This window comes from Protopterus annectens, chromosome 1.part1, assembly GCF_019279795.1.
Source record: "Protopterus annectens isolate FY-2018-M chromosome 1.part1, PAN1.0, whole genome shotgun sequence".
Lineage (NCBI taxonomy): Eukaryota > Metazoa > Chordata > Ceratodontiformes > Protopteridae > Protopterus > Protopterus annectens.
The window spans coordinates 1,735,764,802-1,735,836,890 of record NC_056726.1 but is presented as its reverse complement, the minus strand read 5'-3'; positions in this window follow the sequence as shown (position 1 = coordinate 1,735,836,890).

Below are 72,089 nucleotides of genomic sequence, written 5' to 3'. Positions count from 1 at the left end.
AGCATAGGGAGTCTTTGGGTGATGAATCTATCCCTCCAGCATGTCCTATTAATAGCCGTGTCGAGGTTTAAGTCTCCCGCCCTTGTGGCTCTGACGGATCTAGATTTTTTGAGGTGAAGCATATTCATCAAATCTGGGTTTGACATGGCCTTGTATGTTAGGCAAAGGTCACCTCTGAGCAAGCGGTAAGCGACTGAATAGAGCTGGAGTTCTTTCAGTCGGGCAGCATAGGACAGATGTTTGAGACCCTTTATCCTTTTGGTGAGTAACGTTTGTGGCCTCTCCAGCTGCTGCAAGTGTCGGGTCATATACATTCCGAATGGGGCATTGTACTCAATCATTGGTCTGATGAGTGATGAGTATAGGGAGACTATGACCTCCCTTGATCTAGATGAGAATCCCTTCATGATAAGGTGGGCAATGTAGAAGGTCTTCCTAACTACTTTAGCTACATGGGTGTCGAATGACAGACTACTATCAACCTGGGTCCCCAGGTCCCTGATAACTTCTTCTGTACTCAGTGGATTGCCACCTATTTGGTAGCTAGGGGTAACCTTGTTTTTCCCGAAGGGTATGACTATGCATTTTTGGCATTTAACTTTAGGCCATGGCTCTGGCACCAGTTATCCGTTTCTGTGAGACCCTTCTGAAGGATATCTGTGTCAGATGTGTTTTCTACTATGGCCCAGTTTGCAGTCATCTGCAAACTTTGTCAGCCATAACCCTCCTGTGTTTGCTTGTACTTGGAAAAGTAGATGCCAAACAAGAGTGGGCCCAGGACTGAGCCCTGTGGTACACCACTTGTGACAGGCTTTGAGTCTGACATGGCGCCAGCAACTCTGACCCTGTGGGTTCTGTCACTCAGCCAGTTTGCAACCCATCTTGTGATGTATGGGTTAACATTTAAGCTGATGAGTTTTTCAATGATACCCGAGTGGTGTATTGTATCAAAGGCCTTCGCCAGATCGAGGTAGGCTGTATGGACTGCCTTTCCCTCATCAATGGCTTTGGTGACTGTTTCGAAAAAGTCAACCAAGTTTAGAAGGCATGATCTGCCTTTGACAAAGCCAAACTGGGATGGATCCAAAGTCTGCAAATTCCCTATGTCTTTATTTATGAGGTCCATTATGATCCTCTCCATGGCTTTGCAGATAAGGCTTGTCAAGCTAATGGGCCGGTAATTTCCAGGGTCGGTGGAGGCACCGCCTTTGTGAAGTGGGACCACAGTTGCAGTGCGCCACTCCTGGAGTGCGTATCCAGAGGTAAGACTATGATTAAACAGCTGTCCTAGCTGTGGGTTTAATTCCTCATTGAGTTCGTGGAGCACACAGCCGGGGACACCATCAGGTCCCATGGATGCTGTGTTTTTGCTTTGGAGAGAGCAGTTCTCACTTGGGCGTTGGAGATGTTTGGGGGCTGCAATCGCTTGGTATAGATATCTCTCCTTTTGGGGGAGGGGAGAAGTTTGCACTGAACCTGTCAGCCAGTATGTTGGCAATGTCTGTAGGATCAGTAATCTTCACATCATTTTGAACTAGTTCTGAGCATATCTGGGAGTTTCCTCCCAGGTTTCTAACATAGCTAAAGAAGGCCTTATGATTGTCTTTTGAGTCTTTAGCTATTTTTCTCTCAAAATTTGCTTTGGATGATTTTATGAGAGCTCTTAGTTTTTACTTATAGTGATCAAGGGTGTCTTACCTTTTAAGGATTTTGCTCTATCTTGTAGTAGCTTCCTCCTTTTGTTGTAGAGTTTGTTTATGGCTGGGGTCCACCAGAGTGGGCGCTTGCCTTTGGTTAAAAGAGTCTTTGTTTTGCTTGGGATTGCCTTATCCATGCAGTCCTGCAGGTGCTGGTAGAAGGCATTTGTAAGTGATTCAGCGGCTTGAGTACTGTTTTCCGTCGGCTCGGGGGCCTTAAAGGAGACCACACTAGTCTTTAGAAGTGTGAAGTCGGCTTTCGAGAAGTTCTTTACTGTGGTCTTTTTTATTTCAGGTGGGGGTGGGATGAGGACCTCCAGCGAGATTAGTTTGTGATCTGATCTCACCAGTGAGGGGTATACTTCCGGTGTTGAACATTGTGCTCCCATGTTCGTGATGATGAGATCAAGTATGTTTTCTCCTCTTGTGGGGATGGTGACTAGTTGTTCCATGGCATCTGAGTTTATGAATTCCAGGAACTTTTGGGCTAGGGTGTTTGGGCTTGAGTAGTGTTCCCAGTCTATATTAGGGTAATTGAAGTCACCTAGTATGATGGTGTTTGGTGATACATTTATCCCTCTAGTGTTTTCAGGAAGGCCATGTGAGGTTCCTGAGTTTGTGAGGGTGGCCTGTAACATGCTACAATTTGCAGAGCAGTCTTGCCTATGGTTAATTGCACCTGGATGGTCTCCGATGCATCGTGCGTTGCCACCAGTCTTGAGGTGTGGGTGTCTTTGATGAATATGGATACCCCACCTCCTTTCTTGGTATTGTCCGGATTTTGGGGAAGGAACGCATGATAAGAGGTAAAACCTGATAGTGCTGGGGTGCTCTCAGGAGCCTTGAACCAGGTTTCTGTCACTGCACAGACATCGATGTTCTCCATACTGAGAAGGGCCTCGAGTGCATGCATTTTGAGATTTAGACTTCTGGCATTGAGCAGCATTACCCTTAGTCTTTTTCCTTTTTTGTGTTCTAGGGTGGTAGGTTTAGAATTTGAGCCTTGCCTAAAAAAGGCACTATGGGGGTGGCAAGAGCCTTTGCCAATATCCGGAATCCCAGGGGTGACAGGTGCAAGCTGTCCCTTGTGAAGCAGCATGGCTTGTCCAGCATGTCATCCCAGGCAGACAGACATTGGATCCCCTTTGAATGACACCAGAGTTTAAGCCAATTGGTAAAGCTGATCATCTTATCTCTGTATTGTGGCATCATTCTTGGTGAAGGTAGGATACTGCTCAAGGTCAGGGTCATACCTGCCTGGGCTACATAATCAGAGAGCTCCTCAATGTCTCTTTTCATGTAGTCCAAGGAGGTACGTCTCAGGTCGTTTACACCAGCGTGGACAATGACTGAGTCATATTTGTACCTGCTGTTGAGAGACCTGAGTGCTTGCGTTATGTGGCGGATTCTAGCGCCCGACAGGCAGCTTACTGTGACCTTCTCCTTACTCAGTCTGGTGGCGGGGCGTCAGTGTGTCTGACTATGGAGTCACCAATGACTAGTGTGTCTGGCATTGTGTTTGGCCTTAAGGGCTGTGACTGTTTGACACTCTGACTGTGAGGTCTATGTGTTGCAGGTGTTGTGTTCTGAGGTGGTGGTTGTTTGGGTGTCTGCTTTGGTGGCCTCTGCTGTTTTGGTAGATTTTTGATCAGAGCCGCCGAGTATGTCTTTGTGTGTTTATGTGTATGATTTGAGGTTGTGATGGTACTATGTGAGACTGGGTCTATAGTGTGTTTGGTAACCTTCTCCTCCTGACTGGTCTTGCCAGTCCTATGTTGAGAGAGCTCAGCCTCCAGTTTGGCCGTATAGTTGCATCTCTCGCATGTATTTGTGTTTTGTGGGAGGAGGAGAGGGTTGTCTGTGTACATGAGGCAATTGTAACATTGCCTCAATATTCCCAGGTTCACCAGCTGAGCAGGAGAGGACACTAGCAACTGATCCCTCGACATGCTAGAAGGACTAGACAAAAACTTTAAAAGAGATTCGGGGACGTGGTGACCGAGAAATGGGGGTTTGCCTTTTTGGGGTGCTATCTATAAGAGTGCCGTATCAAGGTAATAAGCACTGTAGGAGCAAGTGCTAGGTTTAACAGATAGAGAAAAGTCTACTTGGAGTCAAGTAGAGATGATCTTTTTACGTATTAGAGAAAGTGCTAGTAACAGGGATGCTTAAAGGTAAGATTGAAAAGAATGCACTCTGCAGTGTGCACTAGAGAAGTTAGATATGAAAGTAGGTAACTTGAGTTTTACCTGTTTAAAAAGTTAAGGTTTAGTGGAGAGTTACTATTTTTAAAACAGCAAGATGGACTGAAAGGGGTGGTTACTTTTGTATTTTGGTACTATGAAATACTGTAGGATGGCCAATAAATTTAAATAATTGAAGGGGTGGGATTTCAAAAGTGATGGTTTTGTGATTACTCACATAAGCCAGTGAAAGTAGAGAGAAATGAGATATATGGCCCTGTATTCTTTTAGTGAGGACCCTCTGTGGATATTCCAATTGCTGTATATGCCTGGTTAGGTACATACCAAAGGGAGCATTGTACTCGATGACAGGTCTGATGAATGTCGAATACAGTGGAATGATAACTTGCTTGGACCTAGATACCATACCTTTGTTTATAAATTGGACAGCACAGAATTATTTCCTCACTGCTGTAGACATGTGATGGTCAAAAGCTAAATTACTGTCAATGTGTGTCCCCAAATCCTTGACTTCTTGGTCAACTCTTAGGGGTGTGTTGTCAATATGATAGTTACCAGGTGTGATGACTTCCTGAAGTCTAATATTCTGAATTTCTTGGCATTTAGTTTTAGTCCATGGCCCAGACACCAGTTATTTGTCTGTGTTAACCCTTCCTGAAGAGCATTTGTGTCTGTGGGGGATTCAATGGCAACTCCTAATTTGCAATCATCTGAAAATGTCAGTACCTTGTTGAGTATTATTTATGTGTGCGGACCAAAGGAATTATTATGCTAACTGTGATTCCTAAGTATCTCTGGGGTTTAAGTACTGGCTAGGAAGATCCACTTGGATCACAGATAGTGATAGAAACTGCATTCTTATGTTGAGCAGTACTGAATAACATTATATTCGTTTTTGCTGCATTAAAACATAGTTCTTACAGGATATATGGAATTAGGTATGTCTTCCAAAGTAACCTAAGGTTACCTGTCCTATTTATTTATATTATAACCAGACGATATAGGACCTGACATGCTGGGTATCTACTATGTGTGAACAGACTATAGTGTTACATCTGTAAGATGTGAGCTGATAATGTTCTTTGGGTGGTGTCTCTACTAGTGAGTATGCATATTCAAGCAGATCTGCCTAACTATTTAGGACAAAGGTATCTATCCTGGCAGTCTCTATATCAGAAAATAGTACTTTATAGCATACCAGATCTGCTGTGGCCTGCATACTGTGCATCTGTGGTTGTGTGATATGCTCTCTCTCTGATACCCTCCCTGTGGGAGGAATAAAGACACCTTGTTGAAGTTTACAGTAGTTTGATGGACTAGTGTTCTAGTTCAAGTATTACAAATGAAATTGCGACTTTAATGCTGTTAATCTATTATCCATTCAGCTGCAGCTGAAATGCTGACACCTCCTATGTTCAGCTAACTGGCTAAGTAATCTGTAGTTAAAACAGGAACATCAACCCAATGTTTATACCATATTCTGCTGGTATTTCAATTTAATAGTGACTGCTTCTAGAAACTGATTGGAGCTTTTAAATACTGGTAGCTTAATTAGCTTGCCATGCTGTAAAGTTTCTTGGTCACATTGTAGTGCTAGTATCCAGATGTAAAACGCGCTTTTTGCTCAGAGCTATCTTACACTCGGAAACTAATTCTATGCACTGACAGAATTTAAACAAAGATGAAATGGACTCTTGAGCAAAGTTTTATAGTACTCAATTACGTAAAGAGGAAGCTGTTGTTTAGCATGTTTAAAAACAATACATAAGAGAGTTTTAGTTCCATTTTAACAGAAGTTGTTATTATATGTGTAACACACAGAATAAGACTATATTACTGACTTCTTTTGCTATGGTTGTTTATATTCTTCTTCAGTATACACAGCCTTGCTACTGGTTTGTTTTATCCAATTGCTTGTATCTAATTATAAAGTATAACAGCACCTTCTTTTCTCACTGCTGCTGATTTATCCTCCTTTTCTGGTGCTAGCCTTAACTGTCCCTTTTTCTCTACTGATATTCTCCACCTGCTCCTGTACTATACTGTTCTACTTAACTAGCTCAGCTGTTTTCTTTCTTTCTTTCCTCTGTTCCCCTCTTCCCTTAAGCCCTCTCTAATGACTACTACCTCTTTTTCCCTACCTGGTGGCAACTTCAGTTCTTTTCTATTTTATTCTATAGTTAGCCCAACTTTAGCAATCCTTCACTCAGGCAACCATACAACTCCAAACCCCTGTCCAAATAACACTCCACAAGAAACTGCCACCATGTTTAACTCCTACTTTATTGACATTATCAGTAGACTTATGCAGACTTCTAACTCCACTAACCTCACCAATCCCCCTCCCCTTCTAACCAAAAGAACTCTTTCTCACTAAAACAAGTTCCCACTAGCTACAAAAAAATCTCCTGCATAAGCTTAAGCCATGCTCCCCATCTGTTGATAACCTACCTTCACTCTTCTTTAAAATAGCTGCTAATGCCATAGCCTACCCCATTTCCATCCTCATTAACCACTCTATATGTGAATCCACAGTACCTTTACTCTGGAAATAATTCTTTACAATACCTATCCACAAAAGAGGTAACTCTACTGATCTATTTAATTACAAGCCTATTGCAATATTGTCCTCCCTCTCTAAAATACTTGAAAAATGTGTTCATAAGCAAATCTTGTACTATCTACTCCTAGAAAATCTACTCAACTCCACCCAACATGGCTTCCATCCAAACCACAGTACCACAACTGCTCTTATTTCTTTTACCCACACTATCTCCCTAGCTAGCGACAACAACAAACTAATTTTCTGCCTCTTCTTAGACCTCTCTAAAGCTTTTGACAGTGTCTCTCAACCCATGCAGCTTTCCACACTCTTCAACCTCAACCTTTCCAGTTGAACCATCTCCTGGTTTACTAGCTACCTCGCCAATAGACAGCAGTCTGTTAAATGGCTTTCCTCATTGACTCCCTTCCTCCCCATCAAGATGTGAGTTCCTCAAGGATCAATTCTTGGTCCCTTATTGTTTAACATCTTTACTAACCATCTCTACACTTCCTGTCCTTACTCTTCTCTCATACAATATGCCAATGACTCCACAATCATCTCTGATACACTCTCTGACCTACATACCCTCACCCAAAACTCCTTCAACTCTATTGAAAGCTGGCTCTCTAACAACCAGCTTATACTCAATCCCACAAAAGACCAAACTTCTATTTCTCCCAAAATCTCTCACCCACCTCAAATCCACCTTCTCTATAACATCACTTAACAACATTGTCATCAGTGTGGAAACTCACACCTACACTAAGCTTCTTGGGGACATCATAGATGATCAACTCAACTTTGACCTCCAAGTCCACCATTGCATAAAAAAACACCAAAAACTAGGCTTACTGTACAGAAATAAAAAGTTCCTTACAAAGGACTCTCACCTCTCTCTTGCCTATGCCTACCTTCTCCCTTGTCTCCTCTACAGCTCATAAATCTTGACTAACCTACAGTCCTCTCTCTTAACTAAACTTGAAACCACATACAGCAAATTAGCCAGGTTTGTATCTAACAAAACCTCTAACTCCTATCACTATCATTCACTCAGAGTTTCTACTCTCACAACTACTCATCATTCATTCCATCCTCTACAAACTCTCCTCCTATCCAGACATCTCTTCTCTCATATCTCTCTATATACCCCTCTAGAACCCTCAGGAGCTCTGACCAAAAACACTTATATATGTATAAGCCCAAATAATCAATAGGCCAAAACTTATATACTGACCCTTCTACCCTATCCTGGAACAAGCTTCCCTTGACCATCAGAAAAATAACTCATACACATGAATTCAAAATAGCTCTTAAAGAATGCCTACAAAATACCTAGACATGTCACTCTAACAACCCAGCTTTAACTTCCAACCCCAGACACAACCCCTCAATCCAATTCTCTCAGACCTCACTAACTACTACCTCTCAACTTCATTTCTACTAGCTCCCTGTCACTCTCCCTCCTTGTCCCTACTGCTGTCGCTGCCTCGTCTCCTTACTTCTCTCTCAACTTCTTCTCCTAACTAGCATACTGACTTTTTATCCCCTCTGACTATGAGTTTCATATCTTACCATCTTTTCTTTTAGTGTACAGTATATTATGATTGTGTCTTGTAAATACTTTGACAATTGCATCTATCATGCTTCGTATATTCTTACCAAACTGCAAAATGTAGCCAAGTCAGGTACCACACTTTATACTCTATGTAATGTTCTCATAAATTGTTATGTAAACTTTTTCTGTACTTTTGTGGAGCTTTTCTCCCCAGGCCTCTGCTGAAAAAGGGCTCTAGCTCAGTTGGACATTCCCGGTCAAAAATGTCAAATAAATAAATAAATTAATAAAGAACACTAGTCCAACTACTTAATTTACTGAATAAACTACAGGAAACTTCAACAAGGTGTCTTTATTCCTCCCACAGTGAGGGTATCAGAGAAAGAGTCTTCTACATCTGCTAGCTAAAGTGATTTTATCTGGACTTGTCTTTTATTACTCTGTTTCTTGTTAGTCCTGTCTCCCTTTGGGTCACAGGTGAAATACCAGACTTCACTAAAGCCCTCTGCATTAACTCTGTTTTCTGGTTGTGTGTTATGGGTACATTGAATATATATTGCTATAGCCTCTATGTTTATACAAGCAGCAGAAGTCTCCATGATAGATATCAGAGACTGGAGAATTTTAGATATGCTGAAAATGAGGTCTTACTGCAAGGTCTCAAAAAGCATGGATTAAAGCTGCTGAGTTGAGGGGATGCAGATAAATAGTTAGAAATTGTGTGTCAGGGTGTATTGCAGGGCATACATGCTGTGGAGGGCACAACAGAAACTTAGGACAGTGCTGGCAGTGCCTTGCTAACATGAACAGTTGGGCAAAGAGTAATGTACATGAAATACAAGCAGGGTGGAGTATTACAACTGACTGCTCTCTAATGTTATCCCAACTGATGACTGTAGGGCAGTATCTTGTGTCCCTTTCTGGAGGGGATGTATTGTACCTGACTGCAGAGGAGCCATGGATATCTGTGCTGGGTTGGTTCAGCCCCATACCATGTTTCTTTGGATGAATCTGCAAGTAATTACTATCCTCCCAGAGCTTTGGTTGGATTCTCTTTGATATACTGAATGCATGTTTCATAGAGGCAGTAACCTGATGTCTCGTTTAATTGGATTACTGTTTCTTTGAAACATGTAGTTGTAATAGAAGGATATTACACTGCTACCAGGTTTAGAATTTTGGTCTTTTCCCAACTGTTGCTCACTCTCATAATTTGTGTATTTACAACTGTTGGGGGTTGCCAGACCTGTTTATAGGTATATACCTTATTATATAAATAAACTATGCCTATATACCTTATTAAATAAATAAGCTAAGCCTATATAAGCATTCCTTATCACAATCTATAGAAGGTCTAATATATAACAGCCTTCTGTTGTAAAAAAAAATCAGAAAGTGCTCCTCTTTCTGATCCTCTGGTATAATTTTTAAATGCCAGTGCTATGATTTTCTAATGCTCAGAGGGTGAGAGGTATGTGGACATCCTTGCTGTACATTCCATAAGGACACCGTAGGATCACACGGTACTTGAGTTCGGCATAATGTCAAATATGTTTTACATTCACAGATATCTCCAGTGAGAACACTGTTTCTCATGTTTTAGAAGCTAGACACATGGGTGATGTTGGCTTCACATGGGGATCCAATAACAGTGCCAACACAGAGATGGCATTATAGTCCCAGGACAAAATTCCACTGTCTGTGTCAATCTTGGGTGTTGATGCCCCCTCTTACTTGGGTATAGAGATGGGGATGGCACTATAGAGAATATTAGTGTTGAAATGACAGAGCACATCCCCAGTGGGTGACATAGCTCCTGTGGATAAGACCCACATGCTGGGTTTGCTGTATCAGAAGAAGCAGCTTGGCATGTGCAAACAGCTTCTGATATGCATGTAACCACTATAGTGCAGACACACAAGGATAACCAAAGGTGTCTCATCTCTCATGTGGTGCCTGAGCTGCAGCCTGCATTGGAATTAACTGACAGATGTGCAGGAGCATTATCCAGACACACTCTGTTGCTTCACAATTCATGCTTCTGAGTGTGCTATATGGCATTTGAAAGGATACCACCAGGCACCATTGTGAGCTATGTGCAGACATGGACTACAGGCATTGTGAGCTGTTGGCAAAAAATGTAGAATCAAGTGGCACACTCTTCTGCAGTGAGCTGCTGTCTGTGGAGGATTGCCTGTTCAGTTGAGGCTGGTGCTTGTGTCAGGGGTTGCCATACAGGTGTCGATATTACATGGGTACAAGTGCTTTGTCAGGAGGGACACATGATGCCTTAAACACAATATTTCATACTCCCTACAACCCCTCACCAGGGATTCACATGAGGATATGCATCTATGTCCAGGTTCCACAGTGTCACCTTGTGTCTTTCAGAGGAGGGCACATGCCCTGTCTACCTCATCAGTGCATATAGGTCATCCAATGGCACCCCATCCTTGCATTAGAAGTCACAAGCCTGTTACCTAAGGTGGTGCACCACATGTAGCCTGATGATGCTTCAGCATTCACTCCCATGATGTTTTTCCCCACCCCATGTATGCGTAGTGTGTTCCTCCTACTCTTACGGTATCATGTCCCATGCCATCTGTGCAAATGATGATGACAATAATTGTGACCCACTACTTCATCCATTCTGTGTTGTGGTGATGTCTGATGCATATTATGAACCAACTATGCAATGACCAGCATAGCCTGACAAATGTCTATAAGGGATATATAATACTGAAAATATATGCACCAAGGTTATTCTCTGTGACCCTATCATTCTTCAATTGTCACGGCCCATAGTTGTTAACTAACACTTCACCAGTGCTGCCATATACTGCATCCACCGCTATCAGGGGGCATCTTCCTAAATAGGAATTGTGATGTTCCACCTCACCTCTCATTCTGGCTGTTGTTACTACTGTAACATCTGGGACAGACCAGCTTGATTCTGAAGGACCATGTTGTACAGAATGTGACAAACCACATGCACTTTGCTGACTGTGTTTTGGCCCCACCAGATGTGTCGAGGCAGAGGAAGCATACCTTAAGAGCACCAAGCAGCAAACAATTATTCTTTGACATTTCTCAGAATGGATGGTGTTAAATGCTGTTTCCCACTATGTCTCAGGATGGCAGGCACAAGTATTCAGCCAGGGCTTGGAGGAGTATCCATCGTCACCTGCAACACAGAACATGTATTTGTTTGGGGAGAAGGGGTTAGTGGCTGCATACAGAGTTTCTGCATCGGTAAATGTTTAACATTGCACAATGAGCCTATATGTACCAACCAGATGGCCTTGAGGGAATTTACCATGCTTGAGATGAATGCCAAATAAGACAATCATAAGAACTGCTTGCGTGCTGCATAGGCACATTTATACTGATTCCATCTGCATTCAGACTACTATATGACAGTTTATGGAATGACAGCCCTTCATGTTCACATACATCTCAGAATGGAGAGAGGCTGCAGCTCTTATGCTACATATGTACAATGACATCCAATACTTCAGGAAAGTGTATGATGTTATAAAAATTATACACAGAGGTGTCTCTTTACTCTGCCGTTCTGGGAACCATGCATTCTCTTCTACATGGGAAAGAATAACGGAGCGGAAGTTATTAAGTATTTCCGAGGCTGATGCCTGCAATTTATAGTCAATGTGTCCCCTGTTGGTCCACGGAAGGTCCCAGTGGCTACAGTGGTAAGTGTTACCTATAACTTGGCCTCCATGATGATATGAATATCACACATGCCCTGGGAGCTTTTCAGTAGATCAATGGCAATTTTGCTGCTGTTTCAGTGAAAATATTTTGCCAGAAGCACTTTCACGGAAAGTAGAGAATTCCCTCTTCTCCACTGTTGTGTGACTTTGGAGTAAGCATATTTAAGTTCAGGTGGTGTGGGCATGTCTTCAACATTGGGGAAGTGCAGGGGAGCTGTCTCCCCTGCAAAAACAAATTTACTCTAAGTTCTACTGAAAGTGCTTTTGGTGAAACATTTTCAGAGTTTTTTGCTGTCAGAGAAAAAGGTGTTGATCTATTGACATGATTCACATGCTCCTTGTGATGCCCGTGCCCTGGCCCAGCAATCAAGGAGCCTCAATCCTCACCACTAACACCAGAGAGAGTGTCTCATATGAAAGGAAAGGATAACAAATACACACAGTAAAGTGCAATCTCCCTTAAGAGCACACAGAGATCACAGTCAGTCCGGGGCTGGTCACTTCCTTGCTCCCCAGGCCCCCAATAAGACTCCCCACTGGCACAGTTATAGGGTCCAGATCTCAGCCTAGCTGGGCAAGCTAAAATATCCAGCACCCTCTCTGTCCAACCAGTGCTTCGTGCCCCTGCCCAAGTAGCTGACACACACACACACACACACACACACACACACACACACACACACACACACACACACACACACTTTGAGATAAGAGTTTACACAACCACACAGGCACTTCTGGGGAAGGCTGGCACAGGTTCTCCAGCTGTGCTCCTTTTACCCAGACTATACAGTAGTAATTACCGCCACCACCCAGCTAATATTTATCAGCCAATTATTACTGAGCAATATTATTATCCAATTGGTAAGTGTGACTACAGTCAAGGCTTATTAGAGTGGCTATGTACAGTTTTACCAAAGGCATACAAGTACTCTAAAGAGCTTACATTATCTCTACACAAACCAGCCACAGTTAAGTTTTAAAATATTTAATACTAAATAATTAAAGCCACAAGATAATACTTTCTACTATACAGTGCTAGTAAAAAGTTCAGAGATCATGCAGAAATACTTAAAATAAATCAATAGTACAGTTCTGACATAACAGAAACATACTTAGTCTAATCTTTTCTAATTCCTAGCTACTTCTAGGAGAAAACACAGTTCTAGCATACTACTTACATAAAGAGAGCATAAGGCAGTGCTGAGTTGGATGTCCAGACAAAAATGCTTAATGCCTTCTGGTTCTCTCTGTTTAAATTGATACTGCAGTTCTGATAAAACATTGCATAATTTCACGCGTTCCTGGTGTTCCCAGGCTGACAGAAACAGCATTTACATTATTTTACACTTAGAGCAATAAAGGACATCTCACATGTAAATTCTGGCCATTAACTTTAGCCTTAAAACAATAGGCAGGAAGTCTTTATCTAACCAGACTGGAGCCGACTTTAGATCAAAGGGTCACAACATGCTTTTACTAGGTCGTTAGAGAGCACTGTTGCCACATTTTTGTAACAGCATTTTCTTCATTTAAGACAACAAGCCTGTGATTCACATTTTTATTTACAAATGATAGAATTATCTGCACAATTCTATCTGGCTAGGCTGGCAGCCTTCACCCTTCTCTACCAGTCATCACATAAAATGTTATCTGGCTAGGCTGGCAGCCTTCACCCTTCTCTACCAGTCTTCACATTTCTCCCCACTGGAGAACTCAAGCTAGTTTTTCAAGTGACCCTTGAGAAACACCGCTTGAGAGGGTTAGGTCTATCTGGGTGTACCTATCCCATTCCCTGTCTTGAGAGCCCATCTGCATTGGCATTGCTAACCCCACTGTAGTGCTGCACTGACATATCATATGCTTGCAACCCCAGACTCCATCTTGGCAACTTGGCATTTTACTGGCTGGCTCTGTTTAACCATGTTAGGGGGTTGTGATCTGTGATAACAGTCCATTTCCTTCCATACAGATAAGGCTGGGGTAGTCTTCATGTGCTTCTCCCCACAGGACTTCCACAGACAAGCCAGCAGGTCTAAGACGAAGTTGGCACCTCTGTCAGTCAGTATTTCTTTTGGGAAACCTACCCTGCTGAAAATCTCTAACAAAGCATTTGCCACCTTTTCTGCCTCAACAAAGGACAAAGCCACTGCCTCAGGGTATTGTGTAGCATAATCCACTGCCACTAGGATATACTTTTTCCCTGTGGAACTTGGGGTACTCAGAGGACCCACAATATCCATAGCTACCCTCTGAAATGGCTCCTCAATCACAGGCAAAGGCATCAAAGGAGCTCTTACCTTATCTCCTGCCTTGCCTACCATTTGGCACTGCTCACAGGTCCTGTAGTACCCTGTTACATCTCTGGAAATTCCAGGCTAATAGAAATTCTGCATAATACACCTCTTTGTACGTTTTATGCCCATATGACCTGCAAAGGGAATATCGTGGGCTATGACTAGAAGTGCCAGATGTTAGGCTCTAGTCACTAGCAACTGCTGTACTCTCTCACCTTCTAGCCCTCCCTCAGGGGTCCACTCTCTGTATAGTAACTCTTTGTCCCAGTATACAGATTCCCCCTTTCCTTGAGAATCAGGTGCCTCTCTAGCTACCTGCCTCAGGCCTTGCGATTTAGGGTCTGAGAGCTGAGCCTGTCTCAACTATCTCCTTGTAACCCTTCCCAGCTCCCCTTCCACAGGAAGTCTGGCATCCTCTGACAGTGGTGCCTTACTGTCAGCCTGGGTTCTACTACTCATCTCTACCTTTGCAGTCACTCTGTCCAAGGGAACATCAGTACCAACAAGCAGCTGTGGCTCACATTCAGTCTCACTGCTACAGAGTAGCTCCCTCCCTGAAGTAACCACCTCACCAGTCCTGGCTGCAAGTATGCAGTCTGTCTGGGTCTCCCCCAGGCTACCAGACCCACACGCTTGTCTCCTAGCCTGACCACATGTAACTGTATAAGTACATGGTACTGCCTCATCCAAATCCTTCCTTATCAGGACATCTTCAGAATGGTAGTTTAGTAGCCCTGTTTTTCTCAAGACAACCTACTACTGGCATTTTGTCTTTCCCACTTACTGGCTCCCTTACCTTTGGTTCCCCACATTGCCTCTCTGGACACCTGTATGCCACATGGCTCCACTGGTTGCATTCAAAACATTTAACCCTAGCTCCTGAATGTGTACTGGGACTAGTGGCTTCCCCTTCTACTGGCAGATTCTGTTGTGGCAGTCTGTGCTGCCCACCATGGGTTCCTTTAGACCCATGAGCAGTACTGGGAGTCCCCTTCCTGTGCAGGGCTGCCCTGCTTGCCAGGTATAGGTCTCCCTCCTTCCCCAACTCATCTGAAGTAGCACATTGTCTATCATCTAACCAGATCCTCATGTCCTCAGGCAAAGTGCTAAGGCCTTGTTCCCTCACCAAAAGGTCTGCCAGCCCTTCAGAAGTGGTGACCTGACATCCACTCATCCACCTATCAAAATAATTGCTCGATTCAGCAACATATTCACACACACTTTCATCTGCCTTGCGTCTATGCTCATGAAACTTTTTCCTATACATTTCAGGTGTTAGCTTAAACAGTTCTAAAAGACATTTCTTTCAGCAGTATAATCAAAACATGCAACATCCGGCATTTTAGATAAAACAGTTACAGCTTTACCATGGAGTAAGGGGGTCAGGAACTGTACCCAGAGCCCTTGGTCAACTTCATACTGTTTACATACCCTCTCAAACATATGAATGAAACTATCAAAATTATCCCCCTCTTTAAACTGCAGAAGATATTTACTGACCTTTTGTGCTTCTGGGGTCCAGCTACTCCCTTCCCCATTACCTCCATGACTCTGGCAAAGAGTCAACATCTTCTTCTCATGCTGCCTCTGCCTCTCTTGTTCCTCAGCTTGCAGACGTAACAGTTTCTCATTCTCCTCAGCTTGCAAATGTCACAATCTCTTATTTGCTTCTAATTCCACATGTCTGGCCTCCAACTCAAGTCTCTTTAGCTCCAGCTGGATTTTTAAGTCCACTGCAGAAAGGTTGAGCTGTCCATTCTCCGAGGGAATTATATCTCCACTGCCAGTCTGATTGTCCTCCTGGTTGCTGTTTTCTGATGCAGCTGTAACCAGTGCTGCAATCAGGTCTGCCTTAGTCAGATTTCCATGCACCAGTCCCCTAGCCTGACACATCTCTGCCAGCTGGCTCCTTGTCAGCTTTCCATACTCCTCTGCTGACATGCTGCCTGCTCAACCTGACTAACTAAGCTAACAAAAAAAATAAAACAATTGTGATCTGAACTCTGAATATTCACTGCGTGGCTGTTTTAGCGTACAAAAACACCTTCAAAGCTCACTGTACACAAGCTGCAGGATTCACTCTACCCACATCACTACAAGCCAATTAGTATTTGCCAACTAATTAATATATGATATGGATACCCACCCACTGCCAAACAATGAATATGTGAGGATATCCCAACCACTGCCACCAATTAATATGTGAGGTGGATATCCAAACCACTGCCACCAGTTAATATGTTAGGATATCTTATCCCAACCACTGCCACCAATTACTATGTGACACCCATGCCAAGGCCCAGCAATGAAGGAGACTCAGTCCTCTCCACTAACATAACAAATACACAGCGTAAAGTGAAATTTCCCTTAAGAGCACACAGAGATCAAAGTCAGTCCGGGGCTGGTCGCTCCCTTGCTCCCTAGGTCCCCAATAAGACTCCCCACTGGCACAACTATAGGGTCCAGATCTCAGCCTAGCTGGGCAAGCTAAAATCTCCAACACCCTCTCTGTCCAACCAGTGCTTCGTGTCCCTGCCCATGTAGCTGACACACACACACACACACACACACACACACACACACACACACACACACACACACACACACACACACACACTTTGAGATAAGAGTTTACACAACCACACAGACACTTCTGGGGAAGGCTGGCACAGGTTCTCCAGCTGTGCCCCTTTGGCTCAGACTATGCGGTAGTAATTACTGCCACCATCCAGCAAATATTTATCAGCTACTCAAAGGCCCTTAAAAGGGTGTCCAATTATTACTGTGCAATATTATTATCCATTTGGTAAGTGTGACTACAGTCAAGGCTTATTAGAGTGGCTATGTACAGTTTTACCAAAGGCATACAAGTACTCTAAAGAGATTAAATTATCTCTACACAAACCAGCCACAGTTAAAAGGTTTTAAAATATTTAATAATAAATAATTAAAACCACAAGACAATACTTTCTACTATACAGTGCTAGTCAAAAGTTCAGAGATCACACAGAAATACTTAAAATAAATCAGTAGTGCAGTTCTGACATAACAGAAAACACTTAGTCTAATATTTTCTAATTCCTAGCTACTTCTAGGAAAAAACACAGTTCTAACATACTACTTACATAAAGAGAGCATAAGGCAGTGCTGAGTTGGATGTCCAAACAAAAATGCTTAATGCCTTCTGGTTCTCTCTGTTTAAATTGAAACTGCAGTTCTGATAAAACATTACATCATTTCACACTTTCCTGGTATTGCCAGGCTGATACAAACTGCATTTACATTCCTTTACACTTAGAGCAATAAAGGACATTCCATATGTAAATTCTGGTCATTAACTTTAGCCTTAAAACAATAGGCAGGAAGCCTTCATCTAGCCAGACTGGAGCCAACTTTAGATCAAAGAGTCACAACATGCTTTTACTGGGTCAGTAGAGAGCACTGTTGCCACATTTTTGTAACAGCATTTTTTTCATTTAATCAACAAGCCTGTGATTCACATTCATATTTACAAATGATAGAATTATCTGCACAATTCTATCTGGCTAGGCTCTACCAGTCTTCACACTCCTACATTCAGGATGTCTACTGGTGTCACTAATATATCAAAATCTTCTCAACAGTTATTGATACTTCACTAGTGTGTCAAGTAATATGTTAGGTGCAACCCAAAGCACTTGGGAGCACAACTACGCACAACCAGATTGACAGCAACTATATCAGCACGATATATGGTTACTGAGCACTAGCTGCTACCACTCCTAATGTTTTTCTGTGCTGCCCAGACTGTACAGACATTTTCCCCATATTTACGGCACTTCAAAGAGTCACACAGTTAAACACAGTTCTCTGCATGTGTTTGTGAATCGTGCCTGAAACATTACATCATTTGTATGCATAACTTCACTTACATCTCTATAGGCACTTTACATCATGTGTATGCATAACTTCACTTACATCTCTATAGGCACTTGCTTGTATGCAATAAATGTTGCAGAGTTCAAGCCACTGTGCTGCTGTGCAAAAAGTGTTTATAAATCACTCACACTCTTCATGTGACTGCTGTCTGAGTAACCTGACATTGAGTACTATGTGACTTGTTTATGAATTCCAGACACCGAGTCATTTCACTCTAGAAAGGGAGAAGACACAATGCTTATGGAAAGGGGGGAGTGGAATGAAGCAACAAGTTTTATTTAGGATTTCATGCTCAGAGCAGTTAGATAAGGAAGATAATGCTGTTAAGGGTAGTGCATACTAATATTTTACAGATGTATTTTATGTAACATTTACATTTATCATGTTATTTTTCTTTTTATGGTATTATTTATAGTATCTATATATATATATGGCCTTGGCAACAGAGTAAGGTCTGAGGTTCAAGTTATGGCTGTAACCTAGGTTTTATGGTTTCTTAAATACTGGAAGGATAAGGTACTTACATACCCTATGTGTTCTAAAGGTATCAGGTCACAGCTCTGTAATATGTAACACTTCACATCTTCTTCCTAATCCTCACATCATTGTTTGTGTGAAGCTATCTGAAGGCTGCCAGCCTAGCTAGATAGAATTATGTAGATAATTCTGTCATTTGTAAATATTAATATGAACTACAGGCTTGTTCTCTTAAATGGAAGAAAATGGTGTTAAATGTTGAACGTCGAAAATGTAAAAACAGTACACTCTGCTGGAAGAAAGCTGACAAGTCAAGCCTTGTATGCCTGTTTGATCTTAAACTCAGAGCCCTGGTATCTGAACCAACAGATTCTTTATATTGCTTTGAGACCAGAGTTAATTGCTAGATTTTACATATATAATATCTTTAATTACTGTGGTTTCCTGACCAGGTTCAAGATCAAAGCTATGTTAAACTCTGAGTTTCTGTTAGCCTGAGAAACCAGAGAATTGTTAAGAATTATGTAATCTAAAATGAGTCAGCAGGATGTATTATCAATTTAAAGGACTTCCTCAGAGACAGAGAGAGAGCATTTCGTATTTTGTATAAAGCTGACAACAACTCACCAGTACTCTGCTTTTGCTCTATATGTAAGTTTATTTAGAACTGTGATTGATCTTAGGAAAAGATAGAAAATAGTAAGTTTAGTCTAGCTGTTTTCTACATTTATGTCAGAACTAGTCTACAGTATTATTTTAAGCATTTTCCTGTGATCTCTGAACTCTTGACTAGCACTGTGTTGTAAGTATTGCCTTGTGTTTTTATTATTTATTATTAAATATTTTAAACCTTTCAACTGTAGCTGTTTTGTGTAGAGATAATTTAAGCTCTAGAGTACATTGCAGGTATATAGTGATACTTTACAAAGCTACTCCAATAGTCTTGCTGCTCCGTCACATTTACCATTTGGATAATAATATTGCACAGTAATAATTGGATACCCCTTGGTAAGGGCCTTATTAGTAGCTGATATTAGTGGCTGGTGGCAGTGATTACTACCTTATAGACTGGCAAGAAGGGGCATAGCAGGAGAACCTGTGCCAGCCTTCCCCAGGAGTGTCTCTGTGTTTGTATATAACTCATATCTTAAAGTGTGTGTTTGTCAGCTACTTGGGCAAGGACACAAAGCACTGGTTGGACAGAGAGGGTGCTGGAGGCTTTAGCTTGACCACTAGGCTTAGATCTGGACCCTATAGCTGTGCCAGTGGGTAGTCTTATTGGGGATCTGGAGAGAAAGGGAGAAACCAGCCCCAGACTGACTGTGATCTCTGTGTGCTCTTAAGGGAAATTGTACTTTACTGTGTGTGTGGTGCTGCGGTAGCGTTGTCGCCTCACAGCAAGACGTTGTCGTGTTCAACTCTCAGTTAGAGCGTCTTCTGTGTGGAAGCATGCATGAATGGGCGTGCCTTCGTTGAAGGTTGTGCGTCAGGGCTGGTAACTCGGCACGTAAAAATCCACTACCAAGCATTAGCGGACCGGAGTTCCGCTGTGGCGACCCCTAACCGGGATAAGCTGAAAGAACCAACAACAACAACTGTGTATTTGTTATCCTTCCCAATGTGGATGCCCCTCACTGGTGTTAGTGGTGAGGATTGAGGCTCCTTGATTGATGGGCCAGGGCACGGGTGGCACACTTTGCAACCTCCTTGCTATTGCGTCTCTTTTCATCTTGAACTGTTGGACCTGATTGTTGTCACAAAGGGCCGGTAGAGAATGTGGCAAACAGAATGCTGACCAGTCTCCTGAAACATATCATGACCACTCTCTCTGTGCTGCCTACCTGTTGTTCACCATATGCCATGCTTTTTTCTGGAAAGGAATGCCTTGATGACTAAAAGAAATCTCAGTATTTTGCAAAAGGGTTTTAATATTTTTTTATTTAGCTGCTCACTGGCAGAAAGCAGGGCACCCACTGATTATCTAGTTTCAACAAGTGCTTGGATACAGGGTGGTCAGACAAGCAGGTGGAAAAAATGACCAGTGACCAGACATCCTACTTTGGGAAGGAGGAAGGGATTCGAGAGGTTGCTGTTACAAGTTCCTTAACTGGTGGGAGTAAGATGTTATTTTTAGATGCAGAAGAAAGAGGAGGGGCCATGAACAGACTGTTGACAGTGCATCCAGTAATGCAAGCATGCGCATCATAACCTCCCATTAACATGCATGACCCAGAAGAAGATTTTAGGGTGTAACAGAAAAAAAAAATGCCAGGGCTGTTGCAGAAAAAAATGATACCTGCTATATGATTATTCCTGACTACCAAGGATATTGGCTCTATTCCTTACCACTGGACCACCTAGGTACAGGTTTCCAAATTGAGAAACCCACTGACAGTGTGAAGGTGGGATAAGCACTACATGGGGGAATAAATGGATCAGATTACTTGACTTGGACTAGGATCTCAGGTCGCAGGTGCCATGGAACCAAACAGAAATCTGTCTGCCTAGCCTTAAGAAATGGTCATAAATTTGCATTTCCTTATCTCAGGTGTAACACCTAGACTTACAGCAAATCGGGATGTTTAATCAAATTATTAAGCCTAACATTGCCCTAGTGGCAGGCAACAATGCTAAATACAAATGTAAAAGACAATACTATTTGTTTTGTCCCAGTTTAACATGTTACAGACAAAACTATAAGCAAATTGTATATGAGTGTTGCTAATCCAGGAAAATCAAGCCAACATTTATTTATAAAGCAATGTTCTCTGAAGTATGGATCAGAAGGAAAACCTGGATGAGAACTGGTACTGTTCTAAAAACTATAAACACTGTTTCTCGAAATTAGATGAGTAAGACAGGTTAGTATTTCCATTTCATGTAGGTCTGGTTGCCATATAAACAAAAGTTAAGTCAGTGCAAAATGTCTATTATGTCTCTTAGAACCATTTAAAAGATTCAGACTGCTCTCCAAAATTTTATGACAGGTTCATCTAGGGGGCAAATTATGAATCATGAGTGTCTAGGACACCCAGAAGGCAAACTAATAGTGTATATTTTCCATTATCTTCTGCCAACTTCATATCTCTGTAGTTATGATATATATGTCCCTTAGAGTGAATGTTAGATGTTGACTATGGCTAAAATAAACTGCAGCACATTACTTCACAAAAACAGAGATTCACTGTGTATATTATAGTCAGAAACTATACAGTCAGGCATAACCTTATTTAAACTATTAGTTAACACTATTTCATTTTCAGCTATGGTGACCATTTACTTCTCTCTGAATTTTGCATATAGTTTTACTGTCAGATTATCAGCTTTAAGCTTAACTGCCTTTGGAATGATCATTGATTCAGCCTAAATCTGAAGCACTGAAGTAGAGCAGAAGGCTCTGTACAAGCGGCATTGTAACAGGTGATTTTAATCAGTAGTGTCTTCAGGATAAGAATTTATAGCTGTGTAACAGGAAGGCAGCAGAGTGTGTGGCTTAAAGATAAGAAAGAAAGAAATGAAAGTGATAAATACAGAACCAAAGTTGTTTTGTAAACTGCTATCATCTGTGAATAGTGTGATAATACTGTTTGCCTGCAAACCTTTACACAGACATATTTTGTTTATTTTTTCACTTGTTACCAAGGACTATAAGTACTATTACAGAAAAGTAATGTAAGGTACACAAACAAATGTCAACAATTAATGAGAACTGAACACACACAGCAAATGAGTAACAATGGCATAAATATAGCAGGCTAATTTTAAATAAATATGATCGAATAATAACAACTACAATGCCAAAGGACACAAAAAAATGAACATAAAATAAGCTGACAGAATGAAATGATTGCAATGATTGTACAAATACTTACTGGAACAAGTAGGATTTTAGTGTGGTTTTAAAGTTTTTGCAGTAAGGAAGTATTTTTTTAATTTTTGGGGGGGGCGTTACTTATTTAATAACTATATAATTATGCTAACTATTCAGAGTATGTTATTAAAATGGCAGTATGGTGCTGTCTTGCAACTCCAGGATCAGTGGTTCAGTCTCGACCTCCAGTGATTGGCTACATTGCTATGAACGTCACACTGTGGAGTTTGGTGTGTTCTCCCAATGTCTGCAATTTTATTACGGGTGCTTTGATTTCCTCCAGCCTCTTAAAAAAATGCTACTTCATTGTTTATATTTAATTGGCCGTACGTTGCCCTTATGGCCTGGATTGTGACAGAAAGGGGTCCATGGATCAGCCCACTTAAATACTTAAAAATTCTATAAATAAATAAATGGCAGTTTGTGGCACTAAGAAAATAAAACAACAGCAGCTATACTGGTAATTAGAAAGCAAACAGAACTTTACTTTTGGACCAAAAACTGTCTAGCATAAACATAAATATATACTGAAGATTTCCTTGCTCTACAGAATTGATTATTTTAAGTGAAGAACAAACCTACCACAAGTCAGTGACAAAGAAGATTCTCATCAGGTCTGTGATAATAACCAATTTGTTTCTGAGAAATGGATTCAAGAAAGTCCCCTTAAGGAATGAATTTCTTTATGATTAGACACCTAATTATAATTTTTTATAATATATGGGGAGTTTTAGCTGTCCAGATATATTGCCAGTTAGTGAAAGTGTGTCAATGCAAAAGTATTTAACAGCTTTTAAAATGAAAGGACATTTTTTAAACATTAGTACTTTAAATTAAAACATTGATATAATCATAGAATCTGATAAAATATAAAGGATTGTGACTAGGTCTTCAAATATAGTGAGCACATTATGTATCTGACTGAGACATGAATGTCAATAATCATGACTTCCATGTTGAGAGCACATAACGACAGGGTTATGATTGGAGCAACCTAATTCCAGTTTTTGTAGGGCATAGAGATTTACCTCCTCCCATGAAGGCTGTAACACACTCACCACTGCTACACAGAGTGACTGCCACAGAAGAGTTGGAAGAAATACAAACAGCTTTAAAAGCTATTGAGCACTCCTTGCAGCCTTCCAAAATTGTGAATGATATAATTAACAGACTTTAACTCTCCAGGAGGGTCTGACACAGACAAATAACTGATGCCAGAGCCATGGCATAAAACTCAATGCAAGAAATGCATAATTATACCTTTTAGGAAGACTACCACCCCTGCACATTACAATATTGATAACACTTCTCTAAGACTAGACCCAATGGTAAGAGACTTGGGAATTCAGGTTGACAGTAACCTAAACTTTGAATACCCTAGAGAATGCTGACGTCTGTGCAGTTACTGAAACATGGTTCAAAACCACAAAAAGCACTCCAGCTGTGCATAGCTATAACAACTTTCATACGTTCCAGTCACCTGCTGGACATGAAATAGCAAAAGGTGGAGGTCTATCTATATACATAAAAGATAAGCACACCTAAAGGCTGGTTAAACAATATGAGATGTTTGAACTACTCCATGCCCAAATAGCCATGGTACAAATCCATTACCATATTCTTGCTAGCTACAGGTTCCCCACCATGAGCCAGGAAAACCATACAGCATACCTAAAGTTACTAGAATCACTCAGCATCCAGCCCAATGCCATTCTCATGGGTGGTTTTAACTACCCCTCCATTAACTGGGAGGCATACAGGGCCATGCACATGAAGGTCCAACGATTTCTTGACTTTGTAAATTCAAATCCTCTGGAGCAGCTAGTCTGCACCTCCACTAGGGATACAAATATCCTAGATCAGGTACTGGCAAATATGGGATAGCACTGAACACCCATCCCCACAAGTATGATATCTTCACAGTTGAAATCAGCTCACAAAGTGGTCTCCCTTGAAATTAAGTTAAACTAGACCCCCCCACCCCCACCTAACTCCAAAAACTTTAAGAACTTTTCTAAGGCAAACTATCTCCTATTAAGTGACAGCATAGCTAGTTTCCAAGATCCCCAAACCCAGAGAACACAGAAGCCTATGTAGAGGGATACACAAAGGTCCTGTACGACCATATAAGCAACTGCATAGAAAGAGACCAAAATAAGCCCGGGTCAAAATGCAAAAACAAGCCACCCTGGTGGACCCCTTGTATTAATAGGTTGTACAACAAAAGAAAGAAAATCCTGTTGAGAAGTAAGAGGAAATGTATACAACACAACAAAAAGTCCCTCATTAGACTAAACAAGCAAATCAGGGAACTAGTCAAAACTCTGAAAGTGGACTTTGAGGCAAAAATAGCCTCCAAAGATAAGGATAACCATAAGCCATTTTTTAGTTATGTATGCAGTCTTAAGGGCAACAACCAGCAATGTGCAGAATTAGTTGTGGCCGACTTCACCTATACTCAGCTAGAAGATTCAGAGGCAGCGTGGAGAAGCAGGAAGAAAACAGTAAATTAAAAAAGATGGAAGTAGTCACAAGGTGCAAATCAAATGAGTCAAGAACATGGCTGGTGACACAAACAAGGAGGGTGTTGTGGTAGAAGTGTGCAAGGCAGTTGATAAGGTTGGTGAACCTCACATAGAGCAAGATGGTGTTGTTGAATCAGAAAAGGCAGTCAAGCCTTTTCAAGGGCAAGATATAGATATAAAAGAAAAGACAGTCATGCCTCTGTGTGATTCTGAAGATATTTTTTAGCAAAACCTCTTCCAAGAAGAAGTATCAACACAAGGTTGTGTTGTAACAACCCTCAAGTTAGGAGGGTTGTGGGATGAATTACTTATGGATATGGTAGAGCTGAGTAAACTGGATGGTGGCAAAGATATATCCTGGGGTGAGTTAATGGATAAAATTCAGAGAGAGAGGATTTCCAACAAAATGAAGAGGCAGTGGTGAAAGAAACATAATATGCAGGGAAGGTTAAGGTTAGGACTGAGAAAAAGAAAGAAGACAGACTAACAGGTGTAAAGGAAAAAATACTGTTTACATTAGAAGGACACCAAATTGGACAGATATAAAGTATAGGGCAAAGTAATTACTCCATTAGGTGGAAAAGCAAGTGAGGTAAGAGCTTTAATACATATAAATAAAGAGACATTTTGTTATATTATTTTTGAGACTGGTCAACTCATGGAAACATTTCTAAAAGAATATGAAAAAAGAAAACCTGTATGCCATGAAATTTATACATATTTAAAACTTTTTATAGAGAGACAAAGAAAAAGATTAATATAAAATTTTGTATGGAAGTCAAGAAAGAGACTTTAAAAGGACATTTATTAAAGTTCTGCAAAGACCTACTGGACATATCAAAAGTTTATGATAACAGAGGTTTGTGGACTGGGGTGTGGGATTGCAGTATGATTTTCAAAATTGAAAATGAGAGCATTGTACATATTCCAAGCATTATAAATGTTGAAGGGGACGAAGACATGGTGAAATATTGGGGCAGCCAAAAACATGTTTTCTGTGTGGAAAAACTCATCATTTCAATAATAATTGTGTTAAAATATTTTTTATGTGGAAAGACAGGGCATGATATAAGGAATTGTGAATTAAAATGTTATAAATGTAATAAAAAGAATCATTTGGGGGTATGTGAGGAAAAGGGAATGAAATAGAGTCAGAAATAACAGAAAAAAAATCTATAGATTTAAATTAAAAAAGAGATCATGTAGAAAAAGTATTAGAAATAGGGAATATCAAAAAGGCTAGGAAGCACGTACTACTCAGAAACTATTGTCAAATAAATATGATGAAGCGCTTTTCGTCGTCCTCTTTGGGACAACTTCTTCAGATTAAAAACACACACTTTTCTTCCACCTTATTTATACGTTTTAACAAACATGTGATCAGAAACTCTATTTACAACATGGAACAGTAATCCATGTTTCGTTACAAAGTAGTGCCATATAATGTCTTAAACAATACACCATACATTTATCTTCCCTAAAAATTAATACATGATAATGAATCTAAAATAATTATATTTTTTAATTACTTAGTATTAGAAACTACTTAAAAACTTTAAAAGTATATAAAAGAATATATATGAATGTATTTTTAAACAATCACCTATTCAAGTTCTTCAATTTTAAAAGACATGCTATGTTACAATGGTCATTAAGACCAGGGTTTTGGAAAGCATTCGTTCTGATTTGCCATGTTAATTCTCGATCTTCTAACACTAAATTTAATGGTCCACCTCTTAAATCGAATTGAACTTGGTCAATGATCCTAAATTTAAATTTATGGCCAGCAAAGAGTGTAACGTGTTTTGCTAAAGCATTTTCTAGTTTGCCATTAACAATAGCATAATTATGTTCATATACTCGATCTCGGAAACGACGTTCCGTTTTCCCTATGTAGAATGCTTTACAAAGTATACATGAAGCTAAATAAACAACTAATTTTGAATTACAATTTACTTTATATTTAGTGTAATAGTATTTGTCATTTATACAAAATTTTATACCTGTAGCCATATATTGGCACATACTACAACTATTACAAATAAACATTCCAACATTTCGAGATGTTGTTCTTTGTTTATGGGATTCTAAAATTTGTTTTAAATTTCTACCTTTCCTATAAATAATTTTAGGGTAGTTGTTAAATAATGTAGACAAATTGTTATCACATTTTAGTAAGTCCCAATTTTTATATATAATGTACTTAATAGTAGTACTATCTGAATTAAACGTAGTAATAAAACTACAATCAAATGTCATATTGTTACTTCTACTAGTATCAATTGTTCTCTCTTGGTTTCTATTTTCAAAATCATAAGCTATCTCTTTGACTTCCAAATTTACAACTACATCTATGTTGTACGATGAGTAACTTGCTGTAAGAAGGGGCAAAATTAATCCATTTTCGTGCTTTCTTCTCACTTCAGTTAATACAAAATGGAACGTCGTTTCCGAGATCGAGTATATGAACATAATTATGCTATTGTTAATGGCAAACTAGAAAATGCTTTAGCAAAACACGTTACACTCTTTGCTGGCCATAAATTTAAATTTAGGATCATTGACCAAGTTCAATTCGATTTAAGAGGTGGACCATTAAATTTAGTGTTAGAAGATCGAGAATTAACATGGCAAATCAGAACGAATGCTTTCCAAGACCCTGGTCTTAATGACCATTGTAACATAGCATGTCTTTTAAAATTGAGGAACTTGAATAGGTGATTGTTTAAAAATACATTCATATATATTCTTTTATATACTTTTAAAGTTTTTAAGTAGTTTCTAATACTGAGTAATTAAAAAATATAATTATTTTTAGATTCATTATCATGTATTAATTTTTAGGGAAGATAAATGTATGGTGTATTGTTTAAGACATTATATGGCACTACTTTGTAACGAAACATGGATTACTGTTCCGTGTAGTAAATAGAGTTTCCGATCACATGTTTGTTAAAACGTATAAATAAGGTGGAAGAAAAGTGTGTGTTTTTAATCTGAAGAAGTTGTCCCAAAGAGGACGACGAAAAGTGCTTCATTTTATGGAAATAAATTCAACATATTTATTTGACAATAGTTTCTGAGTAGTACGTGCTTCCTAGCCTTTTTGTTTTTCTCGAGTTACAAAGTTTAGTAGTTTATTTTTTGTTCGTTGTTATGGCTTCTGGTAGCAATATTGTTTCGAACAGTCCCACCCTGTTTGAACCTACTCAGATGCAAATGGATCAACCTAACTTAACTGATTTGATTCTCGCTCTGACTCAAAGAGTAGATGCCTTGTCAGCGTGATTGGATACACAATTACAAGATACACCAGTGCCTCCTACGTCTGGACTCGACAACACTAGCCCTATTCCACCAGGCCAAGGTCCACCACGGTCTTATCCTAATTCAACAGCCAGTGTGTTTGTCGAAACACATGAAAGTGTTATCGGTACTCCAGCCTTGCTTATAAACTCAAATCCTGATGTGGAAATTATTCGTACTACGAGACCACAAGATGGAAATAACTTGCAAAACTGTTTGGGCAGTAATGCTGTAGGGCTGAATAGTACTCCATGTTTTAAACATTGGATTGCAGATACAAGCAAATTGAAATTTATCCAACGTTCCAACGAGGAGCAACAAGCCGACAACGATGCCCATTTACAGGTTGGTGTTTCTAATTTACCTGACCAACTTAAACTTTTGGATTTGAAACTGGTAAAAATTAAAAAACTGCAATTAGAAGTTAACTATTTCCAGGAGTGTCTAAAAGAACACTTAGTCCCTAAAGGACTGAGACATTATTTTTATCCTATGGGTCTTATTGCCGACTCGTTATTTCATCTTGAACTAAACACGTTGTTTGACCAACAAGGATTTGCGTTAATGGAACTCATGATAAAACATTATGGTATGCAGATAGCAAGTTTAAGCCAAGAAGTTATTGACATTAGCTCAAATATTACCGATCATATAGACTTCACAAGATATAAGTTCAAATATGAGAGACGTTTTGTCACTATAGATCAATTAATGGACAGACTATATATAAATAAAAATAAGAAAATGAACAGGGACCGGTTAGCTTACAATAATGGGTTAGCATACCCAAAGCCAGCTATAAGTCAGATAAGCACAGCTTTTACAAGGAGCAACAACAACAATTTGACCGGAAACTTAGAACAGCATAGTGTTCATTCAGCTGTTCCTGAAAATGATTCCAACAATGGTCAACGAGAAAACAATTATAACAATGATATTCCTGCTCCTTCACCCAATCAAAATAAGTGGCAAAACCGTCTCAGGTTTAATAATAATAACAATTCTATTAACCAACAAAGGGGAAATTCAAATGTGAATAATGCTAATAAAGACTACCGATTGGGTGCAATTCCAAAGCAACCTGGTTTTGGATATCAAAATCAGAATCAAAACCAAAAAAAAAACGGCCAGCGTTCGAAGAACAGATCCAAAAGATAACAGTGGATGGACAGCAACATGTTTCTATAATCAAGAATAAATCAGGCGACTTTAATATTTTTAATTATTCTAGCATTGACGTGAATGCAGATTTGGTTGAATTATTTGCAAAAGGAAATACTTTTGTACCTTCTTACAAGACTGATTTGGTACAGATAATTAAAGATTTAAAATTATTTGTAAGAAAATTGAACCTGAAAGTTCTTTTGGGTGATTCCGAGAATGGACCCCAACAGTTTAAAGTCGCTAGTGAATTTAACCCCCCTTTACACCCGGTTTTAAATTTATTTGAGTTAATTACTGAATTGGATTTGAGACATTTATTGGACAATCATAATTTTTTGTTCTATAATAAAACAAAACCAAAAAATATTACTAGTGATGAATATTTTGCACTCAACATGTTTAAAACATTAAATGTGCGTGTAATAAAACCGGATAAAGGTGGGGGCCTTGCAATTTTTGATTTATTTGACTATCAAAAACGTGTTAATGACATTTTGGATACTGATACCTATGAGAAAGTGTCCATCAATGAAGTTAATGTTGCGTATTCTCGTATTAAAGGCTACATTAGCGACCTGTTCATAGAAGGTTATATTGATATAAATTTATACAATTATATGATTATTAGTTGGCCAAGAACCCCTGTTCTTTTTGCAATTCCAAAAATTCATAAAGACATATTTAATCCACCGTTCCGTCCTTTAATTGATGGTCGTAACTCGATTACTTATGCGTGTGCAAAAGTTGTTGACCATATATTGAAGAAATATTTGAAAACCGAGTCTCAGGTGTGCAAATACTCATGGTCATTTTTGGAAAATATGAACAATATACCATTTGAACATGACATTAATTTTATTACAATTGACGTGATCGACCTTTATACTTCTAGTCCGCACCTTGAAGGAATAGAATGGGTAGATCTCACACTTACTAGAAAAGGTGTGTCACGTAATGAAATTTATTTGGTTACAACTTTACTAGACATTATTCTTACTAATAATTATTTTTCTTTTTATAATGATTTGTTTTTACAAAAATGCGGTGTAGCAATGGGTTCCCCATGCGGAGCCAGTTTTGCTAACACCGTAATGGTATTTTGGGAAAGAACTTATATCTTTGAAAATTCTGAATGGATGGCTAATATTTGTTTTTATACACGTTTCCTCTGTGATATTTTTATTCTTTTTCGAGGGAATAAGGAAAAAGCGGCTTCTTTAATAGAATATCTTAATAATACAACTAGTTTTTTTAAGTTTAATATAATTATCAAGATAAAAATATTGAATATTTAGATGTCAATTTGATTAAAGATGGTGTTCATAATAGATACATTTCTAAGATCTTTCGTAAAAAGACGTTTTGTAACTCTTATCTGGAGTATAGTAGCTTGCACCCACAGCCACAAAAACGAGCAATTATCAAGGGGCAAGTTATAAGAGCTGCCAGGATGATCTCTTTAAATAGTGATTTTGATGTAGAATGTGAACTATTAGACTCGATGTTTCAACAAAGAGGTTATCCAAAAGATTTAATAAGTTCTGTATTAACTGAAGTGAGAACAAAACGCGAAAATGGATTAATTTTTCCCCTTCTTACAGCAAGTTACTCATCGTACAACGTAGATGTAGTCGTAAATTTGGAAGTCAAAGAGATAGCTTATGATTTTGAAAATAGAAACCAAAAGAGAACAATTGATACTAGTAGAAGTAACAATATGACATTTGATTGTAGTTTTATTACTACGTTTAATTCAGATAGTACTACTATTAAGTACATTATATATAAAAATTGGGACTTACTAAAATGTGATAACAATTTGTCTACATTATTTAACAACTACCCTAAAATTATTTATAGGAAAGGTAGAAATTTAAAACAAATTTTAGAATCCCATAAACAAAGAACAACATCTCGAAATGTTGGAATGTTTATTTGTAATAGTTGTAGTATGTGCCAATATATGGCTACAGGTATAAAATTTTGTATAAATGACAAATACTATTACACTAAATATAAAGTAAATTGTAATTCAAAATTAGTTGTTTATTTAGCTTCATGTACACTTTGTAAAGCATTCTACATAGGGAAAACGGAACGTCGTTTCTGAGATCGAGTATATGAACATAATTATGCTATTGTTAATGGCAAACTAGAAAATGCTTTAGCAAAACACGTTACACTCTTTGCTGGCCATAAATTTAAATTTAGGATCATTGACCAAGTTCAATTCGATTTAAGAGGTGGACCATTAAATTTAGTGTTAGAAGATCGAGAATTAACACGGCAAATCAGAACGAATGCTTTCCAAGACCCTGGTCTTAATGACCATTGTAACATAGCATGTCTTTTAAAATTGAGGAACTTGAATAGGTGATTGTTTAAAAATACATTCATATATATTATTTTATATACTTTTAAAGTTTTTAAGTAGTTTCTAATACTAAGTAATTAAAAAATATAATTATTTTTAGATTCATTATCATGTATTAATTTTTAGGGAAGATAAATGTATGGTGTATTGTTTAAGACATTATATGGCACTACTTTGTAACGAAACATGGATTACTGTTCTGTGTAGTAAATAGAGTTTCCGATCACATGTTTGTTAAAATGTATAAATAAGGTGGAAGAAAAGTGTGTGTTTTTAATCTGAAGAAGTTGTCCCAAAGCGGATGACAAAAAGCACTTCATTTTATGGAAATAAATTCAACATATTTATTTGACAATAGTTTCTGAGTAGTACGTGCTTCCTAGCCTTTTTGTTTTTCTCGAGTTACAAAGTTTAGTAATTCATTTTTTGTTAGAAATAGGGAATATGCAAATTTAACTAGAAAAATAAAATACACTTAACAGAGAGCAAAAATCACAAAAAGGACTTGAAAAGAGAAAGGTGAGGAGAAGACTCAGGGTTGAGTGAAAGTGAGGATTTGAAATGGAATTTAGTCAAACCAAAGAGAAATTTTATTGATAAAAGGATGCAAAAGAAAAAATGAAAAATTACAGAAGGGTGTAAAAAAGAAAAAAAAGAAATGGAAATGTTGAATATGCTGGTAATAAGACAACGTTAACTGTAAAGTCTTAGCACTAAATGTTAATAGCATAAAAAGTTAGTAAGTAGAGTAGGGATTTTGGAATGGTGTAAAAAGCAGGAAAGTTATATTATTATATTAGAAGACATAAGAGTTTTAACACATGACGAGAGATGTCAAACAGAAGTGTGGTTGGGAAAATGTGATTTGGAATTTAGGGGGAGAGACTTGCTCTGGGATACTTATTCTATTTAAAGATACAATACAACATTTAAATGTTGCACTTGTTAAAGTGGTTAGAACAACAGTTCTTGATGTAAGATGGAAAGTCCAACTTTTTAGAATAATTGCAATTTACACATATGTGACAAAAAAGAGATAGAAGAAATGTTACAATAAATATGGAACTAATTGTAGTATGGGGTTTAATTGTAATTTAAGACAGCAGAAAAAGAAAGCATACAATCTTAAATTAGTGTGGGACATTACAAAATATGGATAATCAAGAATTTGTAAGAAAAATAAAAAAATACATGGACCTATAGTAGAGCAGAATTAAAACAGAATAACGTTATTTTTTTCATGTCATTAGGTTTAGTAATACTAGAAGAAGTGTTGATGACAGAGTTTTCAGATCACATGGCAATTTGGATTGTGTTACAAGGAAATTCTGAGTACATAACAATAGGGAAGGGTTTAAAAAGAATATATGAGGTGAAATGGGATTATAAAGGAAACTGATATATTAGATTTATGGTAGGATCATGTAGAAATAAGAGAATTTTATAAGGATTGCCTGAGTGCTCATTGAATTTCAAACAGAAGTATGAAAGGAGATATTTAATTTGGGAAAAAAAAAATAAGAAGCAAAAATAAAGTATAAGAAATTAAGCAATGATAGTATCAGTAGTTTAGAAAAGAATGACAAAAGTTTTTTTATTTATTAAAGAACAAGAGTTACATGAGTTAAATGAGAAAAAAATAGAATACCTGTTGTATAAGAAAATATACTTTTTGCAGGGAAAAAGAGAACATAGCTCCATATTTGAGTAAAATAATAAGAGAGCATACTAGTGTTATGAGAAGAATGAAAGACACATCAGACATGATACAAAATACATATGAGAAAATTATGGAAATTGTAAAAGAATATGTTAAGACAGCATTTAAAGGACAAAAATAACTAATAAGAAATGGAAAGTAGGTAATTTTTTGAATAAAGATAATGAGAAGCTATAAAAGAAAATTAGTATAGAGGAATTGGAATATGTATTAAGAATATTTCATTTAGAACTGGCAACAGGTCCAGATGGAACAGAATATGAAATGTATACAAATATGACATTACGTCAAAAGAAATGTGTTTTAAGGGTATTAAATGAATGGTTAGGCAAAGGCTTTATGTATAAAGAATTATGTTGTGTTTAGTAAAATTTATTTGGAAAAAAGGAGATAAATGTGAGATACAGAAGTACTGAAGAACACAGACTATAAAATTTTTTTATGAAAATTATACAACGATGAATGCAAGCAAGAGTATGAAAAGCTATATATATATATATATATATATATATATATATATATATATATATGGATCTACTTGAGTTTGCTGAATTTCCGTTTCACCGAAATGTGAAATTCGCGAGTGGATTTATGCGAAAGTGCGTTTTATCGAAAACACACTTTCACATAAATAAGTAGTTAAAAAAATTTAGTTAAATAAAGCCAAACATGCAGTTTGCATGTTAACTTAGTTGTACATCAACGTTTGGTGTCGATGTACAACTAAGTGGACTGTTGAGATTGTAGTACAGTGGGGATGAGGGAACATTCCCTTTTCCCCACTGTAGTGTGATCTCGGAGTGAGAATATTAAAGTAGGGGATGTGGGGGCACAGCCCCCCACATGGGGGGTGCAGAGGCATAAAAGTGTTTTAAGTGTTTTTTTGTTGTTTTTTTTTTTTTTTATGGATTTACATGAAAGTGCGTTTTCATTGAAATGCACTTTCGTGTAAACGCATTTGCAGATTTACGTTTCATTGAAAAGTAAATTCCTTGAAAGACAGTAGATCCATATATACATATAAATATATATATATGTATAGCATAAAATAAATATATATATATATATATATATATATATAGCATAAAAGGAAAACGAGTTCAAGATTTGTTATTTATAATTAGTAGATGCTATATTATATAGAAATGTTCAAGCTAAATGATGGTTGGTGATTTAAGTAAAGCTTTTGATTCACTTCAGCACAGTGTTTTATGGAAAATATTTGAGCATGTAATATATGTAAAAAGATAAAAAATATTGCACAGCACATGGCTTTAATATAGTCAAGGCATTAGTAAATGATTGGTTAAGTGAATATATACTGCTTGAGAAATGTTTAAGACAAGGGTGTCCATTGAGTAGTATAATATTTGTTTTAGTGATGAATGTGATTTCAATACACATTAATGAAGAAATGGAAAGTGTGAGTTATAGTTCTAATGAAGGGATAAGGATGCCAGTTTTGTTAAGTTATGCAGATGATATTATTCTTGTTGCAAAAGATAGGTTATGAATGAGGAAGGTAATAAAGTATTTACATGAGGTTATACAGGTAATAGAATGTTCTATAAATAAGAAAAAAGTCAAGGATTAGGTTTTGAAGGTATGATAGAAGGTATTCAATTTAATACAACAAAGCTAAAAGTACTTGAAATAAGCTTTGGGAAAGAAGAAGATACAACGATGATATGGAAAGAAAAATTAGAAGAAACAAAAAATGTTTGTTTATTTTGGAAATCTTTTAGATTATCATTAAAGAAAAATATACTTAATTAGTTCAAGTCTACTGTCTAGAATTGCTTATTTAGCAAGTGTTTTCAGTATTCCTTTAATATAGGCAAAAGAAGTGTATAGTATAGTTTTCTACTACATTTGGGTTTCTAGATTGAACCCTGTTAAAAGAGGGGTTTGTATGTTAACAAGGAAAAAGGAGATCTAGGTTTAATAAACCCTATAGTTTATATAGCCTCTTTACATTTATATAGAGTAATGAAATGTTTAAAGAACAATTATGTTTCCATTCTAGCAAAGATATTAAGTTTTAAATATAAAATGGAATGGTTGAATTTTTAATTTTAAAAGAAAACGAGAATGTTACAATAATGAAATACAAAATTATCAAGATAAAATTATACTTTGGAAAATAAACATAAATGAGATTGAAAGTGAGAGGAAACTATGGTATAATAATATTACAGAAAGGTATTTTCAAATATATCCATGGAAAGAGTTGCACAAAGAAAAAAGGAGTGCAATTAAAGCAAACATAGAAATATGTAAATATGTGTTGGTGTGTCAAGATTTTCTATGGAGGTTGACAATACAGAAACTGCCAGTGAAGGCAAATATGCCCTATAAAAGTAAAAAGGATGAAAATTGTATTTATTGTAATGAATTTGAAACTAGTTAAAATGTACTTTGGGGGTGTCGAAGAGTTAAAACGTTATGGGAAAAGATTTTGGAATTACATTATTTGGAGGGTTGAACAGAAGTAAATAAATTGAGTATGAATATGACTGAATTTGGTTATTATAAGAATAAAAGCAGAAATTGTGTAAAAGAAATGGATAAACATGTTTTGTATAATATGGTTGATTTTGGAATCAAAGAGTAAAGAAAATTATGTTTAATGAAAGATGGGATTTATCTTCAATGTTAAAAAAATAAGGTTTTGTATGTGGTAGTTGGAGTGGGGTTCAGACAGAAAAAAAATATTAATGTTATTACTTTTGAAGTTTTTGAAAGAAGGAATTATGTTGTATTGTGTAGAAATTGTAACTAATGTAAATATTATGTGTACAGTGTAAATTATGTATATGGAATATAAATAAGTTATTATTTTAATATAAAGGACCCCTACTCTTTTCAATAGGCGCCATGGGATCTTTTACATCCACCTGAGCTACCACATACTCAGGCAGATGCAGCCTCGGTTTGACATCTCATTGAAAGGATGGCAAAATCAGCAGTACAGCACTCCCTTAAGCTATACTTTAGTATCAGTACTGGAAAATGAATCCAACTACCTGGTGATGAGCCCATATGACATTTTCAACTTTTTGGAAAGTTGAAAGTCATATGTTCAAGGCTATATTTTCAATTTTCTGAAAAGTCAAAGCATTTGTGTAGAGATCACAGTACCCTTTTCCCCACTGTAGTGCAAGCTCAGGGTTGGTATATATAATTTGCTGAGGGTGTGGGGGGCATATTCCCCCACATGTAGTTGCAAGGGGGTGCTTGTTGTTTTCGACTTTTCAGAAAGTTGAACTTATGGTCTTGACCATATGACTTTTGACTTTCTGAAAAGCTGACAATTTTATATAGACCCCCTGGTGGTTTTTTATCATCACTGCTATGTTGTAAGTAACTTTAAAATTTTTAGGAAGGATTGAGCAGAAATCTGATTTAAAATCTGTAATACTTCTGAAAATTAGGGACAGTTCAGAGATAAAAATTATAGCTTCTGTGGCAGCACATGGTGAGTAACAGCTTTTAAAGTGTCATATGATTTTCCATGCAGTTTCATGGTGACTGTAGACACTGAACTGCAGCATGTCTGTAGAGCAGCACTGGCTTGACTTAGTTACACCAGCAAGATTTGCACACACATACCTCTCTATGACAAACTTGTAACAGCTAGGGGCATATGTATAAACCTTAATAAAATAATGTTATTTTTATCTAACTTCTGGTTATAATCAGCACAGTTCATGAATTACATTTCATACAGGTATGATAAAGCCTGTTTCTTAATGTTACTTTGTATATGAATTCAATTGTACTGTGCAAAATGGGCAGACAGTTAAAAAGTGGGACATTAAGGAAGAAGACACTGGCTTAATGATAAGGATTTAAAATGTACACAAGTCAGTCTGATACAGTTACAGGGGGAGAGAATTAGATTGTCAAACTGGAAGAGTTCACAAAGGTATTGAGTGCTTTCATTAAGACAATGTAACATAAAGTACATTTATACAAAAACGGCATTACATTCAAGAAAACTATACAAAATGTCAAGGCATAAGGATTCCTTGAGAATGCAAGTGAGAACGTCTGGAGAAGACTAGCCTGTGTCATCAAAATGCATTGCAATTACAGTTCATTCCTTAATTTTCCAGTAACTCTTTTAACCTATTTAGGTTTGTGTGGGAGTTGGATCCTATCTAAGCAAGCAAATGACACAAGGCAGAGAGCCTGCCTTTTTTTTCCAGCATAGAATCATCTTGTTTCAAAAGAACCTCAGAACACCACTTTTTCTGCCCTTTCTAGAGGCCATAAGAGTACCATGAAGCCTACAGGAAGGCCACTAACATCAAGTGTTAATGGTGCAGTCAGAGAGCTGGTGCTATTACTGTTTTTTTTTTATTGCTTTTATTTATTCATTAATTAATCAGGTAAGCTCATTGGACACAAATGTCCCTTTTCAGGGGCTACCGGCTAGTAGCATTATCTGGTTAAGTGACTTTGTTAGAGTCCCACTATAAGTAAATGAAGGTTAAAGGAATCAAGTCTTGGCCTACATGGAGCAGTTTGCTGCCAGCTTAGAACCTTAATCCTCTATGCTAATAAACTTTATACAACTAAAGGTTAGTAATTTGACATCCTAGCTTAAAGATAATGGTTATCTTTTGCAGATATTGAATGGTTTTATAGGTTCTTAGGTAAATACTAGGCTAGCTGCCCTTGTGGGCCATTTTAAGCCTAGCCAATTTCCCCTTTGTGAGCTCAAAATGACCTATTCCATTTGGTTATAGATTGGCCTTAATCATCCCATGGTCGATAATTATATATTACCCTTAATGCGAATAACTGGGATTATACCATAGATAACTTGAAGGGACCCATGCATGGGATAAAGCATTTAGGAGCTGCCTGTGACCGTTAGTAGTACAGGGGGAAGTCCTGTGGAAAATTTTCTGTTTCCCATCCATACATCTAAGTTGTGCTTGAAAATAAGCAAGGATGAACTTTGTTTTATGTGGATGGGAGTCTGTTCCACAGCAGCGGTAGGTATCATCTGCGAAATATACTTGTCCGTCCAAACCATTCTGTTGATGTTGCAGAACAGGTTTAGATCCCTAGACAGTGTATTTCTGATGTTATTTGACTTACTGACGTGCAGTAAATCCATCAGTAATTAGTCAGAGGATGCCTTGTATGCCAGAAACAGGTCACCTCTTAGCAGTCTTTAGGATACAGAGTATATAGTGACAGGGCTTTGAGTTGGCCCATGTAAGACATGTTGTTTAGGCCTTGTGTTCTATTAGTAAGATTTCTCTCTGGGTGTTCCTGTTGTTGCATGTGTCTGGACAGATAACATGAAAAAGAGAGCAATATATTCAATGATTGGCCTAATGAGGGCTAAGTAAAAGGGGACAATGACATCCCTAGATCTAGACACAATCCCTTAGTTTATAAGCTGTATGGTATAGAAGAACTTTCTTACAACATTAGGCACAGATTGGTCAAAAGTTAGATCACTGTCCCCATAAGATCCCAAATCCCAAAACAATTGGGTCATCTCTTGGGAGCATATTGTCACTGTAGTACTTGACTGGGGTAGATGACTTCCCAAAGGATATAATAATGCATTTTTTGACATTTAGTTTCAGTCCATGGTGATCATGGATTTCTTATTGGCCATAGGCTGCCATCCTAAGATCTTAGAAAGAGCTTACACTAGAGCAACAAGCTGTTCCATAGAGCGAGTATTTTTAGGACGGTATAACTGAAGTGAATATATGCTTCATCTACGGGCATTACTCTTAATACATTCCAGTTGTAGTGGGACATGGCTGTAATAAATGTGTCTTTAAGCTAGTATAAGAATAAAACACAACATACCTCCCCCTCAGGAAATATCATCAAATATAACTCCCCCTACTATCACTAGGGAACAGGTCCTTAATGCTCTCTCTAAGACCAAGAACACTGCATCAATGGGCTCAGACAACACTCCAGGATGCCTTCTAAATAGCATGAAACATGACCTATCAAGGCCTCTGGAATTACTATTTAACTATAGCCACCAAACAGGCTTCGTGCCTCATGAATGGAGAAAGGTAACAGTCATCTCTCTGCACAAAGGTGGGCCATCTGCAGATCCTGGAAACTACAGACTCATAAGTCTCACTAGTCTTATATGTAAAGCCATGGAAAGAATTATTATGGAGATGATCAATAGAGATATAGTAAACCTCCCCACACTCGACCCAACCCAGTCTGGTTTCGTCAAGAGCAGAAGATACCTACTCAACCTGGTGGACTTCTTTGAGAAGGTCACCAAAGCAATGGATAAGAGCAAAATCATTCACACTGCCTACCTTGGCCTGGCCAAGGCATTTGACAAACTCAAGAGGTTAGGTACAAACCTGTATGTCACCTGGTGGATAGCCAATTGGCTCACAGATAGGACCCAGAAAGTTAGAACTGCGGAGTCCACCTCTACAAAGAGGCCAGTCACAAGTGGAGTGCCTCAAGGATCAGACCTTGGACTGCTCCTTTTTGGCATTTACTTCTCAGAAGTCAAGGCCAATGTCAGTGATCTTTGACTGACTAAATTTGCAGATGATTGCAAATTAGGAGCTGTCATTGTATCTCACACTGACACAAATATTCTCCAGGAGGCGCTGACACAGACAAACAGCTGGTGTCAGAGCCATGGACTAAAACTAAATGCCAAGAAATGTATAATAGTATCCTTTGGGAAGTCATCCATCCCTAGTAACTATCATATTGACAACACACCCCTTAGAGTTGAACCAGTAGTCGGGGACTTAGTGACACACATAGATATCAATCTAGCCTTTGACCATCACATGTCTACAATGGTGAGGAAATCATTCTATGTTGCGCAACTTATAAACAAAGTTATGGCATCTAAGTCCAAGGAAGTCATTGTTCCACTGAATTTGGCGTTCATCAGACCTCTCACTGAGTACAATGCCCCCTTTGGTATGTACCTAACCAGACATATCCAACAATTGGGACATCCACAAAGGTTTCTCACTAAAAGAATACAGAGCATAAGTAAAATGTCCTATGCAGACCGCCTCAAGGCTCTATCCCTGTATTCTGTCTTCTACAGGCTTTTGAGGGAAGATCTATGCCTGGCATACAGAGCATTGTCAGACCTCACTCTGATGGACCTCCTGCATATGCACAAAACAAACAGCAGAATTACCCATTCTAAAGACTTAAACCTTGGCTGTCATATAAATAGGACCTGCTGGAGACTGGAGAGATATGTATGTATCCCAGAGACTACCCTGTCTATGGAATAGACTCCTAACCCAATTCAAGTGCAACTGGGACAATTGGATGGAAAACTGGAAATTCATACCTGGTTTGGCACCTGTGTCTCTAATGAACACAGGTAACTTGTAAATGGTCCCAGGCCCATGCTTACACTTCTCAAGGGTATCAGAACTTGTCAGAGATTTGGGATGTATGGCTAGGCTTAAAAAGGCCCTTGTGGTTATTAGCCTAGTAAACACCTATGACCTATGACCCTATGAGTGATTTACTCATCTTGATTTAGAAGGGGTTAGAACGAAATCTATTTTGTAATTAGGTATAACAAGAGGATTTAACCAGTAGTAAGGATAATCAAAAAACACTTTTGGATTTTTTGAAAGATGGGGTCATAAGAAAGGATGCTGAATAAAATCCAATACAGAGTTTGAAACACAGCCAGTCTTTATTAAAATAAAAACAAGTAGGTTAGCGCTTTCACGAGTAAAATACCTGCTTCATCAGACCTTGATACAACATTTTTTCTAAGTGTGTCTTATATAAAACTTTTAAAACTGCAAGAACGAATGACAGTAAGTAAAACACATTACATAATTCAATTACTTAATTTTTTAAAAGGGCCATTGTAAACGATACTTCTAAAAAGGGTAACGCCATCCCAAAAAAAGAAAAAAATATATGTACCTTATACTACAGCAGTAAGAACAAAATATATACAAATACATAAAAATAATCAATATAAAACATTAGTGTATATGTGGCTACCCATGTAAAAAGGTGTATATAATATAAATGTACGAATTTTGAAACATTACTATATACACATTTTTATTTAAATAATGGCCTGGCTTTTAAAATGGGCTTGAGTGGCAAATGTCCATTTAGACCCATTTTGCCATACGCCCTATTTCTAATAATCCATTTTATTGCTTGAGCTTCTGTATAATTGGACAGATCTCCCTTGCATTCACTGTCCTTGATCTTTTCTATGACCATAAAACTAAATTGATGCTCAGAAGAGCTGTTAGCGATGTATTTGGCAAGTGCATTGTTCACATTATGGGGCGGCCACGGTGGTGCAGTGGTTAGCATTGCCGCCTCACAGCAAGAGGTTCTCCGGTTCGATCCTCGGCTGGGGTGCCTTCTGTGCGGAGTCTGCATGTCCTCCCTGTGGTCGCGTGGGTTTCCTCTGGGTGCTCCGGTTTCCTCCCACATCCCAAAGACATGCTGCAGGTGGATTGGACACTCTAAATTGGCCCTAGGTGTGCGTGTGAGTGTGCCTTCTGTGGAAGGTTGGGCGCCGGGCTGGCAACTCGACACCGTAAAACTCCACTGCCATTCAATGTGCGGACAGGTGATCCGCTGTGGCGACCCCTAACCGGGATAAAGCCGAAAGAAGAAGAAGAAGAAGAAGATTGTTCACATTATGCATGGTAATACGGTAAAAATGTTCTCTAATGCGATCTTTCAGTCTTCAATTGGTAATTCCAACATAGAAGACTTGGCAAACCTTGCACTGAGCTAAATGTACTATATTAATGCTGTTACAATCCGCATGCATATAAAATTTAAACTGCTTAGTAGTAACTGGGTGGACGAAATGTCCACTATTATTAGTATATGAACAGTAACTAAAAGCTTTAAAAGTCTTTGTACAAAATTCACTAACACCAATATTATTAATTTTCTGGTCATACTTTCTATTACCACATAACATTCTCTTAATATTTTTCTTATTGTTGTATCTGAAATTTGGCTGCATACCTACTATGTTGCTAATCCTATCTGTTGTAAGAATCTGCCAGTGTCTACTAATAATCTCTCTAATATAGTTATTATCATTGCTGTAATAAATGGAGTACTTCAAATGCTGTTTCTCTGATTTAGTGGACTTTCTATTTGGTAACCCATCAGTGCTAGAGTAAAAGGGACGAAATCTGTCCTCTCTATCATGTTTTACATCTTCCATAATAGGAATGATGTATGATTGCTTATAACCTCTGGATATAAATCTATGACTGAGCTCCTTTAATTCATCCTCAAATTTTTTTTCTGCGGCATTAAGCCTAGATGCTTGTATGGCTTGCCCTCTCACTACATTGGGAAACACATGGGGGGTGCATACTATTGCAATGGAGCAACTTATTGCATGTGCAAGGCTTCCTAAAAATTCAGTGGTGACATTATCCATATCATCCTTATTAATTCTGACATCCAAAAAATCTATTCTATATGGCTCGTGTTTTATGTCAAAATTCAAAAATGCATCAATATTTTGAATATACCCAAAAAAGTGTTGGAAAACATCAGCATCTCCAATCCATACAAAAAAGATGTCATCCACAAAATGATGGTAGAATGGAATAAACTTACTATACAATTCATTGTTCAATATATGTTTGGTTTCCCAAGCTGCCATAAATATGTTGGCGTAGCTATTGGCACATGCAGTGACCATAGCTACGCCATCAAGCTGAATGTAATACCTCCCATTAAATATAAACATATTATTAGTTAATACCACAGACATGAAGCTGGTACTAACTTCTAAATCATCTTCCTGATATTCACTATGTGTAACAAGATATTGCCTCAGAGCCATAATACCCTGCTCATTGGGAATTTTAGTGAATAGTGAACACACATCCATTGCCATGAACTGAATGCTATTAACCTTATTACATGTGGAAATGAACTCATTAAGATCTGACAAAAAACTTCTGGTGTCATCAAGAATGTTTTTGTTTATAGAAACAATAGGGCGTAAACACTTCTCCAATATAATAGAAAAAGGTTTGGTTAACCAGCCCTCACCAGGCACTATAGGTCTTGGGAGGGGGGGGGTTACGTAGGATGCTTATGGATTTTTGGAATGCTCTGTATACAGGGGATCTTAGGATGTTCAACCTGACAACATCTGAATATATCATTAGTAATGAGTTGACTATTGTACAAATTTAATAACATGCCATCTACACGTGTTGTCATCTGGTGCATTGTCAACATGTCTACGACACTGTATGTGGCGATCTCCTAACATCTCATGCATATTGTCAACATAATAAACAGTGTTCATAACTACTGTTGGTCTGCCTTTGTCATTGGGCTTTATAACAATGTCATTACTGTTTTGTGGGCTTTGTAAAGCTCTATATTCTTGCTTATCAATATCATAAAAAGTCTTCTTTCTATTTGATCCTTCAAAGAGAGTGTAAATATCATCTGTGCATAATTTACTAAATGCCTCCACTCGTGGATGATTGGGGGGCACATATGTACTTGGTTTTCTAAAATTACAATTGTTGTTAACTGTACCTGGATCAGTAGCTGGAAACTGCATCTTCAACATGATGTTACGTGTGAACATTTTTAAGTCCAATATAGTCTCTGTCATATCTGCTGGTTGAATAAAGGTAAGTCCTTTCTCGAGGACCGATACCTCATGATTGGAAAGTATCTTATTAGAGATATTCCAGATTAATGTGGACTCATATTTCTCCACATCTTCTTTATGGTTTGGTTCTCTCCCATCTCTGACGTGAGTTTCCTCTTCTATCTCCCTTGGCTCCTCAATCTGCTTCGACCATACCTTCCTTTCTGACGTATGGGTAGTGGTAACCCCATAAATGCACTGTTCATGTTTTTTGAATGGTTCACATTTTTTGAACTGTTACTAGTAGAACAGTTTGTATTTTGTTTCGGACAGACAACTGAGTCTTCTGTGGAATGTACTATGGCTGTCACAGTAATATTAGATTTTCTATTCTCATTATCGTCACTGTTCGTCTCCCATGCTGCTTTCTTTTCATATGAATTCTCACTTGACACATTATTTGTAACTGGTGGTGCATTCACTAAGCTACTACCTCTGGATGACTTTGTCTCTTTGCCAGTGGGATTGTTATCTGATGTTAAATTCATGTGGTGCCACTACTAGTATATTCTGATGGCGGAGTAGTGTGCTGTTTTGCTTCTTTCTCTGGGCCAGCAAAACACTCTGCCAAGGCGAAAGTCTTGCATGTCCCTATCTATTTTCTTAAACTTCCCTTGCATAATTCTCTTCTCATATAGTTCAATAGTATCCAAAATATGTGTGTTTCAAACTCCATACTGGATTTTATTCAGCATATTTATGTTTGGTTTACATGGAGTTTGTTAATTCTACTAGGAGGTGCATTGTGCTGTTTTATATTGTGTTTCATAAAAAAGGATGTTTTTCTTTCTTTAAAGATATCATATAGCAGTTATGCTAGTTTGCGAGGTCATTTGGTAACTTGTAGACACATGTCCCAACTGTCCAGACTTTTGCAGAATGTCCCTGATTTTCCTTATATTTTGCCCCGTCTCTCATATAATTTTTGATTTTCTAGTAAATCAGTAAGAATTTCTGTTAGTAGTAATGCCAGCCATTAGAATTTCATATTTTATATAATTCAGAAAAATGCACATTGATGCCAAAACCTGTTGTACTATTAAAATTTTAAAGTTATTTATTTTATTTACATTTTTTACTGTGGTCACATTCTACCCTTTGTCCTCTTAGTATTTTTTAGTTTAGCTAGAATTCTTCACAAAAGGAGCCAACACATAAGGTGTTCTCTTCTCACTCACTTCTCTTCCTCTGCACTGACGTATTGTGCAAACGTGTGGATGTAAGTGCTATACACATGCATACTATATCAGTATGGACTGCAGGAGAACATGAAAGTACTGTTATACAATGAGATTATTTAAGAAAGGTAAGGATTTTTCTTAAACAATGTAATTTTATAATTTCAATAATATAACTGTGGATAAATCCTGTGGTACTTACATCCAGCCATAGTATATTGATAAATTACATCTTGCGGCCACTTAAACTCTATTGGAGAAAAGAGACATGGTATATTTTAGCTCTGGTATTTAAGCCACCAGGCCACGAATAATGAAATATTTATTTTCACAATATTTTGACTGCCTTTTGTATAATATCATGTCTTTTTATATTTTGCCTAATATCATTGTTCTTTATTTTAGATTTTTTCTAGTTTTTGAGTAATTAAGAATGTTAGATACAGTCTTAACAGCTAGTGGTTAATTTCAGTACACTTAGAATTCTGGAGGCCAAGGCTACTGTTAAAGTGTAGTAGTTCCATACTACCATTTAGTTTATGTCTTCAATAAGGATTATTGTTTTTTATTTTATATAAAATGTTTAGCCTGGTGTTTGTATGTAAGCAGAGATCCAGTCCAGACTGGAATGTCAATCTATTGCAGGATACTCAACCATCCAAATCATTTTTCTTTGGGAAGTAAGAGGAAACTGGAGCACCTAGTGAAAATCCACATGGAAATAAAAAGGGATTATACAAGTCATGCAGAAGTCAGATCAGACAAGAAGTGAGCCACAGACTCAGTTGTGATGAAGTAGTAATGCAAATTAGTGCACCAGTGTGCCATTGTCTATTACAGATGTTATCTTGAAGCAAAGAGAATGCACTAGGCCCAAACACCACAACCAGTACAACCGTACAGATAAACTGGTTACAGACAAAATGACTCCATGATGATGAAGCCAGCATTCAAGAGTATGAAGGAGATCAAGGTAGGTAAAATCCTAAATGTCATCTTCTCTGGACTGTGTAGGTGAGCTGTCAGCTAGTGAGAGAAAATAAAGATGTTAAGACAAAGTTGTAAGAGAAACCTTCTTGAAATCAGTAGTTTATCTAGCAGCCCTCTGTCTCTTTAATGATTGTGCATGGCATACATTCTGAGGCCTCAAAGAACAGTCTTCATTAAAGAACAAACTGCTGGAAATAATAAGAATGAAGGACTCTCCTATTATTTGGTGGCTTTGAAGAGGTTGGATGTGAAACAATGTGTGACAAAAGGAACTGTGTAACGGACTCCCAAGACAGGCATGTTATAAAATTTAATTTATAAATGGGAAAAAGCTTATTGTTAAAGCCATTTAAAAAGAAAAAAACTCACTGGCCAATAAAGTAATGGGATAGAGTACAAGAGTTTATGGAAAGTAAAGTTAATAAGAATTTCTGAGATGGAAACTAATGTGTGATACAGACAGTGGGGATGCAAGTCATAGTAAACATGCACATGAATGAATGTTCACTTAACATGGATTATCAAGGGAAAAAATAGGTGAAAATGCTGTATTACCCAGTAAAAACATTTCAATTAATGTACTTAGATTAAATTAATAGTGTTTTATCATTTAAGTGGGTAAATTGACTGACCCTTGATAACATTTTCAGCCATTACATTGTCCATAAAGGGAAAAGCAAGTGAGTCCCCAGAATAAGGAAAAGCAATCAGATCAGGAGACATGTGAAGAAGAAATATGGATATTGGAAAGAAAAAGAGTTTTAATATGGTGTAATATTTATGCAAAGGAGAAAGAAAAACTAACCAATACAAAAAGAGCAGCACCAAAGATATTTGAAGCGAAATACAGGAAAGGAATCCGGATATGGAAAACTTTACAATACAAAAAATAAGAAGACTAAGAGGAAAAGTAGAAAAAGAGATGAGTAATGGAGAAGTCAAAGAAATAGAAATTGAGGAAATGGAACAGCTGCAAAGAGAAGGATTCAGTGTAGAAAATCAAATGCAGAAAGCACCACAACAGGATAGAGCAATGGATATCCAAATTAAGGAGACACCAGTGGAACAGGAAGCAATTGGTCAGGTAGCATATCAAGACATTTTGGAGCCTTCCAAAGGAAATCAGTATAAACGTTCATTTGAAGCTAGACAGCAAGGAAAAGAACAGGAAACTCGGATGCAGTCAATGTTGAGGAGTGATAGGCTAGTGAGTTCCCATATGACAGAACAACAGATGACACAGGATGAAATCGAAGAGAATGTGTCACAGGAAGATGCTATAGAACTTTCTATAGAATGCCCGCATGAAATGGAAAATAAGGGATGTGCCCTCAGTATGGAAGAAAAAGAGTTAAGAGAAGAGTTGCTTGATTTAATAAACAAAGACAGATATATCAAGATCAACGAGAGAAATAGACTGCAGAAGGTTAATAAAACTCCAAAAGTCAGAAGCTTGATAAAACAAATGAACACAGTAATTAGGACTGTCCATAGAGATCCATGCGATATAATAGAAGTAAGCAGATATATTACTGTGCTGCTAAATTAATAACTGATAAAGTTCTACCACAGGAACACAGGGTAGCAAGGCGAAAAGAGGAGGCGAAAGCGAATACCATCATGGAAATATCAAATAGAGAAAACTATAAAGCAGCTAAGACAAGATATGTCATTGTTAGAAGATTATAGAAGAGGGAACAGACCAACAAAAATACTAAGAAAGATTGATGTGATAAAAGCAATGTGCAGTATTAGAACAGACCAGGATCTATTATGCACTATTGGAGATAACAAACTAAAAATTTCAAAACAAGCGGAAAGACTTAGAAGATACAAGGATAAATATAAGGGAAAAGCACAAAATAAGCAATGTATTGATAACCCAAAAAAGTTTTATAGATAATTGGAAAATAAGGTAAAAGGAATCAAAAGACCGCCAAAAAAGAGGAAGTAAATACATTTTGGAAAAGTATCTATGAAGATCCTGTGGAACATAACAAAGATGCTAAATGGGGAGAAGAAGTAAAAGAAAGAATAAAAAGTTTAAAGGTACAAGATATGAAATAGGATGAAATAACAGCCTGAGTTATTTAAACAAAGTTGAGAAAAGCCTCCAACTGGAAAACCCCAGGCCCAGATGCAGTACCTAACCTTGGGCTTAAAGTATTAACTTCTTTGCACAAGGATTTAGCCATGGGTAAGAACTATTTATATGCGCAGCCCGAACACACACTGCACTGGTTAACAACAGGAAAAACAATGCTCTTACTTAAGAGTGAACCTGCAAGCTACCCTAAAAATTATAGACCAATAACTTGTCTTTCAACGACGTATAAACTATACACGGGAATTAACGTCGACAGAGTTTATAGTCATTTAGAAGAAAACTCAATTATGGCAGTAGAACAAAAGGGCAATAAAAGAAAGTCATATGGAACAAAGGATCATTTGTTATTAAACAAAGTTATAGTGGAGAACTGTAAGAAGGGGAAGAATCTAAGTATGGCATGGACTGACTACAAAAAAGCATTTGATAGTATCCCGCATTTATGGATAAAAGAGTGTTTAAAATGTATAAGATACACCCTACACTGATTGACTACATTACAGTAACCAGGAAACAGTAGCAGACCACTTTGCAATTAAGCCATGATAAAGGACAGCTTATTATCCCAGGAATAAAAATTCAAATGGGGGATATTCTAGGGTGACACTTTGTCACCATTGCTATTATGTCTTACCATTAATCTATTAAGTTATTTACTTAACAGCTTAGGCCATGGCTACAATTTTGCTCCTAGAAAACAACAAAGTCTAATGACTTCTCATCTTCTCTTTGTTGATGATTTAAAACTGTATAGCTCATCAGATGAGGAACTGAAAGCACAGCTGCAGGTTGTCAAAACTTTTTCAGATTATATTGGAATGTCATTTGGTCTTGATAAATGTGCAAAAGCAACCTTTAAAAAAGGAAAACTGCAGCACCAGGAAAACATCAGTTTGGGACAAGAATGTGATATAAAAGAACTTGAGCAAGAGGGAGTGAATAAATACTTGGGAATTGATGAAGGATCATCAATAAAACATGACCAAATGAGAATAAAACTCAGTAAGGAGTACTTTAGAAGACTTTAATTAATTCTGAAAACAGCATTGACATCTAGGAACAAGATTCAAGCTATAAATCAATTTGCTCTTCCTGTCCTAACTTAAGTTTTGGAGTGAATGACTGGCCCCAAAAAGTGTTGGCTACACTGGATATTAAAACAAGAAGAATGCTTCATACTTACCAAATGATTTATAAAAATTAGTGTATAGCAAGATTATATATTCCCTGTTCCGAAGGAGGGATGGGCCTCCTTGAAATTGATTACATGTATAGATCTGCAATCGTGGGACTCCATACATATTTACTGACCTCACAAGATCCAAATGTAGTGAAAGTTTTGAAACACGAGGAGAATAAATGTAAGATGACATCTCTGCTTAATTTCGCAGAAGCATATCAACGTCAATCAGGAATGGAAATCAAACCAGAAGTGGATAAAAACCAGGCAGCAATTGAATGTGCCAAAAAACAAAAGAAAGAATATAAGGTGAAGGACCAGATGAGAGGACAAGAATTGTGGAAAAAACATAAATATAGTTGCAAGTATAGAAAATGTCTGGAAGAGCCTCATGTTGGTCAAGAATGAACATAGGAATGGTTAAGGAGAGGTGAATTCAAACCAAGAAATGAAAGGTTAATATTGGCAGCCCAAGATAGTGGGCTACGTACACACTGGTTTACAAAGTCTATTGAACATGTGGGAGAAATAGACATATGTAGGTTCTGTAAAACCAAATTGGAAACAGTTACACACCTTGTTGCTGGTTGTGATGCACTAATGGCAGGGGGACTGTATACTGAAAGGCATAATAATGTGGCCAGACTGTTACACTGGAGATTGTGCAAACATTATGGTATTGAAGTGGCTGAAAAACACTGGAAACATGAACCACAAAGAATCATAGAAAATGATGAAGTTTATATCACAGGGGATCACCCAATACCAACAGTTCAAAAGACAGATGGTAGAAAACTGGATATAGTGGTCCAAGAAAAGAAGACAAAAGTAGCATTGATCATTGAAATCACCACATCCAGTGACGACAGTGTCTTCCGTACAGAGAGACACAAGGTCATAAAATACCTGGATATGCAGGCAGAAACGAGAACCATGTGGAAAAAAGATACCCAGACAGTTCCAATAGTAGTAGGAGCAACGGGTCTTATAAAAAAGACTTTACAGTCATATTTAGATATGTTACCAGTTCATGTAACACCGTACGAATTGCAGAAGGAGTCATTTCTGGGCACATTGTTGGTGCTGCAAAGAGCACTTTTGGCTGACATCAAAGACTGAAACAATACTAATTTCATGAACTTTAATCGTACTTTGACTTAGGAATGGGGTCCATTCCCATCATGGTATTAGAAACCCAAAATACTTGGAGAAATTAAAAATGGAAAAGCAATATACATGGAAAATTGAGAGTAACCAATCAATCATCATGCTTTTATAAACTTAGGGGAACCAGAATACCTAGAGAAAATCCACATGGATATGGGGATACTATGCAACTTGACACAGATTGTAACTTTAGGTCTGAGAAAACTCTAGGGCTCTGAGACAGCTCCTCTTTATTGTTTATATATAAGCTTGGCTGCTTATATTAGCCATCATGATGGGTGATCTGGAGGGCTTGGTTGTGGCTTATGTGGTCATCTATTTGAAGGAGTAGAGGCTCCTCTTTTGAGAATGGCCTGTAGGGGTCCCCTGTGGTCAGCCAGTATCAGGTATGGAGACTGGTTGTGTTTGAGGTGCATCAGCAGTTGGACATTGACTTCGATACAGTAGAGTGCTTCCTGGTGTGGTTAGTAGAGTTGCATGGTCATCCAGCCCCATCCATCAAGCTACCACATTCACAGCCTGCCCATATCATCAGCCACTGAGGAGACTCATGCCTGGATGGGGGGGTCTCTTTTGCACCAGTCAGACAGGCCCCTCATACCTCAACCTATCTATTCTTGTATGCACCCCTTCCTTATGTGCCATTCTCCACAGCCAGTATTTAGTCAAAACCTCCCCATAACCATTTTTCCTCACTCTGTGTATGTCTGCATTAATTCCCTGCTGTCCCTAACTGATGTGTACATACCATCCTTGTCTATGTCTGTATTTTATATTTGGTTTCCCCTTTTACCTTCCATATGCTCCCTGTCTGTCCCACACAAGTACTTGTTACCTTCTCCTTATACCTTTCTGCTTCAGATATATAAAATGGAAGGACTCCCCTAACAAAATATGTCCTTCTCCATAATTATTATTCCTTATTGTTCCCCTTGTTTGTGTTCATTTGCTTCCTATTTCCCCTTTCCTAACTATATTATCTACCCCTTTCCTCCTCATTTATATGATGAACTCTGTTGGCACTTTGCTGTTTTAGCCCTCTCTGGCATGCTGAGATGACGAGGCACATCAATAAACCCAGGGGATACAGCTGTTCTCATCATGTTGGTCACATGACATTTACTAGTGCAGCTCCTTGACTACACTTTGTTACCCTTTGTCTCAGGCTACAGGCACTGTGTTGGTGGTAATACATGGCTCAGCAGCTTCAGGCAGAATAATGCTAAAGGATCCTTGATGTTTAGTGCAGTGAATGTCACTGAATACCCCCATGTCATACTAGTGAAGTCTCTTCCTATAAATTCTAGTATTATGCATTCAGTTTTTAACTTTAGGATAGTGCATATAATTGTCTGGCAGTTTAGGATAGAGGGTTAAGGCTCTTCAAAACTCAGAAAAACAAAACATCAGTCAAGGCATCATCAATAAATCTAAATGAAAGAATGAAAGAAAAGAAAAGCCCATCACCAAAGAAGACGTGATATGCTAGAAAGCTAAGATGCAAAAAAAACCTTGTAACAATGATATCACACATGACTATGTGAATGTAAAGCCTTTCTGTTCCTATTTCAAACTGAAGGCTTTTAAAAATTAAGGTTATTCTATGAAATTAAGCAAATTACATGTTTTTGATTTACTTAAGAAACATCATTTGGAAGCTATAGTTGCCAAGTATACACACTTACATTTAGGATTTCATTTACATTAGATTAGATCTATTCTATTAGATTACATTTAGTATATATCTTTTATAAATCTGCTCTCTCTTTCTATTGTTGTTTCTCTTTCCTTGGTCTTACACTTTCTCTTCTTGGTGTTAAAATATGCAATAATGTTTAATATGATGTTATTTAGATTGTCTAGGAAGTTAAAGTCCTATTCTTTTTCTGGTAACAATGATCATTTCTCTTTCCTTGGTCTTACATGTTCTTTTCTTGGTTTTAAAATATGTATTAATATTTAATATGATGTCATTTAGATTGACTAGAAATTTTAAGTCCTATTCTTTTTTAGTAACAATATTCATTGTCTACGTCCTACCAGTCTGTAATCTGTTATTTGTGCTCATGATGTATCTCTTATGTCTATATGTGGAGCTTTTCTCCCCGGGCCTCTGCTGAAAATGGAAATATATCCAGTTAGACTAGCCTGGTTAACAAATGTAAAATAAATAAAAATAAAATAAAATTTCCATGGATTTACATAATGGACTAATAATAGCCATGTGGGAGAGTATGGTATTTGAATATTCCAACAAAAGTTCATTAACTGGATACTGGATTAAAAATATGAACTGCTAGCAAGCTTCAGCCTGTAATCCCCAGTTTGAGTTCTTATTGGTCTACATGCATGAGTATGAGCAAGTCATTTACGGGGATGCCTAGTAGGAACACATGCTTAAACAAATGAATAATGATTCATTTCCTGTCTTGGTTTGCAGCTCTTTCCTCTCCCTTTATATACTTCCTTCCTTGTCTTCTTATCCCTAGATTCATTTATTTGCACTGAATTTAAACTGCTGTGTTGTAGACCATTTTCTACACTTTTGTTAATTCTCTTCTCATCCTTTTTACATATTGCTGAGTATCTTCTTTTCTCAATTATTAAGAAAAACATTCACTGAATTTTAACAGGACATTATGCAATACCCATACTTGAACTGGTCACCTGATGTTTGTCTTAAAATTTCAGCTTTTTACATCTTTTCAAGAAAGTTGCACACTAAATACAGTGCTGTTCAAACCTCCTGTTCCATGCCAGATCTCAGTCCTGTAGTTGTCTTATTCTACCATCTCTCTTTGTAATGGAATGGATTCACACTATAGCCCAAATGGTGTCCCAACTCCGCTTCTGTTTCTGCTCTCCATGTGCTGTTCCCCAAAAGACATTTGTTATTAGGTCCTATCTTCCCTTCTCTTTCATTCAGGAAAGCCTTCTGCATCTGCAGGCTTTAAGAAGGATACCACACAGGGTTGCCAGACGTCCCTATTTGGGTGGGACTGTCCCGAGATCAGCAGCCTGATCCCGAGTCCTGCACTGCTGGTTTAAATCCCGGGCAGCCTCTGCTTTTTTTTTTTGATTGGCCCGTATACCTGCATACGGGCCAATCAAAAATCGCTAAACACGGAGCTTCTTGTGTTTTAATGTGGAAGTTCCGCATTAAACACAAGAAGCTCTGTGGTTAGCGATTTCTGATTGGCCCATATGCCGGTATACAGGCCAATCAAAACATCGCAAAACAGAGCTACTTCTGTTTAATGCGGAACTGCGATGTTCCACATTAAACAGAAGTAGCTCCGTGTTTAGTGATTTTTGACTGGCCCATAAACCAGTATACAGGCCAATCAAAAAATCGCAAAACAGAGCTACTTCTCTGTAATGCAGAACTGCGATGTTTCTCATTAAACAGAAGTAGCTCTGTGTTTATTTACTTTGATGTTCTGCATTAAAGGAAGACCTTTTTTTTTTTTTAGTCTTGACTTTGTCCCTACCTGGCCAGTCGGAAATCTGGCAACCCTGATACCACATGATATCCACCCTTGAAATCTTCACAGATGTTTGTTTACATATCATAGATTTTTCACAGTAATGCAGTTTGTCATATTTATGTAATGTACAGTGATTGTCCTTGTCATCAGAACAGTTTCAGTGCAATTAACTTTTACATGTATGACTGTGGTTATTACTTCTTATACTGGTAGCTTTATACACTGTGCTTGACTTATCTCTAGGACTTCACCGTCTGGCCCTTCCACTTCTGCACATGTGCAGACTAACTGACTGACTCCTAATAAATCAGGAGTCATGATTAGTGACTTGGGTGTTAGTAGGTAGGAGTGTTGCTTCAAATGGCTCTCACCAGCCTTCCGTTTATTTGTGTGATGGTGCATCTTTATAGTGGTTCAGACTTAGAGATAGCTGCTATCTAAGAATATGAAATAAGGAAAGTGAGACAAAATGTATTTCTAACACCTTAAGATGGGGTTCAAACAGAATGTTTTGCAGGTTTCAGATAATATAGACCTCCTGTCAAGCATTTTATCTGTAAACAATACAAAATGAAAATGTAATCTCTACCATACATACATTTTTTTTTCTTTTTGGAATAGATGGGGGTTTCTCCACTCTCCTTAATACTGTAAAGTGGATATCAAAAATGAATGAACAAATGAATGCATAAATGAATGAAGACATAACACATAAATGTGAAGAGAGCACCATGGGTGTGCATGGTTGTTTTCACTGCTGCCACATACAAATTCTGCCATTTTGGGTAAAGTAAATATACCTTTTTCCTCCTCCCCATTTTCCACCTCTTCTACCTTGCACCTTATGTCTCCTTTTCCTTGCACTGCTACCTTTTTTCTCTCCATTATCCTCTCTCTTTCCAAAGACGTCTGAAACCATATAGTAGGATAAGCAAAAGCATTTACCAAGAATCTTTTCATTAATCAAAAATGAAAACTGGGGGGCCCAAAGATGATCAGATACCTGCACAGCTCTGATTATAAGAAATAATGACTAGTGATTCAATGCATTATTCCCCATAACCCACCACCAAGCGTCCAGGAAACCAAACTTTTTTGGATCTAGACAAACATGGTTGCAAAGCTGAAACTTAAATGAATTGATAGAAAGGTACCACCTTGAGTGAAGCTTGGGGCTTAGACTTAAAAAAGGAAACTGCAGTTGAAATGGATGCAGTAAAAATTGTCAGACTGCTAACTTTTTTGATTCTGTGGGTAGTATGCATGGTCATTTTTAGTTGGCGGAGTGATCTATCTGGTTAACTCCAGTAATGAACAGGACTCCACCATGCTAACTACTAATATGGCCCCTTGCACATATAGCTTAGCATTTTTTTTATTTCTATTTTATTTTCTTCCCATGGCTAAAACTAAAATCAGCCTGCAAAGGATCAGTGTTTTACCCAAGTTAACAAAACTCCTTATCCCCTTTAACCCATTATGGCTGAAATACTGATGTTTCCATCCATCATCACTAGACTGAAATACGTTGCTTTATTGTCTAGATTCTTTTCATTGCACAACCCTCATTTTACACTGTCCTCTTCTTGAATCCATCCATCCATCCATTCTCAAGCCCTTATTCCCATTTTACACATGATGTTGGGGTGTCACTTTAGCAGTGACAATCATCTCAAGCCAAGGTTTACACTGCTGGGTGGCTAGCCCTGCTACAGTAGCTCAACCGTATCACTCACTTGCACATCCACTCACACCTAGGGTCGATTTAGAGTGTTCAATCTACCTGCTGCACGTCTTTGGAATGTGGGAGGAAACCCATATGACCACAGGGAGGACATGCAGACTCCACACTGAAGGCACCTCAGCCAAGAACCGAACCAAAGAGCCTCTTGTTGTGAGGTGACAGCTAACTGCTTCACCACCACAGGCCTCCTCTTCTTAAATGTTAGCTTTTAATGTTGTAGGTTCTCCTTAACTGATCTTTCATCAGTTATACTCATTTTTCCACCTTACTAGCGGCTACCCCATTTTACTTTGAAAAGGTCACAGTTTTCATTTACTCTTGTACTCCTTCCAGCATCTTTTTACCTTCCAGTCTTCTAAGTGTAACATCTCCAGAATATAATCCCTCAACACACCAAGTATCTCCCCAGCTTTGTACCCTAAATATTGTCATGCTACTTCGGTCATTATACTACTCAATGGAGCCCTTTATTTAGGCTTTCCTAACCCTATCTATACATGCGATTGCTAGCACATCAGAAAAGTCAGATTTTCATCACACGTTCTATAAACCATTCCACAATTCATGGACCATCACAACAGTACTTCTACAAATATCTTCAGTTAATTATTTCCTCATATTTTGAACCACTTGTGATTTTCATTCTATTATTGTCAGTCTTTAGTAAGGACTGACCTCTGTTTAAGAGCATCCTTGAAACTGCCTGTCTACTCCAAGTTTCTTCTTTCCTCCTCCCATTCTATTTCTATTTATAATAGATTTATCAGACAATAACGTTACATTTAAGCTAGGATATCCTCCTTCCACGACTTCATCTCCCAGTTTTTCATTTTCCCTGTACTATCTAGGCCATTTTCCAACAATTGCCTTTCTGACATTACTTTCCTTGGGCTCTTCCTTTCTTTCAGGAATTTTCTTCTCCTGCTTGGTTGTCCCTGTCTAATCAACCCCTTATTTTCCCATCAGTGTTATATCTGTTCGTTCAAAGAGAACCAAGGCAAAAACTGCACCATGGCTTTCTAAAGAGTCTAAACTCAAAATTACCCTTAGAAACAAAGCATGGGCTTTATGGCATTCTTCTAAAGACCCCCAAGATCACATTAAATACAGGCAATCCAGGAACAAAACCAAAAATTCAATTTTACAAGACAAAAAATAATACTACTGTAATTTGCAGACAGTAAATCAAAATAACCCTGAGAAGTTTTGGGCAGGTTTAAATAATCTACTACAACCTGGACAAACTTCAACCCCAATCCCTGCTGCTACTATTGATAAAACCCCTGAAGATGTTTCTGACAGTTTTAACCGATTCTTTACTGAGACAATTCAAGCCCTGGCTAGCCAACTACCTCATAGCTCCCCTGGTCCTGAAAGTAGCACTCCTAGAAACCTACTCGCATTCAGCTTCCAACCAGTCGACACTTCACTTATCCCTACCTTGATCAAAAAATTAAAACCCACTACACTTTCTGCTGATCAACTCCCTGCCGAGTACCTACAAAAATCAGCTGATGCTATTGCTTACCCCATCTCAATACTAATCAATTGAACCATAGTAGAAGCTAAAATTCCCACCATCTGGAAAATATCCTATGTAATCCCACTTTACAAAGGAGGCAGCTCTACTGAATTCTCCAGTTATAGGCCAATAGCTATACCCTCTCCACTTGCAAAGATTATGGAAAAATGTATTCATAGACAACTTATGCACCACCTAATCCAGAATCACCTTATGGCAGACACTCAGCATGGCTTCCATCCTCATCACAGCACTACTTCAGCCCTCCTAGCCTTTACCAACGCCATAAACCATAATCACAACAATAATTATATATCCTCAGTCCTCTTCTTGGATCTTTCCAAGGCATTTGATATGGTTGATCACCAACTTTTAATCCACACCCTGCAAACATTCTGTCTAGATACTAGAGCCCTTCAATGGTTTCAATGCTACCTGAATGGTCAACAGCAGGCTATCCTCTGGCAGAACAAACTCTCTAACCTTCTACCTAACACCCTTGGAGTACCACAAGGCTCTATACTAGGGCCCTTGCTGTTCTCCATCTTCATTAACGACCTTTATACTGTCATCCCAAAAGTCAGCTGTATCCAATATGCTGATGATTCTACTCTGATTTGCTCAGCCACATCTCCAATAGAGTTATGGTCAGCTACCCAGAACACCTTTAATACAATAGAAAACTGGCTTTCTGAACATCGTCTGATCCTAAATCCCAAAAAAACTAAAATGCTGTTATTTTCACCAACACGTAGGTCTACCGCTTTCACCTTTACCATAAATTCAAATGATGCTATTGCAGTTTAGAAAGTTTCTTAAGGTGTTCTAAAGCTATAAGGTAAGTATTATAGCTCTTAATATAAGAGTCAGTTTACTTAAGTTACAGGGGAAGGAGACAAACACTCAAGTAGAAAAAAGAGCCCTATGGCTGACCAAAATGGTGACCTGCTTAATTACACAGCACTGTAAGTGAAAATATTGTTCTTATATACCTTGAAAGCTACTAGAATAACATGTTTTACATTAATATGCATTTTATGAAGCATATGAAGTTTGAAACTCAAATGTCTGTCACTATTTAGTGATCGCAATCCTAAATGATTTGCCAAAAAACACACATTGTATGAGGTGCAGACCAAAATATGAAGGAAAATCTGGAACTTTCTGTGAAATCAGGGATAGTTGAGTGATATGAGTATTAGCCAGTGAACATCAATGTAGTTTCAAAATTAAAAGTATAAAATCTGCAAAGTCTTCAAGGACTACTGATGATAGCCCCAGTGTTCAGTAACCCCTTAACATGCCATTTGGGAGAATAACTGTTATCGGTACCACTAGGATAGTTAAAAAGTACTAAGCATAATGATCAAAGTGTCTTACATACTTAAGTAGTATATGCAATGTAGGGTAAACATGTCTCCTGATACAAAATACTGCACACCGTCTTCTGTGATGTCTACTCAGCTTTCAGTTCACATCAGCATAATTTGCTTATATTTCAGTCTTTCCCAAGCCCACGCACCAACACACATACAAGTTGAGTTCTGATTTCCTTATTTTACCAAAATTATGATTCTACAGCCGATAACTGCCTGCAGCATATGAGTCATACTACCATCTCACATCCACCACAACTGATCCAGTTTTCCCCTCTCCTCATGTCTTCACCATGTCTAGCCAATGTAGGTATTGCAGATATATGCCCCTGCTGCTGTTATAGGATTTTACTATATGCCTGAATGAACAATATGGTGCCCCTGCCAATACAGGGCTTATGAGTCAAACTAAAATATTAATGTCTGCAGCCAGGAAAGAAATGCTATCAGTGCAGTTGTACAATATGTTTGGCTTTCTCAAGAAACTACAGGATAGCATTATCAATCTAGAGATCTTTCCATTTGATTCAGGGCTCTGTACAACCAAACTGAAACATGTTATTTTTAGGTAAGAAGAAAATAAGATGCACCTCTCTAATTTACAATAATCTCTCTTAACCAAACTATGGTAAAGATAGCCATGTCTATCAGCTATCTGGAAATTGAACACGAATGTAACCTAAAATTTGAAAAGATAGGTCCAAGCAGTTCATAAAGGATAATACAAAAGTTGCTGGATAAACTTAGTGAAAAATGTAACAACAGTTAAATTTGATATGGTGTATTATGAATCTGATTTGTCTTTTTTGTGTCCAAGTTCTCTATACCATTGTTCAAAAGAATTTGATGTCTATATTTGATACCCAGTGATGTAAACATTGTCTCTAGATGATGGTCACTGTTGATGCAACACCCTGACCCCATGTGCAAAAATGAGGGAAAAAAGGGGTTATGGACAGTTGTTGCATACCAAAAAGTAGGAAAGCTTGCTACACAAAGTATATGGAAGGGATACCACTGGAAACCAATGGCCTGACATCGGGTCAAAGCTTAAAATCCAGCTAAAGCCTGCCTATAAAATCCTGTATAGTAAGGACTGCTCTTTTCTCACTGTGGCTGTGTTCTAGTGTCCTTCACGTGAGACAGGACACATCCGGTGTGAGATAGGTGCAGGCTATGTCCTGGTGTCCTTCCTGAATTTCAAGTTGAAAGATACTTGCTATGCTCGGTTCTTTAAGAAGTAATAAGAAATCTAACAACCTCATCTTCAGCTACTGTGGTATCTATACCTGGAACTCCATTTTTAAGGAAAGAGACATTTAATAATATCTTTAATGCGGAGTTGAAAACATGGCTACAAGAACAATTGAACTGTAGGTATGGTGTACCTAAATAGTGTGTCATTTTCAGATCCTCTTGTGGTTTCATTGTTGGAAATCATAATTGTAATGTCAATAAGATCAAATGTTAGAGCCATACATCCCCAGTTGCAAACCTTTGATTTGTTCCTCCAGTTCTTTTCTCTCATTTTGTACATTCTTCTAAATTTTCTCTCTACTCACCTCTTTTTCCTGCACAACAAGGATTCCACTCCCCTTGAAATAAATTTCTTTTTTCTCTGTTATAATTTCTCAACTCCTTTTTGACTCCATTTACCACCGTTTTGAATAACATAGGAAGACTTTTTCACATTCACTATGTTCCCTTTCCTGTGTATTACCTTTTTTGTTTTCTTCTAACATACCTTTTCTTTGTTTTGCTTTCTGTTACTTTTAAACTAGTAGTATGCTGATAAGTTGTTGACCCACGTGCATGTTGCTCTATCATGTTTTTGCACAAGCTGTTTGTTAATGATATTACTAATCTTTAGCTTCTGAGGTCTGCCTTGCATTTCTTCTTCGGACTTGATATACTTTTTCTCATTTTAGTTCATAACTCTAGAAGCTCTTCTCCAGATTTTCACAACTCTAAGGGATACTTTAACCAACAAAATAAAATAAATAAATAATTGCAGTTTTTGAGAGAGTGAAGATCCTGTAAAATAGATCTAGACCCTTGAAGTCCGTAAAAGGAATTCCAAGAAAATACTTTTTCAATGGAAGAATAAAAAAAGTTGCTGTACTTCAAAAACTAATTTCATGTGCCAATGAAAGCACTACTACCAAAGAATTACATCACACCAGCTGACAGATCAGCAGCAACTGGACCACTTGTGAGCGGACAGAGATATGATATGGTTGTTGGTTGACCAGTGTGGCCCACAAACTGGAGCTAGAAGAATCTGCGGGCTTCTCATACTAGTAGATACCAATCTATGGTATGTGTACCTCTCACCATTCTAGCTACTGGGATCTTCCACAGCAAACTGGTTTCACCGGGATATCACATAAGCATCAGCCTGCAGAATACTCAAGATGTTCCTCAATACATTGCTGCCACATGTGGATGAGCACATCTGCTTTCCCCAAAAGAAACACATACGTACATATATGTATTTATGTTATAATATTGAAAATGCCTGGAAATACATGACAAACCAACTGTTTAGGGCAATTGGCATCCACAGTACCAGTTATTACTGCAGAGACCAGTATGGTGACTTGTATCACCACTGTCCTGAGAAGCTCCATGCATACGAAGTAGATGTGAGGCATGAGTGCCCTAAATGGTATAGAATGCACTTAATGGTATAGTAAATGCCATTTTTATTTTATCTAAAAATGGGGACATTACCGCCACAAAGAAACCAGTCACTAGTGGAGTTCCCCTGGGTTCAGTCCTAGTTCATAGATTAGTACTAGGCTAACTGCCCTTGGGAGACATTTTAAACCTAGCCAATTACCCCATATGAGAATCAAACCCTATACCTTGGGTCTGTAAGGTAAACACCTTAGCCATTATTCCATTCTTCCACACTCAGTGGACCTCTTCTATTTGGAATTGACTTCTCTGAAGTAAAAAAAATGATATCAAAGGGCCTCTAGCTGTCTACATTCGAGGATGACTGCAAGCTGGGAGCAGTTATTGAATCCTTAAATGACTTAGCCATCCTGCAGGAAGCTTTGCCCCATGCAAATAACTGGTGCTAGAATCATGGACTGAAACTAAATGCCAAAAAATATATTATCATATTCATTGGGTAGTTGTCTACCTTGGGAAACTACAACACTGACAATACTTTCCTGAGAGTTGACCTGTTTGTTCAGGATTTGGTTGTGGCAGTGTCCTAACTTTTGATTAGCAGGTATCTATTGTTGTAAGAAAGTTCTTTTATATTGTGCAGCTTATAAATAACAGGACTGTGACTAGATCTAGAGATGTCATTGCCCTCCTTTACTCAGTCCTACTAGCATACCTCTCAACCTATTAGCTTTAGAAATCTGGACAAAACCATAAATAATGGGAGGATAAAGGCCTAAAAATAGGAACAGTTTTTGAATATTTCTCTTTTAAACTTAGAAAGTTGATAGAATAACAAGTTTTGCATTAGCATATATTCTTCTAAAGGGTATGAAGTCAAAAGCTCAAATGTCTGTCATTATTTTCTCACTTCAGTCCTCAATGATTTGACAGAAAACCAGAAATTTATTGAGGAATGCACCAAAAATATAAGGCAAAAATCTGGAATTCTGCAAGCTTCTAGACAGCTGAGAGGTATGCTCACCAGGCCAGTCATTGAGTGTAATGCCCCTTTCAGCATGCATCTGTCCAGATACATGCAACAACTGGAATGCCCACAGAGATACCTTACTAAAAGGATACAAGGCCTAAACAATATGGACAACCCAAAAACTTTGTCACTATACTGGGTATCATACATGACTGCTAAGAATTGACCTGTGTCTGGCATACAAGACATCCTCTGACCTAATAATGATGGACATATTGCACGTCAGCAAATCAAATGGCAAAATAAATACTCACTCTGAGGATCTAAACCTCTTCTGCAACATGAACAGAATGGTTTGGAGGGACAGGTATATCTCACAGTGAATACCACTACTCTGGAAAAGGCACCCCCATCCACATTAAACAAAACTCATCTTGAATCAATGAATGAATAATAGAAAATTTACTCCAGAACAGCCTCTGTAAGTAACTTGTTAACAGCTTGTAGCATTAATCATTTGTCCTATCATATGCTGTTTGTGGCAGCTGTATTGTTATTGCATTGCATTGTTTTATGAGGTAGGGCATATGACTATACCCCTTTATGGTTCTGGCCACAATTTCATGCTTCTACTTCATTGCACATAGGTTCATAGGTTCATAGGTGTGTACTAGGCTAATGGCCCTAGAGCCTTTACAAGCCCAGCCCTTAGAAGTGCCCTGGCATCGTGCCGCCCGACAACATGCCTGTTGTAGCTGCTTCCATTGTGCTTACATATGGTAGCATAAGCTGCAATGCTGGCTGTGTGAATCTTGTCCAGCTACTGATTAGTTGCACATACACATGCTTGTATAGCATCTGTATGTGGATGCCATCTCAGGCTTCTGCTTGCTGACATGTATATGTGAAAATGTAGCTATGCACTTTAATCTGTGTCTCAGTCATACCTGTAAGTCATATGTGATGACATGCATATCTCTTTTGTCCTTCAGCATGGATAGGGAGGCAAATAGACACTGCCAGTTGCCACAGGAGTCAGCAAAAGTGTATGTGCAGGAGGTTAGTGGTATCTTATTTGCACTCTTGTACTAGGTATGGTGCACCAGCTATAGCTCCTCATCCCTAATGGCACCCTCCACCTTGCCCTTCTTTTGTAGGTCACCATGGTCCATCTGAGCTACTGCTGGCTGATGTTCCAGACTAAGCTGTGGCTGAGATGGGTGAGCTGAGTGGGCGTTCCATGTTGAAGGAGGGTTCTGGCCCAGCCTGGACAGGTAGCTTGCTCCACTCACCTGCCTTGGCTCAGCCAGAGCTGGAGCATATGGTGGAGATTGCATTTGGCAGAGCAATGACATACTGGGTTACCATCCATCAACCTCTCCTGTAGTGCATACAGGCCTATAGAACTGTGTTCCTTCTGTATGTTCTCCTGTTTGCTAGGCATTTTACTGCATTCCATATAAGTTCATTGGTAAACACTAGGCAATCAGTCTGCAGACTATTACACACCTAGCAAATAACAAGACAGTGACCAAAGGTGAGAATCAAACCCTATATCTTGCATCTGTGAGTTAAGCACCAGTCTCCAACCCCCGAACCAGTATGGCAACCCCCAACCCCTTACACTCCTTTCAACTATTTTTACTGAACCAATAAGGTGTCCAGCGTATTATTCCATTCCTTTATTATTTATGGAATCAACTAAAAATTCTACCAAAGAAATATGATTTAAGGGAGTGCCACAGTGTAATATAGTATCACTTACTTATCCACTGTCATTGATTAACACATAATTTTCTACTTCCTTTAAATGTTGCCATATATGAGAAAATTCCAACACTTTTTGTTAATTTTTTTGTGATTAATATTCAGTCTGAGGGTAAGAGCATTGCGAACAAAGGACATGACTTTAGTTTAACAGAATCAACAGTACATGTATTCAGATCATTGAAATATAAACTTGGTTGATATGTTTTTGAGTCCCAAAAACACTTAGCATAGTGAATAAAAACTAATGCTAAAAAATTATTCTAGTTCTGCAAAAATCATTAAAATATTTTTGAGTCAAAAATTATCTCCACTTTTTTTTCAAAGACTGACTAAAGTTGATGATCTGAATTAGCACTGGAATCTTTCTTATCTAAAATGCAATTCAAATCATCACCTCCTTTTACGTTATTAAATAAAATGTCTAAGTACATTTTTACAAATTTAAGTATACTTGCTTTAGTATTCAGTACATACTGGCAAGAGTAAAGAGTCTGTTTTGATATCCATTAGCTGTTATTGCAGAATTTCCTTTAATGGCACTATATGAAAACATAACTTTAGGCATAATAGCTTTATTTCACCACAATATTGTGGTTTCTCTCTGTTTCTCTTTAAAGAAGAAATTCACCACATATCTCTTTTTTTTAAATATGTGAGCTTCTTTTAGAAATGTGATACCTGATTTATTAACTTTGAGATTGTGTGTCCCCTTTTACAACCACTGTTCAGGACAGTTGTATTTAAATATAAGAATGATAATGTAGACATTTATACTTTCAAATTATGTTATGCGATGTCTTTAATATACTGCATGACAGAGATAACTCATACACAAAATGGTGCATTACTTGCTTATTTTCCATTAGAAATTGATTGGAAATTTTAATGACACATCAAAAATAAAACAATAAGTTAGCATGCTAAAAGTAACAACACCCCGTTCTCTAACAAATTCATGGAAAATAAAAGTTCCTAGTTCAGCTAAGAAATTCTAATCAAACTGCCCGCTAACCTATCTAATCCAGTACTAGCTATTTAGCCATGCAGTAAGTAGAAAAGGAAGACTACATCAGTGTAATATAAATGAAAAGATGCCCTAGATCTCTTAAAAGTAAACTATAACTGTAAGATAGCCTATATCTCTTAGAAGTAAACTAAAACTGGTAAATAAGTCTCAAAAATTTGCCATTAGGAAACGTGAGGCCAACTATGAACTTGGGATTATAACTAATTCAAAGATAGGAAACACTGCAACTAAACTCACACGTAGGGCTGGTGCAATGGCCAAACCCACATCAATAATGTTCCAAAAACAGTAGCCAGCACCATAGAACACATTTAAATTCTTTAATATTGAATGGTGTGAATCCAAATCATACCGGTTTCGGCATGTAGCCTTCTTCAGTGATAATAAAACATTATATCCACTGACTATATATAGTCTTAAGCTAATTAGTTATACAAATTTGGTGAGGATCAACTTAAAGATACAGACCATATTTTCAAATTTAGGTAACATATACCCAAAATTGTATATAGACAAGTATGTATTAATCAACAGACATCCAGTATATTAAACCACAAATTTCTGTTGTAACCTTCATACAAAAACTTATAAATGTTCATTTAGACCTGGATGAAACAATCCACCAAGTCTAATGATCCAAGCTTTTTCATTATGGTTTAGCAAATCGTGCCAACCAAATTTGTCATTGTAATCCCCCCTAATAACATCAATAATCTGATAATGAAATTTCGCATTTGCATGAGTTAAAACATGCTTATATAGAGCACTAGAACAATGTTTGTTTCTGACATCACTCAGGTGTTCAGACATCCTAATTCTAAACGGTCTAGATGTTTGACCTATATAAAAGGCAAAACATGAACAGGTCACCAAATATATGACCCAACTAGTTCCGCAAGTACCAAAACATCTAATATCAAAAATTCTACTGACAATTTTACTGGAAAATTCCTTAGACTTCTTAACATGAACACAAAAGGAACAGTGACCACAAGGGAAACAAACCCTAAGTTCAACCCCTAACAGTGTATGCTGTATCCCTCCAAAATTTTTGTGTCTACCTCTCTTATGCAAATTCAAATAGGAGCCCAGTATACGACCTCTCCTATAAGAAAACAGGCACTCTGGGGGCAGAATGTTAAAAAGCCTTGGATTGGTCATTAAAATATTCCAATTATTTGGGTCATATATTTCGTGACCCAGATCTCTTTGGACTCCATCACATAAATAGAACAAGTGTTAAAGCAAACACACTTTCTAGAGACCTAAAACTGCACTACCACATCAATGAGACCAAATGGGATGTCAGTTACCTAATCCAATGTATAATTAATTTTTGTGTGTGTGTGTGTGTGTGTGTGTGTGTGTGTGTGTGTGTGTGTGTGTGTGTGTGTGTGTGTGTGTGTGTGTGTGTGTGTGTGTGTGTGTGTGTGTGTGTGTGTGTGTGTGTGTGTGTGTATATATATATATATATATATATATATATATATATATATATATATATATATATATATATACATACATACATATGTACATATAAGTCCTCCATTTTATTTTGGCATTTCAATACTTTCTAAGGTTGTTAAATAAATTCACAGTACAAGCCACCATCTTTCTGTGGCACTCCATACATTCTGAGATTGTTCCTACTTTTCTCTGTTCTCCAAATCACCCACTTTGTCAGCCACTCAAATGCTTTAAGAACAGTTCAGTTTGCAACTTCTCTTTTAATCTGCCATTTCTATCAGAAACAGAGGTGGCTTAAGTCTTTAACCTTGTTGAGGGATCACAGATTTAAGGAGATCTGTTTGCTTTATAGAGTGCTAGTGAATAAATTCCATTTTGTTGACACACTGATTTATTTGCATTGACAATTCCTGTATGGAAGTCATGATCTGCTGGAGGTCCTATATTAATGACATGTTCTGTTAAGAGGATCTGACAGAGCTCTTTTCTAGACTTGAGCCAGACTAGAAATTTGAGGGAAAGTCTATTGCCACTGATATATGTATATGTGTGTGTGTGTGTGTGTGTGTGTGTGTGTGTGTGTGTGTGTGTGTGTGTGTGTGTGTGTGTGTGTGTGTTGACGATATGCATATCACGTCAAGGTAATGAAAAATGTACCCATTACATAACAGTTTTATAAACAGAGCTGATGGGTAAGAAACCAGAAGTTTTTAGATAGTTATATTCATTTATCATAACAGGGTCAGACTGAGTGTTGGGAAGAACTACGTCATGCAGTGTTAGAGACTGTGATGAAGCGTGCTTGGTAAGGCAGTTAATGAAGCTACTACCAACCAAATGGTGGATTCTTTGTGTCTGAACACTTGGTAGAGATGTTTCAAATGGATCATGTCGTTCATACTTAATACCACTTGAGGAAAACCAGAAGAAACTATGGTGCTTTAGCCCAAAGGGGACCCACTTGGAGTGAGCATTGCAGCACTGTAGCTTCTTAGGGTTGGGAGTTGTAAGTAACAAACAGCCCACAGCTGCCTCTTACAAGTGCATTACCTGTTATGTCACATGACACTATGTGAATACTGAGCTTGCAGAGTCCCACTAATGGTAAGTTATTATACAACTAACCTGGGAGGACTGACTGCTGAAAATAATTTCCCTTTACAGCTTACCCAGTGGTTAATACAAGTTAAATTATGCATAACAGTCTTGACTGCTGATCTGAAATAACACATGGTTGTTTCAGTTTTGATCAAGTTGTTGTGGTCTCCATATTGTCAGATGATCAGTGGTTCTAACTTTAATCACGCTTTTGTGTGACATGTGGAGCGCTATAATGAAAGTAGGAGATAACGGATTCATCAATGTGAAATTTTAGCAGACACTTTAAAAGTTGTGAAGTGGGTGGGCTAATTTCATGTGTTGGCCACTGAAGTGACTGGTTCCAATTGTGATATGTATTTCCTTTTAGGTACACAAGCCTCAGAGGTAGTTATTTATAATTAAATACAAATACAAAAAGTGGACACAGGCTAGGCTCCAGGTTAAAAAAAGCTTTAATAAGGCACAAGCGCTTTCACATTTGCTTATTCAGGTGCATAAAACAAACTAATACAAGTCAGGTATTTAAACACTACTAATAACATCACATGACAATCATTTACCACATGACCTAATACAAACCAACCTAATGCTATAATATTAAAGCTATATAGTAACAACAATATTGCTGTCAACAAAATAAATAATCAAATATTTAAAAACTTTCTTAAAATATGTGTTTTGAAATTTGTGTTTTAAAAATATGTGTTTTGAAATACACATCTATTTTCACCTATGCAGAGGTCTGGACTTCAACTTTGGTCTCAATGTTATCTGTTCATTGAGACCATTGTTTTATGCACCTGAAGAAGCAAATGTGAAAGCGCTTGTAACTTATTAAAATTTTTTTAACCTGGAGCCTAGCCTCTGTCCACTTTTTATTTTTGGATATTTTGCTACAGTTTTGCTGTGGACACAAGGACCTGCAAACGAGTGTTTTTTAATTTGTTGATTTATAATTAAATGTTGCAGAAGCCACAACCTGCACCTGGAGTGCAGCGCTTTACAACATGGAATGTAATGGGAACACTGAAGGGTAACATTGTTTAGTGTTAGGTTGTGTCATGATGTGACTGGTATTGGTTTAAGCATGTTCAAATATATTTAATAATATATAACATTTTGGATGACTCATTTTAAAATTCTCAATTAGAGACTTCAAAATTCATATTAATCACATTCAACTTTCTTTAAATTCCATAGTTATTATTTGAGATATTTCAGATTTACAAAAATGACTTTATTATAAATATTTCTGAAGGATGTATATTTGTTGAAAACTGAGACTATTACAGGAAATGTTTTAATCTTATTATTTGCATATATATATGACTGGTGTATCTAAAAAACAGATTAACTTGAAAGAGCAAATATGATCAGGAAAGAGAGGTATTCATACGTGCTTTTCCTGTGAAGTTCTGTGCTGACTTTGATATTGTAGAAGTGATTTGTGTAAGTACAGTTTTCAACTCTTCCCAAGGGCTGATGTGAAACGTATTCCTTTTTAATGATTAAAAGTTTGCTGACAGTCATATAATCAAAATAAAGTAAGAATACATGTATTGACTTTCAGTTTTCTAAAGTCTGAGTACGTTCCCCTAAAAACAAGTCTGTTTTATTTAACACCTATGCTTCATATATATGTATATGTATATGCACACATATATCTATTGCTCTATAGATCTAAATATATTACATGTTTTGAATGTAAGAGAGACTAACAAGAATTACACACAATAGTCAGAAAAATTTAGATACTTGAGTAACAAAGTGCAATTTTCTGTTAAGAAAAATACTAAAACATTTTATACCACCTAGTATACAGTTTAAGAGCTACGTATAGTGCAGCAAAACGCACAAGGAAAAGCAAAGTTATTGAAGAATAAGAATGTTAATGAGTTGGGGGGTTGGGATAAGTGTGCTAGGGTTGGCATAAGGTTGGAGCGTTGGCATAATGGTTAAGATGTTTCCCCTCACAGATACAAGGTACAGGGTTTGAGTCCCACCTTTGAGGGAAATTGGCTAGGCTTAAAATGGCACACAAGGGCAGCTAGCATAGCAATTACCTATGAACTACACAAGCGATACTTCACTTATAATCAGTATTGTACCATTTGGTTTCACTTCTGTGGCAAATTATAATAGGAGAGTTTCTGGCAACCACCTGAGGACATTTGACTACAGGAGACCCATGACTGGCTGGCTATATACAGCCCCCAATGTTTTTCTTTAAGAGCTTTATGTTTGTTTGGACTGCACAGTACACACATGCAACACCAGAAAGGTTATAGGTGCATACATAGGTGTTACATACTGACCCGAGCTGTTTTCTTTTTTCTTTTTTTTTTTGCAAGTGGTTTATTTCTTTATTATTTTTTTTTCTTTAACTGCAGTGCTTTCTTCTTCTTTTTTTTGACTGCATAAGCAAGGCTGGCTGCCTCATGGGGTGAACATTGGCTCTAGGTAATGGTCCCTGTTGATGTGACAACCCGATCCCATGTACAAAGCTGGAAACAGGGGATTGATACCGATAGCACAGGAAAGTCATTGGTGCATATGCGTTGTGGTCAGGTAGAATTAAAAGAACATGGACTGCACCATGCCTCCTTTGGGAATTTGGAACTGAAATTGAAACTGAATTGAGGGGCAAACCTGAAGGAAGCAGATGGTGCATGTGTAGTATGTAAACTCCACCTCAGATCTTTGAACAAAATCCAACAACAGGGATTGCACAACACCAATAACCATTACAGGGATTGCCTAATTGGACCATCCTTTGTGCCCAGATTACATAATAATAAATCAGTTAATAAGGCTGGTCATTACAGTTTCACTGTTCTTATCACTCAGAAAATATTGCCTGGAATGTTTTTGTTTGTTAATCAGGTAAGGTCCCTTTAGGGCAAAGCAGGAGCACTGTGTGGTTAAGTGACTTGCTCAGAGTCACACAGTAGGCAAATGTAGGTAGAAAGACTCAAATCCTACAACCTTAGTTACAAGGAAGCAACTCATTAAGAGCTTTGAGCCTTAGTCCTCTGCACTAACTGGCAAACCTCTGTTAACTTCTTCATTTTTTTTGGTAATAACCTGAGGACTGCAGTCAGTCAATAATGCTAGTCATTAGAGCTTCATAGTTCTTGCTATTGAAAATGCATGTCATTCCAAAACCTGCCATTTCATTAATATTTTAAGTGAATTAGAGTAGGCTGCCTCTTACCTGTTTCCACTTTAGTAGAACATGTCTGATTTTGTCTTAAATTTATGCCATGTCCTGTTATTTTCTTATTTCTGGTAAATATTGCTGTACCTTTAAGTAAGGGAAAACTCCAGAGTACTGTGTTCTAGTAAAAACTGCCTTAATCCTGCCCCTGTTTGAATATATAGACTTCCTGCACAAAGGATCTCAATTCCTGTCCTTGGAATGTCAACAGATACACAGGAAAGAAGCCATCATCTTTCCATTTCATAGGAAGGGGGAGGGCAATTACATTGCACTAAACGACAACACACTTATCACCACTGTCAACCCGGTAGCTAACATTTTCAACATTAAATAACATACCTCATACCTCATGTACCCGAATCAGTAGTGATCAAAACCATCTGATCTTCCACATTCATTATGCAATTATTGTGATATATTACTATGGAACAGTCGTCTCTACAAGATTGGATTGTACAGGGTTTCTGCACTTAGTTAAAAACTATTACTTTATCTGGAAGTTGACACAGAGGACCAAAGCTCTGAGTTGTCATGGAGTTGCTTCTTGTATCAAGGGTGCAGGGTTTGAATCGTTCTACCTCCATTTACCTGCTGTGATCAGTTATAGCCTTTAATGCTTAAGGACTTTATTTTCAATGCCTGCTGAGTTCTAAAAGATTGCAGACAAAATATTTCTCCACAGCACTTCTCAAAAACATACAAACATTAGTTATTTATTATTTATATATTTTCTTACTTACTTTTAATCCATTCAATTGTTGATCTATTTTATTCATTTTAACTGGGATACTGAACTTATCCATTTGTTACCATTTTAGTTACAGTTTTGTGCATGGAAAGCCAAAACAAGCTGCAATGATATAAAAACAATGAATGGGTACAGTGCAGTTTGAACTAATGAGTACAGGCAAAACATGGAATTAAATTTAATAAACAGCACACTTTATGTTCGCAAATAAGATAGAAAACATTATCCACATGGTTCTATATGTTATTAGAAGAAGCTAGTAGGTCAAGTATTAAAATATCATAAATAGTTTTTTAAAAGTAGCTCAACTTTAAAGGAAATAA